This window comes from Bombus vancouverensis, chromosome 10 (genome assembly GCF_051014615.1).
Source record: "Bombus vancouverensis nearcticus chromosome 10, iyBomVanc1_principal, whole genome shotgun sequence".
Lineage (NCBI taxonomy): Eukaryota > Metazoa > Arthropoda > Insecta > Hymenoptera > Apidae > Bombus > Bombus vancouverensis.
This window is the reverse complement of record NC_134920.1, coordinates 80,893-138,349: the sequence shown is the minus strand read 5'-3', so window position 1 is coordinate 138,349 and position 57,457 is coordinate 80,893. Positions and strand designations below refer to the sequence as shown.

Here is a 57,457-nt window from a genome sequence, read left to right as displayed (position 1 = left end):
ATCGAGGAACGTGCAAAACAACCGAAACGTTACACGGAAGCAGGATTTCAATATGGCGGACGCGCAACTTGATCTAACCGAAATCTCGCTAGTAGATCGAACACATGGTTCGTCATAATGCATCGTTTATTTTCTAATAGAGTATTACGTGTACCCGGTTTGTTATCGTTTATCCTGTGATTTTAGTGGAATAGAACAAGTTAGAGAAACACAAGTCGATCTTTGCAAGAATATGGAAGGTATAAGTGTAGATTTGCAATCAACTAAGTATGCAGTCTATCATTTTTGAGAACATAGTTAAAAAAGGTAGAACCTCGATAGAAAATTGTTTTGTGCCTACCAAGTATCGTAGAAAGCACCGCACCCTGCACGTTTTACATATTTTTTTATATTATTTGTATTTTATCTTCTCAAATCCTGCACTCTCAAACTTTCTATAAACTCATGAAAATCCGCAGTCTAGTAATTACTGTTGTATTTCATGATTTTTTACAATTAATTAAAATTTTATTCACAGACTGATTGATCAACGAAATCGATCGATTTTATTTTGTGCACAATGTTTTTCATAGGTATTTTAGTTACGAGATTCGAACATTTTATTTTACTTATTCGTCCATTATTATTATTATTATCATTATTACTACTACTATTATTATCATTATTGTTGTTGTTGCTGTTGTTGTTATTATTAGTATTATTATTATTATTATTATTATTGTATATATGTTATATCGTATTGTTTTATTACGTATATTTCATTACGTCAATTAGCATTTATGAAATATTTCGTTAATTTAATGTACTTGTTCTTCGCTCATTATTATTTGGTATAGAGATATAGGAAATAATTAGAAAATATGAAAAAATATATAATAGTCTGTGAATAGTGAACAACGAGGTTAAAACGAATTTCGCTGATATTACAGTATTATATTAGAGTTCGATTACGATATTGAATTCGGCGTTAATCAAGTGTCGGGGAAAACTTATTTTACCGATTGCAAAAAAATGATTCTAGCGTTATTAATTTAATTAAATTGTTAGTAATATCGCTAGTTATTAATTTAAAGTAAATCAGTAAAACTTGACAAGCTCGAAGTATAGAAAGTAATAAAAAAATTTCATAACAATTGAAATGAATTAGATTCCATTCGACAAGTAGATTGCGGCGCAATATTAAATAAATTGTACAGAAATGATTGTATGGGATTTTGTAGAGAAACAAGGTGTTTTAATTAGAGAAAATGATTGTTTTGCTACTGGCGCGAATAAACCATTAGCTGGATTATATTTAGTGTTATTAATTACGGTTCGACTTGAACGATTAAATCGAATCTAATGTTTGACATGAAAGTTCGTTAAATTAAAGTGTATCGATAGATCAATAGGGAAACTAATATTTCTTCTGTGAAATTGTGCAATCGCTATTATAATTAATGGTTTTTGTTAAAATTCTTTTCGTCTATCTTCCGAAAACCCGTTGAATGTCGTCACGAATCTGGAAAATAAGACGGGAATTTATTCTTTGTACGTTAATGTCAGATAAATTAGAGGAAAGAACGCGGACAATTATTATTATAAGACTCGGCTGATAGTGGCATATAAGTCAGGTAAACGTAAATGATCATAGTTCAACGCTCGAGACTGACCGGGGTCGCCAAAGCATTTTCCTTTAGCTCCGCTTGACAGCGATTGGCATCTATAATTCTCGACGGTGCGGTGTGGCAAAAAAGTCGCGGAATGCGTTTGATTTGAACCCGTTTAAACGCGTTTCAGGAAACGTGAGCCAGCCCTTTCCACTCGTCACGATCATATCGAACCGATCGTTTTCCTTTAAGCGATTATAACCGAAGCACGAAAGGTGTATAAATATTAGGAAAGAGAAAAAGGAAATAAATTAATCTAGGCAGGGTTGCGAAAGTATTTGAAGAGTATTTGAAATTTTATAGATTTACGAGAGCGGATTTTTCAGACTTTCAGCAATTCTTTATAAAATATGTATAGATGAAAGTTCAACATTTACCTTGAACTACGTATCTTTTCGTATATGTACAATTTTGTTGGTTTTGTTTATGTAAACAATCGTTGTGCAATCGGTGAAATTGACGATTAGAAATCATTTTATAAAAATACGAGAATCGAGAAGAAACTGGTGCTAAATCGAAAAAATAAAATTATCGAAGAGAACATTTTCTTACATGCGAATATTCAACTGATCGTAATAGACACAATAGAAAACAGAAAATTGATTGTAATAGAAAAATGTCGAGTTTTACAGCATATGAAAAAAATACATTGAGATCGGAGAGAACGGAAAGATTCGACAAATTCATCGACGAATTTACTAAGAGAAAAGTTTCGTGAGAATAACATTTTCAGATTATTTTCAGTGGTTTTCGCGAAGAAGATTATTTATACGTATATGGAAAAAAACTAACGATACAGAATACAATGTAATATAGTTTTTTGAAGGAGTTAATCGTCTGAGCAAATGTAAAAAAATTCACCTTTACATTTTTTAAGCGGAGATGGACGATGAAATACGCGAGTGCGTGGATTTGAATAAATTTTCAATATGCGTTGTGATGTATCGGCGTCAGCTGGTCGGTGGTCGGTGGTCGGTGGTCGATACGAGACAGACTGGAGCAAAAGGACGTTTTCCGTTGCGACAAGATTCCGCGCACACTGTCAGAAACAGGCGTCCAGTTAGCAAGTTTAGAAGCGCTGTAGACGAAAGGTAGAAAATAGGCGTATACGATAAGATGATTACAGACAGCTTTCCGTGGCTAGAACGCGTGTTTGATAGCAACGATCAACTGCTTCCGAGCGATGATCGTCCGTTAACGAGGGTAGACGAAGACTGTCCTCGCCGTCGAAGAAACTCCCTCCGCTGGAGTACGGTCCGAGAAAGATTCCTCGAGGTCTGTAGCAGTTTTACGATGCGCCCGGCATCGCGCTCAGCAATACGAGTACCACTTGTAACGCGGCAATAATAATAAAACCAGGTCCTTTCCACGGATCGGTGCGATGCGTAACCAAACACTGTTAATGTACCAATTGTGCGTGTATATATCTATATCTATATTGGAATATTACATTTGAAAACATTCGAAACATTAAAAGATTAAACATTAAAACATTAAAATTGCTCTATAATCAAATCCAATTACGTCACAAGGATGAAAAAGAAGAGTGTCATAAAAAAAAAAGAGAGGATGTTAAGATACGTCTCCGAGGAAATGAATTTTAACTGTGTTAAAACGCGTTAAACACGATACAATGTACGTGTACATATAATACTACGATTATAAGGGCTCGGCCTTACTTTGTCCTCCTCTGACTCTGACGTATTACGTTAGCGACAGAGAAATATGAGTAAAGTAGTAAAAAGCTTGGATCAAATTCATCGAATACATTTTTATGTTACGACAGATTATGTACATTTGACGCACATAGGCCAACCTAGCTTAATCTTAAACTTATCAACGCGATAATCATTTTTAATATCGTATAAATAAATAAACATAGCGTAGGCTGAACCAGATAAATATGCAGTCGGCAATACGGTTTGCAATAATAATAATTCGACGAGTCCATCTTCGATTCGACAGTCGGTCGACTGTACGACAAATATACATATACCGTCCGAATGAAAAATTACTTACAGAAGAAAAGTTGTTCGATCGGATCGCATAATTAGCAAATTCCTGTTTAAATATGAACGTTTAATAGGTTATCATCTTCCTTTTATTTGCGGTAAATACATACATATAGAAATCGCTAGGCGATTTAACGGCGTACATTTTCTTTAATTATCCTTTTACGTATTAACCGTGGCTCCTATCGTACCTGTTGTAATTATCGGCAGAGGTAATTCGTCACGACAACCATCGAACGAGACCATCGACGTATAAGTTATCTACGAATTGCGTAAAAGTAATCGTAAAACTTGGTACAACTCGCGCGTAGACCTTGGAAAACCTTTGAAAGCGACGAGAATCCTTTGCTCTTTATCGTTCGTTCGCTCGAGTTGATAAGTCGGTAAAATAATTCTCGTAAAGCGGCTAAATTAGATCGCGTATATCATTTTGATTTTTCCAGTTCTCCGTAAAGAGTTCAGCTTTTAAATAACCCTTGATCGAAATTTAAAGCCGAGTAAATACGAATAAGACGAGAAAGGAATAAAAGTAACACGTGGACTGCGGATATTTATGCAGACTCTTCGACTTTGTCGTTAAGATAACGCTTTAACGTTCTAACATTAACAGAATAATCAAACTTGTTGTATGTTACGGGATATAATACCCGTCAAAATACACTGTACGTACTATTTATCATATATACCGATTTACACGAGTCCTTTACACGTACTTTTTACGATCAGATCTAACTATACGTAAAATTTCGTATCATTCTCTTTTCAGTTTCTACTTTTATTTATTATTTATTAGTTATTATTTATTATTTATTACCATCGTGCTAGTACTATCGGGGCATCTTTTTATCCGGTGCCTTGTCTCGTACTAAACATTCTTCTACCTATTATTATCATTGCTATTGTTATTGTTATTATTATTAGTATTATTATTATTATTATATAGGCATAGAGTGATTTTTCGTATTTGCGACAAGAACTTATCAAGATCAACGCTTCTTTCACGAGCAGCGAACGAAATCGCGTCGTAGACGTAATTTCGTAGAAACTGAAACAGCCGATAAGCTTTGTGCTTCTATAGTTTGACGAATAACGACAAATATAGCTATAGTCTGCGAAACTTGAAACGGGACACTCTGTGTAATTATTTCCTCGGATACTACGTCGTTAAAACAAATACGTTCGTATAGATTTATTTAAAAAACATATTTTTTCGTTGTTTACGTTTATGATATAGAAACCAGTTTGTAGAGTAATTCCTACACTTACGTACGTTTCGTTCTCCGTACGTTGAATCGAATCGATGGACGCTTGTGTGTGCTTGTACGTATCTCGCGAAGCGTGAATTTTGTAGGAACGTGGCTAAATTACAACAAGCGTCGTATCGCTCTCTCCTTGATCGAAACAAGCTATCCGGCATTTTTTCATTTCTCAAGATACGTCGCAATCATATCGTATAGACTGTTTGGAAATTATACTGTATATACGTCTATAATTATAATATATACGACTAGATATTTTAGGCGAAACGAGGAAAAACAAAGATGGCACGTTCTAACTTGCATTTACTTTTGGCATTTGTAATATTTCTGCCTGTCGCTCACTCCTACCCATGCTGCGTATCTCCGCGATTCTAAATCTCTCACAAATGCATAAATATCCGCCGTCCGATACTTTTCCAACTCTTTCTCTAACATTTTTCCAACGCGATAGAAACATAAATTTGATCTGGGTTCGATCAACGTTCGAATAAACGCTAACGCGGACAAAGTCAGGTTCGCATAAAAATTGTAAAACTGTTAATTAAACGGTCTAATTGTAAAAGAAGAGAAAGAAACGGCGCGCGTACGTGTATTTTATCTCGATTGCTCTTTGCAACGGCAGTAAATTCTAGCTACAGATGAAACGCACCGAATCGTGCACGATCCGTTGTCGCTTTTACAATTGGATCGAGGCACGAGCTTCAGGTGATCGCAGTTGCGATCTGTCGGAAGGAAGGTCGTTTATACGTTGTGCGCGAAGCTCGAGTTTAAAGGAAATTTTGTTTCACCCGTCGGCGCTCATGCACTCGCAACCAATCAACGACGATTATTACCAACGACGTTATTAATAAATAGCAGGCACGCTCGATCAACCATGTAACTTTTTGTACTAATAGAAATCACATTTTCGTATTTACGAAGACACGTGCTTTTCCTATCTTGCGTTTTACGCTTTATCGTAACTTAAACGTAAGTTACTAAACGCAGCAAGAACGTAAGACGTAGAGTATTGGAAAAACATCTATCGTTATACAGCTAAGAAACGATTAAGAAACGCGTTAAAAAGAAAATGGCGCATTTTTCATCGGTTAGATATGGAAAAGGTTACGGGATTAACTTAATAAGGAGCGAGTGTCGCTAGCGATCGCTAGCGATCCAGCCTATTTTCTGAGTCGAGGCGGAAGCACGTTGGTCGGCGATGGCGTTGGACTGCTGCTACACGATCTGCTCAACGCTCTGTGAGGCTCAACGCTGAGGAAACTCTTGTCGCTGGTCGGCGGCGCCGAGATGATTTCTGGCTCGGCAGGGCTGGCACAGCGTCGTTGCGAGCACGTTGACAAGCTACTTCTCGATAACGTTTGCAACGGTATTTGGTAGATTCTTATCGGCTTCCAGTCGCCCTGACTGTCTATGGAAAGCAAAAGATAATTATTCTCGATTATATCGATTTCCTACTCGTATCAACGTTAGCTACTATACTATACTATAACGCCAGATATAGTACGTCATGGTTTTCTAGACTTTTCGATTTAGCAAGTTGTTGGCATTGCAATGGCACAGTGTTGGCGCGTAAACGTGTTTATCGCTGCAAGCGTATTTTATATATATATATACCGTATACATATCGTTCTAAATAAATAAATAGATAAATAAATAAATAAATAAATAAAATAAATTATCCTATTAGGATAAATGTAGAATAAGTAGAATAAGTAGAAAATGACGATCGGTTTGGAGAAGACGGACACGTACTTTGCTGATTGGATCGAGACGTAGAAGATTGGGGGAAAGGAGGCGGACTGGAAACCGGTTCTTCCTTGTCCATGGGTTTCGAGTCCAGGCGAATTCTTTCGCATTTTCCAGGCAGAAATTCCGGAGCCGTTGTGGCGAAGAAGATGTCTTGCTTCGAAGTGATTAGATTCAGGTTTGGCATGGCGATCGTGTGCACCAAATTTCCATTGATTATCAATCGTATCTCCATGGTGTCGTTGGTAAAGGCGATCACGTAGGGAAAGGCACAGGCTGAAAGTTTGTATCGGGACACGAAGGATTATCGAAAAATAAAGAACGACGAAACGTAAAGATGCAAAGATACGTTACCTATTGCCGCAGGAACGGAATTCCAGTTGAAATCGAATTCCGTTGCTACGGTATTCTCTTCTAAGAGTTTTTGAAAGTGACACGTATCTGCGGTAAGAAAGGCAGGTAAGCGAGTATCGATCGACCACGTCGTTGTTGCATCGCTGCCACCAATTCTTCCTCCGTTTAACCATAATTCTACCGTTTATTATATTTATTAAATTCTTCGGTTTCCCATTTCGCTTCTTATTCGACTTTTAGCTAGATCGATATACGTAGGCACGACGTATCGTTGAAATCGAACGACGACCTTCTATCTTTAAATTTTGTCTACCTTTAAATTTACATTTTTCACCTTTATTCGGCTGTTTACAATTTTCAACTGTACTTTCGTATTACGTCGCTCTTTCGTCCAGTATACTACAGTAAGTACAACAGGCCAAAGAACCTTTACGTTTTTTACTTTACTTTACGACTTTGATACGTTCGATCGGTTTAACGTATAGCGGTGCGTTTGCTCCAACCTCTATACTATATACATATATAAATACGTACTGTTGTAGCAGAGTAACAATTCGGGTTCTTCGTCTTCGCAGAGATCCAAAGCAGCCACCACGTGTGGTTTCGGTGTTCCCTCGATGTGAAGAATTCTCGTGCTTCCAGAAGCTGAGATCAATTCAAAATGATGTCGGACACCGCAGCAAAGCGTCCATTCGTTGTTCGAATCTGTATTTTCTACTATCGTTACCAACGTCGGAGATTCGCTGGCGTTCAACTCCTTCAAATGCAAAAATCCTTCCACGGTGTCTGTGTCCGTAGCGGAACACCATGCGGTCCACGCGGCGCTATGTTTCCATTGGAAAACTATCAAACGTCGGCCGACCGCTACGCACTAAATAAAATAAAAAACGATATCCGAATTACCAAGGTAATCTGAATTTCTCTATTATCGTCCTATATTTATTCCTATATTTCCTATATTTATAATTCCTATATTTATAATTTACTCGAACAAAACTACTACTAACAAAAATATACATAACTATCGTACGAGTAGTTCAAGTAATTATTAGACAAATGGAAGATTAGATAAATTTGCTTTTTACTCGGTCCGGTAGATTCTAGGGTCTCGATGCCATCGCCATTGATACATCGTACACGCACCTATACTATACTATACTATGTTTAGCGACGCGATCCGAAAATCTTGGAATCCTGATAGAATATATATATATATGTCGGGTTAACATTAGGATTTAAGGCGCGTAACGATTCTTCGTTTGAATTAGCCATTGTTTTACAAAACAGAGAATATATTTACACGAATAAACAAGGTTTTACAAATATTATGAATAATGAATTTTTATAAATGATATGATTGATTAACAAATGATAAATTAAATTATTAATTAGATTAAAGAATAATAAGTTTTATCGAACAATAAAAGAAACGAATAATATATCTTACGATTTACTAATTTAACGAATAATGAAAATTAACGATTGATAAATTTACAAATATTGAATTTAATTTACGCTATAAACAATGATCCGGGGTTCAAACGAATCCACGGTCAACGGGAAAACTTTAAACAATTTTATGACACAAAAAAAATACGTTTGCCGAATCACTCGGAAAAATTACTCGATGTATCACTTTCCAAGGCGATCACACGAATGCCTCTCTGATTCAAATCTTTTTCGTAATCCGACTGCATTTGTTTGTTATATTCTCGCTGGAAACATCGAGAAGGTTCCAATCGTTGTTGCTAGGCAATATCTGTCAGAAGTTTGTTATATACTCCTTGGAAACATCGAGAAAGATCCAAACGCCGTTGCTAGGCAGTTTCTGTCTGGAGATTGATTCCTCATACAACGTGTGTCCCATTATATCGACATCTCTAAAGTACAATTCTATGTGATTTCTAGGGAGAACAATACAACCGATCCACACCTTCGTCAGGCAAAACGTTTATCCCGTGACCGTGGCTACGTTCAGCGACCAGTTGTCACCTCGAACCCACTTTCGCTTTTCACAAATGTCAAACAATTACAGATGACAATTACTTAATTACAGTTATGATAAGATCTGGGCTAAAGCATTAAAAGGCTTCCTCAAAATTGCATAGGGAAGGCTCCGGTTTTCATTTCATCTCCGACATATATATATATATATATATATATCAGATAAATTGGCAGACGATTCGAATTCGATCGGAGTCTGGAATCTTTTAGTATTTTTACGACAATTCCGAGTCCGATGATACGCTGTTTCGACAAAAGCAATGGAAAACACTCGCCTACGAAACACATTTAAACTTTCGCGACTTACTACTCGCCATACGATCCAGATATTTTCAGCTTCGAATCGTGTTCCAAGCGATTTTCAAGCGTTTGCGATCCCAATACGCGTATTACGTTAAAAAACAAAGAAAAACTCATCTTTATACGAACAGCCAAAGCTTCGACAGCAAGATCGTAAATTATCGAGCTTTTAATCAATATATATCGGATATATTTATCGGATATAAATATACGCAGCAGTGTAGCGGATGTAGCTTCCATGTGCAAACAAAGCTTAAATAAGCAAAATTACATAAGAAGAATCGATTCAAGTATAAGCGCTAATTCGAAAATAATTTCTTTAAATATTTCAGCAACGCGAAGCAACGATCGTTTTTCGCGTCTGTTTACACGTTACAAACACGATTGCTTTGCGTCAGCCGATCCACGCGAGTTACATCTGTACAGCGGTTTTTACTCGAGAAATTACGTAAATTGTCAACAACTCGAAAAATTAAGCCGCCACTGACCTTTCCTTGACAGCAACGTTTTTCGTCGTCTCGAGTCGATTGTCCAAATACAGTCTATTTTATAAACATACGCGCTACGTACTGCGTACGTTCGGTTAAAACGATAAATCGAAATAAGAGGAAAAATGTATATAAAAGTTGCTCGTACGAAACGATCAACTCTCTCCACTCGACAATTTCAATTCTTGGGAAAAATTGGAAAAGCCACTGTCGTCTATTCTTTTTCTCTCTCCTTTTTCCTTTTCTCTTGTTCGGTACATACCATGCGCAAATGAGAGCCACCAGGCATAGTAACGGTGTATAAATGGCAGCCCCGAGTTCTAGGTAGTCTTCTTTCCTTTATATGCGCTCGTCCTCTAACAGCCAAGGGACGAACACGAACACGAGTACGACGAATCAAGGGCTTAAATTTTGTAGTGGCTCGCGTGAAATTGTCGCAATCGTTTTCTTCGCTTTCGTCGCCGTCGTCGTCCGCATCGTCCTCGTCGCCATTGTCTTCGCACTCTTGATCGTCTTCACGATCGTTTGCAATTTCGGCAGACCTACTCGTCGTGCTATTCTCGAATTCTCTTAGACGAAAAACGTACACGTTGCTATCTTTGCCTTTATCACCGGCTCGAAACAACAATATTCCGTGTTGCTCGACCACGTCTAGCTGTTTAATTTGCACGGACTCGTCGAAGATCAGTCTGTGCGATAAACTGTCTGAAACAGAAAATGCATTGGAAGGTTCTTGCGTTTTGTAATTTCGTAGTTAGGAACAGAGAGAGAGAGAGAGAGAGAGCATCGGTTTTCTCTGTCCTCGACGAAGGAAAGCGTGCTCTCCTTTTATATATTTTATTATTTCATATATTTCATATTGTTATTTCATACACGCGTCATCTTCTTTCTTTCTTTCCTTTCTTCCTTTATGCTAACGAGGTTTTCGCTTAATAAATAAATCAATTTTCTGATTGTACAGTTTCGCACAATTTGTAAGAGAAGACGTATTTTCGAAAATATTCCCTGTAATGGTAAAATAAGGTTTTGATAATGCTCGATTCACCTTCGATCAGAAAAGTTCCATTCTCGGTAGCCAAGATCAGCTTGTTATCCAGCCAAACGTCGCCGCATACGACTTCGTGCGGGAAATCCGGATAGATACACCTCGGCTCCCACGGTCTAGGCTTCAAAGGACCAGCAGTGGCCAAGGAAGTTGGCGCCAAACCTCTGACGATCGCTTCGAGTTTCAGGGCCTGTCCGACGCGCACCATCTCCACGGCACGGGTCTCCTCGCGACGTCGACCTGGAGCCTCCACGACATCCGACAATGCTCGTCGGTTTAACATACTCTGCGAAAATTTCATCGATTTTCCTTTCTACGGGGAGAGTGTGCCGCCAACAGTTAATACATACAGCTAGTACAGTTTTCGTTGCTCGCCAGGCGACGCGGGCGGTTCGGAAATTCGTGCAAAGGCGGAGAAAAGTGGCAATTTACCGTTTTCACGATCATTTTATCGCTTGTCCCTGCTCCGATCGCGTTCTCCGATAGCGCGTTGTTCGAGACGTCGTCGACGAAATGTCGCAACGCAAAAAACGGCAACGCGCTATTAAAAGAGACGCTTGAAGCCAGAATTCACGTTGTATCATCTTTTACGTACTCGTTATCGTGCGATAGCTTTGGTCGAATAACGCCTACGTACAAGAAAACGCGTCGAAGCTTGTGTAAATATTGTATTTCGAGTAGTTTTATCCGCGTAGACGAACGAATTCGCGATAAATACTCCTGATAAATACTCGCGATTGCAATTACAAACAGCGTACTAATTAAAGGCAGCTGGACCGAATCTTTCAGCATTTTATCCAAAGTATTCTAGTATTTCTTACATGCCTTCTAATTCGGATTTCCCTAATTTGGCTTTCTAGCTACAGGTCGTCTGACGAATTTTCAACACGAAGAATATTATAGATGCGATAACGAACGAATCGAAACGCATTACTCGAACAAATAACAGAAAAACCGTGTTTTATTAATAACAACGAATAATACCGCAAGCACGTATAAATACAGAGATGTTCGATACTGGATAACAACGAGTACACAGGTGCCGATAATACTGTCGGAACTAAGAGCAACTTTATCAAAGAAGGATCTAAAAGCGAGAGGAAATGCATATAAATATGATTGATCGATTAGACTTACGTTGCTCTTGCTCTCCTGCGAGTGTTCTTGATACATATCCCGAAGAAGAGCGTCCAGGGTCCTTTCCCTTTTTTGAGCGAACGTTGGCGTGTTGAACGTGGCTTTCTCGCCGTTTATTAACTTGACGAGAAGAAATTCTCGCAGGGTGTACGGGTCCTCGAACACAGGCGGGCATGGAAGGCTCGGGCCAAACAGAGGAACGTTTTCGTCGCAGTAAATGGCCACGCGCCATCCTTTGCCGTTTTCTTCGGCCGATACCACGGCAAACACGTCTGTATTTGTAAATGTATCGCGTGAACGTCGAATTAACGATCTTGTTTATCCTTAGGAAAATATACAAGAAGATGGTGAAAGAAGACGTTGGAAGAAAGAGTTTTCTCCGCAAAAGTGGCGTGTATTTGCGAGAATGGGCCGACACATTGTTCGCAAAGGTGCGAACTCGTCGACCACCAGCTGCAAATTTGCGCCGCGCATCGCCCGTTGTAGCAGAACCGACAAACAGGTCTGCGACTTTGCAGCCGGCCGGTCGGTGGGTCAGGTTATTTACGGTAAAAATGGTATCGTCTACGGTATATCGTTATGTAACCGTCGTTATATTACGGGATTCTTAGGAGCTGCGACCAGGCATTAGCTCGTCAAAATGACAATTACGTCGACTAACGTCTCCCTCGACCTCGAAACCAATCGTTTCGCTCTCGTTCGAAACATTTCTCCACACGATTCGGTTATATCGCGGTTATATCGGTTATATCCGAAAAGATCGCAGCTCTTGCCTACACGGATAGACGTATTTATATTTTTATCTTACTTTGTTCTTTCCTCCTTATCTTACCGATCGATTAAAAATGATATTAGAAACTCAGCCTAGATCGAAAAAATGTAGATAAATGGCGTATCGACTTACGGGTAAATTGACTTTTGATGCAGTTTGGGTTGAAAGTGTCTATGGCGTTCGAGTCATCCGTGTAAATGATGTTAACGATATCGTTACCGATGTGTCGCTTTCTCTCCAATTGTTGCGGGTTGTCCTTCGAATAGGGAAGCATCGTACTCACATGGTACATCACTTCGTGTCCCGCGTACACCGTATAATAACTCTCGTTGCGAGTCATGTCGCCTGCAAACGTTCAGAGAGAGTTCGCACTTTGAAGAAGAAACTCGAAAAAAATACAACACGAAGAAAAAATAACAACGACGACAAACGAACATGAAAAACTAGCGTTTACCTTACCGTCGACCATATGTTCAAACCATAACTACCACCTACTAACTACATAGAAACGGAAATAAGAACGGTACCTTTTACGTCTAAACCATCTCGATACTTGTCCCAATTCTTCAGTTCTATCCTCTCGCCCACAATTTCCAGGAACTTGTCAAAATCTGGACTACCCTTCTCTGTAAACCGAGCGAACAGATCGCGTATCGAGACGAATTACGAATCAACGTTGGAATTGTATTTTTCTAAAACTTGAAACTCGCTATGAAACGGATACAAGGCGGTGAAAAATTGCTCGCGTAACAGTGCTATAGACTCGCGAGAAGCTACTTTTTCGTACGACGGTTAAAATGCTTGAAACGATCGAAACGGTTAAAACGGTCGTAATAGGTGGAACGTACGCTTTAAGCGAAAGCGACCGCCGTTCTTCCGCATAGTCGTCCAAGTTTCAAGGGTTGGTCGATTCGTCTTGGTTAAATTTCAATCGAAACTTTTCCTCCGCTTACCGTTGGATAGCATTTCGTCGTCGGTCGTTTGCCCTTTCTTCGCGTATATCACGCCAAACTTGAAGTTGACGGAACCCTCTTGCTCTTCCAGCAACAGCAGATCCTGCGATGCAAAAATTTCCAAAAGTTCAACTCCACCGTCTCCTTCTTACGATTTCCTACAGTTTCTCGCAATTTCGTACGGTTTCTGCCGTTTTCCCACACACACACACACTTGTAGAAATAAAGACGGAAAAGCTGTTTCTTATTAAGTTAATCGCAGGATTGGCCACTTACCTTTTGAAAACCTCGCGCGGAGCCTTATCGAGTTTCTCAAGACCAAAGAAATTGCTGAAATTTTACCAATTAGTTACTTCAACTTGACTTAATTTTAATTTAACCGAAGAAAATTAGCAATCAACGAGCAGTAAGCAAGTCCGTACCTCAAGATCTGCCTGATCGTCATCGTTTTGTTCGCAGAGTATGGCAGCGATATCTTCTGTGCGCCCTAAATTCGTTACTCTTTCATTCATCGATCGCTGTAAACTTTTTTTTGCCTCGCCTTTCTCTTACATAGTGTCTTTTAATACGTAATAACATCCGAAGAAAAAGTGTGGCTATAAAAAGTCACAGTATCGACACTGTTTAGTGATAAAACGGTTCGTTCTACCGTTCACCTACTAATCAATCGATTCTCGAGAGATTCGCAAGAACGTTCGATTCTCTAGCATTTAGCGGTAGACTTTCGTGCGTTTCGTTCTATGAAAATGAAACGCGGAGAACGCGATAAGTAGATAACGGTATCCTTCGTTGCGAGATAAGGCTATGTGCCGATACTTCTTCTATATATAACTATACATGGGTATAGCGTGCAAGTGCGTTGGCATTTTTCACGTAGAAATCTGCTTTTAGAAATTCATTCGTAGCAAGCGTACCGACGCCTAACTTTTTATCGCTTTCGATTTCTGTCCAAGATAATTGCACACAGGGATCGTCAATTTATTCCGCGATTCGTTCGTTACTCGTCCATCGAATAATCTTTAAAACGACGAAACGCGATCAGCTGTACGCGAAACCCGGTACACGAAAAACATATGGTTCGTCAAAGTACGATGTTGGAAACGGTCAGCTCCGCGGTAAATTTAGTCTTTCTTATTTTCTATAATTTACTTTTATCGTCTTATCGCCGATATTTACGTTTACGTTTTATTTTTTCATTAGTTTCGATCAAATCATCGTTCATTTCGAATAGAAAAGTATCTGACAAGTTGCAGTAGTTGTCGTAGAGGTACGTAGAGGTACAGGCGGATACTCACAGTTTTTCTCCATAAAATAACTCTGTAATGCGGCACGCTTTGATCGCTGACTTCGCTCGTCACCACCGATAGAAACAAGGGATTCCTTTCTTGGTCCGCGGCAACGTAATTTTGATGCACTGTAAACCAATTTTTCATCGAGTGACAAATATTTTCGATATACGTATAAGTAAGTAAGTAAGTAAGTAAAGTAAGAAATTATACGGATAACGAATTTTTTACGATAATAAACGTAAAAGACTGTCGGACGAGAACGGATCGAGCTAAATCCAAAATAAAAGAATAGGATATTGCTTGAAAAACGCTTGAATAGGATATTGTTCATCCGTCGTTCCTCTTATCCTGTACATGTATATCGAATATACGTACACTGATACTCTAAAAGACTCGTATAACATAACAGCATGTTCTTTACTCATGTTTTCCGAGAAAGTATTTGAAGTACCAGCGCGTTTGGTACTCTGGATTTTCCAATATCGGCGTATTCGGTGATCCGAACATCTGCACACGTGCAAAATCAGTTTCGCCACGGACGTAATCAAATTTTCTGTTAAACGAGGGGAAAGAAGCGGCGCAAGTGGAAAGCGGAAAGCAGGAATATCGCGTGTTTCATGCCTAATTTCTACCTTACTAATTAATTATCTAACTGTACAGAATTACATCGCATTACATCGAACGAATTAGGATCGCTAATAAACAAGTGCCTTTTAGAAACCATTTACATAGTCAGTTACAGCGACGAATACCTTTGTCGCGCATCGTCCACGAATAATCAAAGTAAACGCATTCCAGCATCGTTTTATCGAATTATCTGCGAAGCCGGTACTCCCACCGATCTTATCTCAATTCGTTAACGATAACTTATATATGGTTCGTTGAAAAGCACCACGACGATCAGTCGTCCATGGTACGCGGATGGATGGATGGTACTCGCTTCTCGATAAAAAATGAAAATTAAACAATATCCGGTTTCAATATGGCATATCCGGTTTCTGGATATTTACGAGTTTGCTCGTTCTTCGAATATTTCCAACGCGTTAACGAGTATTTTGTACGTCGTTGAAACTAACATGCCGCCGTAACAAAGAAGAAGGAATTTTATCAAGTTGAGAGAACCAGTTAAAAAGCAAACGGATTCGTATAATTACCGATCTCTTACTTCTTCTTTCTCGCCCGGCGAATCACCGTTCTCCACTCGAAATCTTCGTCCATTGTCGGACCCGTCTTGCTCCATTTGTGGCAGCTGAAACGCACCATATCGAGAGACTAAGGTTAGCGAGACCGTGCGAATCTCCTCCGACGACACACGGAAAAAGGAAAAGGAGACGAGAAACAGATAGACCGTCCCCTTTCTCGGCGCTATCGTTGCGCGCGCCTTTCTTCCTTTCGGAACGCGTGCACGAAAAACTATTTTAAAAATAGTCTCGCGTACCATGTCTCGCGTATTACGCGTTACTGCCAAATTCTCTCGGCGCGCACATCTATATCAAGTCGATTTTCAATCGCCCACTCTCCATACAAATGACCACCGCGCTGCTTTCCAAACTCACCATTTCCACGCTGCCGTAATATCGCCTGGAGAGGACACCCCGCCTCGAAATGGCATCCGTGCTGCATCTGAAAATATCATACTGTAATATCGAAAAATAAGGATAGAAAATTTTTTTTCCGATTACTTACAATTTATTAATATTAAATTGAATATACAAATATAAATTGGACAGAGAACGATATTTATTTAACGGAAACTAAATGCAATACTCGTATCTATATCAAATAACTTTACAGTTATTTGATCACTCTCGTCACAACGAATCTAACACACACACTCTCTCTCTCTAACAACTCTATCAATTCTCACGACTCTACTCTTCGACGACTCGAAACCTCTAACGACTCTACTCTTCGACGACTCAATTAGCTCTGATCTTCGCCAATACACTCCTGCCCGGTCGTGCTCGCTCTTGCTCTCGTCCTCTCACACACATACACACTTTTCGGCTCACATACTCTGGCCTCTCGATTGCCACTCCTTGAAATATGAAACCGTACCACTGTTTTGACGCTGCTTATCCTTTCTCGTGTCGCTGTTACTAGGCGCTCTTGGATGTAAACAAACCACGAAAGACGACGTACACGGTGTTTTCTAATTTCAGCCGATCTCCAATCAAAGCTATTCTACGATATTACAATACGCGTTTAACGTTCTACGCGGCCACGACGAAACGAAGAAACGGTCGCGGTCTCTTTTGCCCAGCTTCCTGCCCGTGTTTATTGCTTCTTTCCCAGCAAAAAATCTGGGTTAACGAGGCCCCTAAGAAACGAACCACACGTTTCCCGATGAAATTCTTTCTTTACGGCAGACACTCGGTCGCAATTATTTTTCACCCGAGTTATCCAAATAATTCTGCTGTACGATTTGCCGGTGCTCGTTAAAACTTTCCACGATATCCGAACCATCGAATAATAGTTTCTCTAATAGTGTCGTTGCTCTTGTTTCTAGTCGAATTCAGAGTGGCGAGTGAATCTCTATAGCAAGGTTCATCGATTACCAAAGCGTATAACCGCGATCGGTTGACGATCGTCGAACCAGTAGCAAACTACAACCAGCCCCTAAACACTGCTCTATCCAATACATCCGTCCAATTTTGCGTATCCGTCCGACTTTGTCGCGTTTACGCGTCGATACGATCGTCGTTGACGCGTATCTCTAAAAGAACAAACGATTAAAAATATGGAAACAGGTAACTCGGAGAAATTATTAGGTCCGAAAAGGTAAGGAAAATTCAAAGGATAAACTATAGTATCCGGAGTGGACAATTTTTCAGCCTTTTGCCGTTTGTCCTCGTATCTTCTCGCGGGTATTTTAGGAGTTTTAGACCTAAACTCTGTGTACGATCTTAGCCATAGCGTACGATATGGTATATATATACCTCGATTCTAGCAATGACCTTCGACACAGCGCGAATTACGTTCGTACTCGTATAGCGATACGAGCGATACGCGTCGCCGTCTCATTCGATGCAATAGCGATGCGTAGAATCGCAAGCGATGATAAATGGTTAGCAGAGCAGCGAAGGAAGTTTCCAACGAGAATTTATCCGCAACGAGATTTTCGCCTCGCGTTTTTCCGCTTTCCAATCGTTCTTCGTGTTTTCATGCGTGTTTTCATGCGTGTTTTCATGCGTGTTTTCATGCGTGTTTTCATCGAACCGGTTACTTCGAACGCCTCGTAGCGGCAAACCCAATATATCGAATATATAAAATAGCGCGCGTTACTATACGACACGCGTTATAACTGCTATATCGTATCGCAAACTCGCATATCGCTCAGCCGTTTTCCGACACAACGATAATAGACCATGTTTAAAGAAACGTACGCATGATGGCTGGATCGTCGGTGAAGATGCGCGCAACGAGCAGCAGACGACAAGGCAGGCACGCAAACCGATCTCGACCTGTTCCTCTGGATCGTCCGAGAAGCAGGCAACGTCTCTTCGTCGCCGTCGCTTTCCGTCACCGAATTCCCATTTCCAGCGCAACTCTCCCTTCCCCCTTTGCTTCGCTTGCTCGAGAAATTCTCCTTCTCTATGCCGACGGTCGTCGACGAGGTCGAGCTCACCGGCAACGAGACTGCCGACACGTTCGTCGACGAGCCGCTCGTCAACGAGACTCCTCGCAAACGAGACACCAGCTTTATGTCCAAGCACAACATCTTTCCACTCTCTCTTCCCTTTCCTCTTTAATTTCCCCCTTTAAATAGTTTTCCCGCCATCTTTACCGATGCACAGTTTCCGTTTCCGTTTCCACGATCTCGTAATTGCTCGAAACAGCACCTTTCTTCTACTCGAAATGTTCACCTTTAATCCGATCCGGTAAAAAACGTCCGTCTTATTATACGCGAGATATTAACGTGTACAGCGTCATTTTCCTACCAAAGCCACAGTAACGACAGAAAATCGTAGAAAGCACGTCGTACACTTTCGTCGTGTGCGAAAACTTTGCACACTGCAACCTTCCGATAATACGTCGATACCGTAGCTTCCCCCGTAGCTCTGTTACGTTCTTTGCCTCTTTCAAATCGATCGCTGTATTAGATACGTTACAAACGATTACTATGTTCAACGACGAACAATACCAACTTAACCACCGATTTACGCTAAGAAGATCGTAGATTTACCATTTGCAAAGGAAAAAGAACGTTTGTTAATTTCTGAATTCTAGTTTCTTCTTTGCTTCGTCTCGTTTACTAAAATCAGCCAGTCAAGATATTATCTTCGTATCGATGTCGTAGAATGTAAATACTTTTTGTAAGAGCGTACAAAATACCGAGCAGAGGGCAAACGGATAAACGAATACATTGTTCAGAGATGTCGAATCGATCCGATTCGAGGATCGTTTCCGAAATTTCATTATTTAATTAGAAAGAAAGAGAAGGTCGACCGATAACCAGATTCGAATTCCCGCGCCTCGAATCCGTATTTCCAGAAACAGAGTCGGAATTACTCTGTCAACACCTTACCACGGCCAGTATTCCGTTCGCATAATTATAATAATTTCTCGGTTCATCCTCATTAAGAGCTACAACGAATTCCAATACTTGGCCAGCGTAACTGTAGCCACCAACTGTTGCAACGGCTACGAAAAGTATTTGTACGTCCTTCTAAGTATTACAGCATTTACTATTTTATTACTATTTAATTGCGCTCGAATATACAAAGTTTCGTATCTTTACTCGTTTAGTCGTATGTATTTTCATACGACAGCGAGAAATTTATTTTCCAAAAACGAATTCGAACGCTACAAAGCGAGCGTTAGCGAGTTTTACATTTCATTCCGATTTATACGTAGATGCTGAATTTTGTATATACGTAGCTCGAAAATCGCTCGAGGGCGAAAGATGCGACAATTCCGAACAAAAGTAGCAAAGTAGTAGCAAAAGTAGCAAATGTAACAAGAAATCTGGATAACAGTCTAAACTACAGCCTTAAACAGAGATCTCCGAGTATATAACGAACTTGATACCATCGCTAGTTATCCGTTGAAAGCTTCGAGGTTCGTAGCATTGGTGCCAAGTTGCGTGATTTATTACCATCGATAAACCACCTTTTTTAAACATGCTGGCTGTCGGACGCGCGCGGACATCGATATCATTGACCGAGTTTCCCTGTTCCGCAGGTCTCTAACCCTTTTGAAGATCGTGGCTACATAATGGAAAAGAGTACCGACGACACTGACCGAGTCCCTTTGCCTTTGCTTTCCTCTCACTTTTTGCTTAACCAGATCTTTCACGTTGAACGAAGCGGCAGTCGATAGGTTGATTTTAATAATCAGACTTCTCTTCCTCTCTCTCTCTCTCTCCCTTTCACTCAGCTTTGGCACGTTGAAGCTCGGTTATCGCGCCTGGATTGTAAGCGCCCTCCTCCTCCTCCTCCACCTCCACAAAAAAAATGCGTCCGATTATTCGATGTAGGAAAGTAAGAGAGATAAAAAAAATGTACTTCTATTATCGATAATTGACAAGAGAGATCTTCTTCTCACAGTCTAAAAGATATTCGATGCTGAATCGGTTAATATAATTTCTGCCTTTCCACTTCCTCAACCCGATCGAGCGTTCGCTTGACTGTAAAAAATTTCATTTTCAATTCGATTAATTTTATTTATCGATCGTTATCAACGATAGAGTCGTACGCGTGTTTTAAGAACGAACGAAGAAAGAACGTTTTAAGGAACGATATTACTTCGATATTCACGATATCGATATCAATAATTTTCACTTTTCGTTATTAATTTCCCAACTATTTCAAATGACACCGTATAATTCGCAAAAATATCGATCGTCTTGCAACAACAAAGCGTCGATCCCTTCGTTTTTTCTCCCCTTTCTCGTAAAAAAAATCTTCAAAGTATCAAACGGGCATATACTCGTTGGTTAAATACACAAAAATTCAAATCTTTCGTTTACGAATTTCGTAACGTTCTATGCAGTTTCGTTCACACTGCGAAAAGTGCCAAGATCTTCGGGCAATCGTTTTCATTACCTATTTTACGATGCCCTTTTCGTCGCATTGCGACCACCGTCACCATTATTTGATCGTCGAACGACTCTAAAACGAATCGATCTCACATTATCTTCCAATGGAAAGGCTTTCTTACAGCCTCATACCCGTCACATAGCCACCAAACAGTTTCTTTATCGATGATTCTCACGGTCGATCATCGACGATCAACGGTTCGTTCGAGCGTAATAGCTGCACATAGCCACTGTCGTCGAGTTCGGGTCCGGACGACCTTGATCTCGGCCGTCGTCGATTCAGCCTACGTATCGTATCGATGGGAAAAAGAAAAACGAAAAGGCGCGGATAGAAAACGCGAGTGAAACGATAACACACGGTAGCAGTGACGTTACCGCGTCGGTAAGCACGAAATCGATAAATTGTGACGAATCGATCGAGTATCGGATGGATGAAAAATCGAAGAATTTGCCACGGGTCTCCAACCCCTATTGACAGAGTCAGGACACGACCCTTTCCGAACGAGGATGCAGCGAGTCACGATCAGAGAGCAAGTACTCTTACTAACACGGCGACTCGACGACTGGCGCCACGTCGTCGAGCTCATTGGCTCTCTTTCGTGACCCTCCTCTGACGCCCTCCGCCCCTCTCAACCGAGATCTATCTCGTATGCTTTCAGTCTTATCGCGGTGGCTTCGTTCCTTTCCTGTTCGCGACCTGTACGTGCGTGCTCTCTCTATACATTCGCCTGTCTCCTTCTACCCTACCAACCGACCTACGTGACGGCGCGGCGACGCGGCGACGCCGCACCGCAACGCGCTCTCACCCTCGCGTATTATATCAGCGAAACTTTTTATCCTCCTCGAATTCTGCGCTTTGCACATTTTTCCAGCATTACATATAGATTGAATTAAAAAAGTTGCTTAAAAATTATACTATACTATATATAATTATACTATACTATAATTATATTATACTATACTATACTATACTATACTATGCTATGCTATGCTATGCTATGCTATGCTGTGCTGTGCTGTGCTGTGCTGTGCTGTGCTGTGCTGTGCTGTGCTGTGCTGTGCTGTGCTGTGCTGTGCTGTGCTGTGCTGTGCTGTGCTGTGCTGTGCTGTGCTGTGCTGTGCTGTGCTGTGCTGTGCTGTGCTGTGCTGTGCTGTGCTGTGCTGTGCTGTGCTGTGCTGTGCTGTGCTGTGCTGTGCTGTGCTGTGCTGTGCTGTGCTGTGCTGTGCTGTGCTGTGCTGTGCTGTGCTGTGCTGTGCTGTGCTGTGCTGTGCTGTGCTGTGCTGTGCTGTGCTGTGCTGTGCTGTGCTGTGCTGTGCTGTGCTGTGCTGTGCTGTGCTGTGCTGTGCTGTGCTGTGCTGTGCTGTGCTGTGCTGTGCTGTGCTGTGCTGTGCTGTGCTGTGCTGTGCTGTGCTGTGCTGTGCTGTGCTGTGCTGTGCTGTGCTGTGCTGTGCTGTGCTGTGCTGTGCTGTGCTGTGCTGTGCTGTGCTGTGCTGTGCTGTGCTGTGCTGTGCTGTGCTGTGCTGTGCTGTGCTGTGCTGTGCTGTGCTGTGCTGTGCTGTGCTGTGCTGTGCTGTGCTGTGCTGTGCTGTGCTGTGCTGTGCTGTGCTGTGCTGTGCTGTGCTGTGCTGTGCTGTGCTGTGCTGTGCTGTGCTGTGCTGTGCTGTGCTGTGCTGTGCTGTGCTGTGCTGTGCTGTGCTGTGCTGTGCTGTGCTGTGCTGTGCTGTGCTGTGCTGTGCTGTGCTGTGCTGTGCTGTGCTGTGCTGTGCTGTGCTGTGCTGTGCTGTGCTGTGCTGTGCTGTGCTGTGCTGTGCTGTGCTGTGCTGTGCTGTGCTGTGCTGTGCTGTGCTGTGCTGTGCTGTGCTGTGCTGTGCTGTGCTGTGCTGTGCTGTGCTGTGCTGTGCTGTGCTGTGCTGTGCTGTGCTGTGCTGTGCTGTGCTGTGCTGTGCTGTGCTGTGCTGTGCTGTGCTGTGCTGTGCTGTGCTGTGCTGTGCTGTGCTGTGCTGTGCTGTGCTGTGCTGTGCTGTGCTGTGCTGTGCTGTGCTGTGCTGTGCTGTGCTGTGCTGTGCTGTGCTGTGCTGTGCTGTGCTGTGCTGTGCTGTGCTGTGCTGTGCTGTGCTGTGCTGTGCTGTGCTGTGCTGTGCTGTGCTGTGCTGTGCTGTGCTGTGCTGTGCTGTGCTGTGCTGTGCTGTGCTGTGCTGTGCTGTGCTGTGCTGTGCTGTGCTGTGCTGTGCTGTGCTGTGCTGTGCTGTGCTGTGCTGTGCTGTGCTGTGCTGTGCTGTGCTGTGCTGTGCTGTGCTGTGCTGTGCTGTGCTGTGCTGTGCTGTGCTGTGCTGTGCTGTGCTGTGCTGTGCTGTGCTGTGCTGTGCTGTGCTGTGCTGTGCTGTGCTGTGCTGTGCTGTGCTGTGCTGTGCTGTGCTGTGCTGTGCTGTGCTGTGCTGTGCTGTGCTGTGCTGTGCTGTGCTGTGCTGTGCTGTGCTGTGCTGTGCTGTGCTGTGCTGTGCTGTGCTGTGCTGTGCTGTGCTGTGCTGTGCTGTGCTGTGCTGTGCTGTGCTGTGCTGTGCTGTGCTGTGCTGTGCTGTGCTGTGCTGTGCTGTGCTGTGCTGTGCTGTGCTGTGCTGTGCTGTGCTGTGCTGTGCTGTGCTGTGCTGTGCTGTGCTGTGCTGTGCTGTGCTGTGCTGTGCTGTGCTGTGCTGTGCTGTGCTGTGCTGTGCTGTGCTGTGCTGTGCTGTGCTGTGCTGTGCTGTGCTGTGCTGTGCTGTGCTGTGCTGTGCTGTGCTGTGCTGTGCTGTGCTGTGCTGTGCTGTGCTGTGCTGTGCTGTGCTGTGCTGTGCTGTGCTGTGCTGTGCTGTGCTGTGCTGTGCTGTGCTGTGCTGTGCTGTGCTGTGCTGTGCTGTGCTGTGCTGTGCTGTGCTGTGCTGTGCTGTGCTGTGCTGTGCTGTGCTGTGCTGTGCTGTGCTGTGCTGTGCTGTGCTGTGCTGTGCTGTGCTGTGCTGTGCTGTGCTGTGCTGTGCTGTGCTGTGCTGTGCTGTGCTGTGCTGTGCTGTGCTGTGCTGTGCTGTGCTGTGCTGTGCTGTGCTGTGCTGTGCTGTGCTGTGCTGTGCTGTGCTGTGCTGTGCTGTGCTGTGCTGTGCTGTGCTGTGCTGTGCTGTGCTGTGCTGTGCTGTGCTGTGCTGTGCTGTGCTGTGCTGTGCTGTGCTGTGCTGTGCTGTGCTGTGCTGTGCTGTGCTGTGCTGTGCTGTGCTGTGCTGTGCTGTGCTGTGCTGTGCTGTGCTGTGCTGTGCTGTGCTGTGCTGTGCTGTGCTGTGCTGTGCTGTGCTGTGCTGTGCTGTGCTGTGCTGTGCTGTGCTGTGCTGTGCTGTGCTGTGCTGTGCTGTGCTGTGCTGTGCTGTGCTGTGCTGTGCTGTGCTGTGCTGTGCTGTGCTGTGCTGTGCTGTGCTGTGCTGTGCTGTGCTGTGCTGTGCTGTGCTGTGCTGTGCTGTGCTGTGCTGTGCTGTGCTGTGCTGTGCTGTGCTGTGCTGTGCTGTGCTGTGCTGTGCTGTGCTGTGCTGTGCTGTGCTGTGCTGTGCTGTGCTGTGCTGTGCTGTGCTGTGCTGTGCTGTGCTGTGCTGTGCTGTGCTGTGCTGTGCTGTGCTGTGCTGTGCTGTGCTGTGCTGTGCTGTGCTGTGCTGTGCTGTGCTGTGCTGTGCTGTGCTGTGCTGTGCTGTGCTGTGCTGTGCTGTGCTGTGCTGTGCTGTGCTGTGCTGTGCTGTGCTGTGCTGTGCTGTGCTGTGCTGTGCTGTGCTGTGCTGTGCTGTGCTGTGCTGTGCTGTGCTGTGCTGTGCTGTGCTGTGCTGTGCTGTGCTGTGCTGTGCTGTGCTGTGCTGTGCTGTGCTGTGCTGTGCTGTGCTGTGCTGTGCTGTGCTGTGCTGTGCTGTGCTGTGCTGTGCTGTGCTGTGCTGTGCTGTGCTGTGCTGTGCTGTGCTGTGCTGTGCTGTGCTGTGCTGTGCTGTGCTGTGCTGTGCTGTGCTGTGCTGTGCTGTGCTGTGCTGTGCTGTGCTGTGCTGTGCTGTGCTGTGCTGTGCTGTGCTGTGCTGTGCTGTGCTGTGCTGTGCTGTGCTGTGCTGTGCTGTGCTGTGCTGTGCTGTGCTGTGCTGTGCTGTGCTGTGCTGTGCTGTGCTGTGCTGTGCTGTGCTGTGCTGTGCTGTGCTGTGCTGTGCTGTGCTGTGCTGTGCTGTGCTGTGCTGTGCTGTGCTGTGCTGTGCTGTGCTGTGCTGTGCTGTGCTGTGCTGTGCTGTGCTGTGCTGTGCTGTGCTGTGCTGTGCTGTGCTGTGCTGTGCTGTGCTGTGCTGTGCTGTGCTGTGCTGTGCTGTGCTGTGCTGTGCTGTGCTGTGCTGTGCTGTGCTGTGCTGTGCTGTGCTGTGCTGTGCTGTGCTGTGCTGTGCTGTGCTGTGCTGTGCTGTGCTGTGCTGTGCTGTGCTGTGCTGTGCTGTGCTGTGCTGTGCTGTGCTGTGCTGTGCTGTGCTGTGCTGTGCTGTGCTGTGCTGTGCTGTGCTGTGCTGTGCTGTGCTGTGCTGTGCTGTGCTGTGCTGTGCTGTGCTGTGCTGTGCTGTGCTGTGCTGTGCTGTGCTGTGCTGTGCTGTGCTGTGCTGTGCTGTGCTGTGCTGTGCTGTGCTGTGCTGTGCTGTGCTGTGCTGTGCTGTGCTGTGCTGTGCTGTGCTGTGCTGTGCTGTGCTGTGCTGTGCTGTGCTGTGCTGTGCTGTGCTGTGCTGTGCTGTGCTGTGCTGTGCTGTGCTGTGCTGTGCTGTGCTGTGCTGTGCTGTGCTGTGCTGTGCTGTGCTGTGCTGTGCTGTGCTGTGCTGTGCTGTGCTGTGCTGTGCTGTGCTGTGCTGTGCTGTGCTGTGCTGTGCTGTGCTGTGCTGTGCTGTGCTGTGCTGTGCTGTGCTGTGCTGTGCTGTGCTGTGCTGTGCTGTGCTGTGCTGTGCTGTGCTGTGCTGTGCTGTGCTGTGCTGTGCTGTGCTGTGCTGTGCTGTGCTGTGCTGTGCTGTGCTGTGCTGTGCTGTGCTGTGCTGTGCTGTGCTGTGCTGTGCTGTGCTGTGCTGTGCTGTGCTGTGCTGTGCTGTGCTGTGCTGTGCTGTGCTGTGCTGTGCTGTGCTGTGCTGTGCTGTGCTGTGCTGTGCTGTGCTGTGCTGTGCTGTGCTGTGCTGTGCTGTGCTGTGCTGTGCTGTGCTGTGCTGTGCTGTGCTGTGCTGTGCTGTGCTGTGCTGTGCTGTGCTGTGCTGTGCTGTGCTGTGCTGTGCTGTGCTGTGCTGTGCTGTGCTGTGCTGTGCTGTGCTGTGCTGTGCTGTGCTGTGCTGTGCTGTGCTGTGCTGTGCTGTGCTGTGCTGTGCTGTGCTGTGCTGTGCTGTGCTGTGCTGTGCTGTGCTGTGCTGTGCTGTGCTGTGCTGTGCTGTGCTGTGCTGTGCTGTGCTGTGCTGTGCTGTGCTGTGCTGTGCTGTGCTGTGCTGTGCTGTGCTGTGCTGTGCTGTGCTGTGCTGTGCTGTGCTGTGCTGTGCTGTGCTGTGCTGTGCTGTGCTGTGCTGTGCTGTGCTGTGCTGTGCTGTGCTGTGCTGTGCTGTGCTGTGCTGTGCTGTGCTGTGCTGTGCTGTGCTGTGCTGTGCTGTGCTGTGCTGTGCTGTGCTGTGCTGTGCTGTGCTGTGCTGTGCTGTGCTGTGCTGTGCTGTGCTGTGCTGTGCTGTGCTGTGCTGTGCTGTGCTGTGCTGTGCTGTGCTGTGCTGTGCTGTGCTGTGCTGTGCTGTGCTGTGCTGTGCTGTGCTGTGCTGTGCTGTGCTGTGCTGTGCTGTGCTGTGCTGTGCTGTGCTGTGCTGTGCTGTGCTGTGCTGTGCTGTGCTGTGCTGTGCTGTGCTGTGCTGTGCTGTGCTGTGCTGTGCTGTGCTGTGCTGTGCTGTGCTGTGCTGTGCTGTGCTGTGCTGTGCTGTGCTGTGCTGTGCTGTGCTGTGCTGTGCTGTGCTGTGCTGTGCTGTGCTGTGCTGTGCTGTGCTGTGCTGTGCTGTGCTGTGCTGTGCTGTGCTGTGCTGTGCTGTGCTGTGCTGTGCTGTGCTGTGCTGTGCTGTGCTGTGCTGTGCTGTGCTGTGCTGTGCTGTGCTGTGCTGTGCTGTGCTGTGCTGTGCTGTGCTGTGCTGTGCTGTGCTGTGCTGTGCTGTGCTGTGCTGTGCTGTGCTGTGCTGTGCTGTGCTGTGCTGTGCTGTGCTGTGCTGTGCTGTGCTGTGCTGTGCTGTGCTGTGCTGTGCTGTGCTGTGCTGTGCTGTGCTGTGCTGTGCTGTGCTGTGCTGTGCTGTGCTGTGCTGTGCTGTGCTGTGCTGTGCTGTGCTGTGCTGTGCTGTGCTGTGCTGTGCTGTGCTGTGCTGTGCTGTGCTGTGCTGTGCTGTGCTGTGCTGTGCTGTGCTGTGCTGTGCTGTGCTGTGCTGTGCTGTGCTGTGCTGTGCTGTGCTGTGCTGTGCTGTGCTGTGCTGTGCTGTGCTGTGCTGTGCTGTGCTGTGCTGTGCTGTGCTGTGCTGTGCTGTGCTGTGCTGTGCTGTGCTGTGCTGTGCTGTGCTGTGCTGTGCTGTGCTGTGCTGTGCTGTGCTGTGCTGTGCTGTGCTGTGCTGTGCTGTGCTGTGCTGTGCTGTGCTGTGCTGTGCTGTGCTGTGCTGTGCTGTGCTGTGCTGTGCTGTGCTGTGCTGTGCTGTGCTGTGCTGTGCTGTGCTGTGCTGTGCTGTGCTGTGCTGTGCTGTGCTGTGCTGTGCTGTGCTGTGCTGTGCTGTGCTGTGCTGTGCTGTGCTGTGCTGTGCTGTGCTGTGCTGTGCTGTGCTGTGCTGTGCTGTGCTGTGCTGTGCTGTGCTGTGCTGTGCTGTGCTGTGCTGTGCTGTGCTGTGCTGTGCTGTGCTGTGCTGTGCTGTGCTGTGCTGTGCTGTGCTGTGCTGTGCTGTGCTGTGCTGTGCTGTGCTGTGCTGTGCTGTGCTGTGCTGTGCTGTGCTGTGCTGTGCTGTGCTGTGCTGTGCTGTGCTGTGCTGTGCTGTGCTGTGCTGTGCTGTGCTGTGCTGTGCTGTGCTGTGCTGTGCTGTGCTGTGCTGTGCTGTGCTGTGCTGTGCTGTGCTGTGCTGTGCTGTGCTGTGCTGTGCTGTGCTGTGCTGTGCTGTGCTGTGCTGTGCTGTGCTGTGCTGTGCTGTGCTGTGCTGTGCTGTGCTGTGCTGTGCTGTGCTGTGCTGTGCTGTGCTGTGCTGTGCTGTGCTGTGCTGTGCTGTGCTGTGCTGTGCTGTGCTGTGCTGTGCTGTGCTGTGCTGTGCTGTGCTGTGCTGTGCTGTGCTGTGCTGTGCTGTGCTGTGCTGTGCTGTGCTGTGCTGTGCTGTGCTGTGCTGTGCTGTGCTGTGCTGTGCTGTGCTGTGCTGTGCTGTGCTGTGCTGTGCTGTGCTGTGCTGTGCTGTGCTGTGCTGTGCTGTGCTGTGCTGTGCTGTGCTGTGCTGTGCTGTGCTGTGCTGTGCTGTGCTGTGCTGTGCTGTGCTGTGCTGTGCTGTGCTGTGCTGTGCTGTGCTGTGCTGTGCTGTGCTGTGCTGTGCTGTGCTGTGCTGTGCTGTGCTGTGCTGTGCTGTGCTGTGCTGTGCTGTGCTGTGCTGTGCTGTGCTGTGCTGTGCTGTGCTGTGCTGTGCTGTGCTGTGCTGTGCTGTGCTGTGCTGTGCTGTGCTGTGCTGTGCTGTGCTGTGCTGTGCTGTGCTGTGCTGTGCTGTGCTGTGCTGTGCTGTGCTGTGCTGTGCTGTGCTGTGCTGTGCTGTGCTGTGCTGTGCTGTGCTGTGCTGTGCTGTGCTGTGCTGTGCTGTGCTGTGCTGTGCTGTGCTGTGCTGTGCTGTGCTGTGCTGTGCTGTGCTGTGCTGTGCTGTGCTGTGCTGTGCTGTGCTGTGCTGTGCTGTGCTGTGCTGTGCTGTGCTGTGCTGTGCTGTGCTGTGCTGTGCTGTGCTGTGCTGTGCTGTGCTGTGCTGTGCTGTGCTGTGCTGTGCTGTGCTGTGCTGTGCTGTGCTGTGCTGTGCTGTGCTGTGCTGTGCTGTGCTGTGCTGTGCTGTGCTGTGCTGTGCTGTGCTGTGCTGTGCTGTGCTGTGCTGTGCTGTGCTGTGCTGTGCTGTGCTGTGCTGTGCTGTGCTGTGCTGTGCTGTGCTGTGCTGTGCTGTGCTGTGCTGTGCTGTGCTGTGCTGTGCTGTGCTGTGCTGTGCTGTGCTGTGCTGTGCTGTGCTGTGCTGTGCTGTGCTGTGCTGTGCTGTGCTGTGCTGTGCTGTGCTGTGCTGTGCTGTGCTGTGCTGTGCTGTGCTGTGCTGTGCTGTGCTGTGCTGTGCTGTGCTGTGCTGTGCTGTGCTGTGCTGTGCTGTGCTGTGCTGTGCTGTGCTGTGCTGTGCTGTGCTGTGCTGTGCTGTGCTGTGCTGTGCTGTGCTGTGCTGTGCTGTGCTGTGCTGTGCTGTGCTGTGCTGTGCTGTGCTGTGCTGTGCTGTGCTGTGCTGTGCTGTGCTGTGCTGTGCTGTGCTGTGCTGTGCTGTGCTGTGCTGTGCTGTGCTGTGCTGTGCTGTGCTGTGCTGTGCTGTGCTGTGCTGTGCTGTGCTGTGCTGTGCTGTGCTGTGCTGTGCTGTGCTGTGCTGTGCTGTGCTGTGCTGTGCTGTGCTGTGCTGTGCTGTGCTGTGCTGTGCTGTGCTGTGCTGTGCTGTGCTGTGCTGTGCTGTGCTGTGCTGTGCTGTGCTGTGCTGTGCTGTGCTGTGCTGTGCTGTGCTGTGCTGTGCTGTGCTGTGCTGTGCTGTGCTGTGCTGTGCTGTGCTGTGCTGTGCTGTGCTATGTGGAAATAACATTTTTAAAAACATCTATTTACTTTGTCAATAATATAATTCGCATAGTATAATTCTTAAGGCATTGTAGCGCGAGATTCTTCTGCACTTACGACAGATCTAAAAGCGAAGCGATCCATAGAACGTATATAATATGCAAAAATATCGAAATTATCCAAAGTATACAAATTATTAGATGAAATAATTTTCTATCTAGATTACATCTTTTTAATTATATTCGGCAAAATATACAATGTTATAAATATTCGATATTGCTTATTTTATTATTAATAAGCCCAATAAGCCGAACGAGCTTGAAACCAACATTTTAACTGTTTTATTATGTTTATTTTTAATATAACATAGAAACAAACTAACTTTAAGTTATAAGATCAAATAAATTATTTTCGAACAATTTTCCACTTTAGTCGACTGCTTCAAACGAGTTATGATAACGAATAATACGGATATTTTCTTCTGCCTATTTCTTTCATTTTTTCCCTTACGCTAGTTAATTGATACTGTACTTGTTACTGCAATAGCAGGTATTATGGTGTTGTTTTTGCGAATATAGTTCTATGTATTAATTAGCCAATTAATATCGGAGAATAATTGGAGATAAGATCGAAATAAGATTGCGCTTCAGGGTATAATTTGTTTAATCTGGAATATAAAAATATTAGATATATGTATGCATACTTGATTTGCAAGTTGCTATTTTTTTAAACATTTTCGTTGCCAATAACAATACGTATATATTAATAATCAGATACTATGTATATTATTATTACTTACTACTTTAGATGAATGATGAACGATAGTTTGGTTTATTCATTGAGTAAGCTCGGTGGTTTAGTTCATTATTCTTTACCTTCGGCGTACACAGTTATTGTTTGCACCGAAGGGTGGCGTTAAATACTCCGTCCTAATCAATCGATCCAAGCGTTCAATGACGGCCATTTGATAAAACAATTCTCTCTGCGGTTAAGATATTTTTGCAAAAGCATTCTAGTTTCTTTTATACCAATCGTAAGATATCGAAAATCATTTATCTCTCCTAATTAATTCCTTACCTACAGTTAAACTAATAATTTATGATAATTACTCTATTCATTTATATCAATTTATTCATAGAATGTATTCATGGAATCAAGGGAGCAAGTGCAATTTAGATCAAAGCCAACCAGTTTTCATCATCCATTGATGCGTGCTACCATTGGTAAGTCGCATGGTTTCGTTTCTTCGACGATAAGTTCAATGTTCATGTATAATTATTTGGAACCACATGCCGTACCTATTCTAATTGATAAATTTCAATACATACGCCGTGAGACACCGTGGAATGCGTGCGTTTTAGCCTTAATTATTCGTAAGATAGATTAGTCTATGTTAAGAGCATTGTGAGCTCATCGTGTACAATGATACTTATCCATCTTGCAAGGAAAATTAAAATTCTATTCTCTTTTTCTGCCGAAACACGCGTCCATTGATTTTTCCGAAAGATCGCAAACTCGTTCGTTCGTGCCGTGATTTTTATTTGATTTTCCGATTGATTGCAGATTCTCTTTGGCTTCTGCCTACTTTTAGGGGCACATACAGCGTCAGTAGCTTCATTTTCTTTCTCTCGTCCCAGGTTAGACAAATGTGTCTTTGATGCCGAATGCAAACCAGTGGGGCTACGAATTATCATACTGTAATATCGTAGAATAGATTTGAATTAGAGATAGGTTGAAATTAGAAAGCACCGTGTACGTCGTCTTTCGTGGTTTGTTTACATCCAAGAGCGCCTAGTAACAGCGACGCGAGAAAGGATAAGCAGTGTCAAAACAGAGGTACGGTTTCATATTTCAAGGAATCGAGAGGCCAAAGTATGTGAGCCGAAAAGTGTGTGTGTGTGAGAGGACGAGAACAAGAGCGAGCACGACCGGGCAGGATTGTATTGGCGAAGAGCAGAGCTAATTGAGTCGTTGAAGAGTAGAGTCGTTAGAGCTTTCGAGTCGTTGAAGAGTAGAGTCGTTAGAGGTTTCGAGTCGTCGAAGAGTAGAGTCGTGAGAATTGATAGAGTTGTAGAGAGAGAGAGTGTGTGTGTTAGATTCGTTGTGACGAGAGTGATCAAATAACTGTAAAGTTATTTGATATAGATACGAGTATTGCATTTAGTTCCGTTAAATAAATATCGTTCTCTGTCCAATTTATATCTGTATATTCAGTTTAATATTAATAAATTGTAAGTAAGCGAAAAAAAATTTCTATCCTTATTTTTCGATCTTACAGTACGATGTTTATAAAGATAGATGTAATCATTGTGTGAGATATAGATATTGCGCGATGTATCCTTTGTTTGAAATTTGGAAAGATTCGTGTAAGATCGTTTTGTGTAGATCGTTTGACTTTCCGTATCTGCTTGTATCTCCGTCATCCTTCCCACTACGCCACTTTGGAAGCTGCTCAGCGAAACTAAGGTGCGACGAGTCCATTCAGTCGTCTTCTTTTCTATCGATAACATGGATCACGTTGCGTCAGGTTTGTAACCTATTCTAACCTATTAGCGGCGTCACTTCTTCATTACTGTCATTACTATATTTTTTACTATCGTTTATATCTCGTTATTAATATCGTTTAATCAATCCACGTTTATTTAACGATTTGTCGAACATTCAGATAATGAAATTAGGTGGTTTTCTGAAATTTTTTGTTTGTATCTCTCTTTAATCGTCTAGTTACAAAATGATACTGTTACCGGTAGCTTGTATCGTAAGCTTTCGTAATAAAATCGTTATTGATCGTTTGATCGTATTTTCATGTAATTATTTTATACATTTCTAGTTTGTTTTTGTGCAGGTTATCGATCGATGGCGGGGATAATATAGAAGTAACAGGAATATTAATATATGGACGCAACGACGATCAACGATCAGTCTGATGAATTTTCATGGAAATCTGGTAACGTTTAATTTATTTTAACTAAGACAGCTGTGTATGAACGGTTCTATTGCCTTTTTATTCGAGCATGGGTAACATTTGATATACAATTTATGTCTACTTTAAAATATACTTGATACATATTTCATAATAGATCGTTTCGTAATTATTTGGAATATTAAAATGAAAGTAAATACGATTAAACAAATCACTTTTTTTCATTCAAATATATGAAATCATTCTCTTATTTCAAACGAACTTGTAACAAATTATTTTATTGTTTCAATGTAATTCATAATGTAGAATCCTTGATAATTTAACGATAGCTTCGTGTAGACAGTTTGAAACATAGAAATCTTAACAATAATAGCTTTAACTATATCGATAGGTATTGTAACACACTAGGTATTGGTATATCGAATTCAAATTATTTTTCTATATTACGTGAATTTGCTATAGTTTCCGTCATATATTGCAACTTTGTAACTTGTGTCTTTTTCATAGAGGTGGCGCGCAAATAGACTGAAATACTTCAAAGCAAGACTTCGCGCGCGTTTCTCTAGCATTCTTTAAGCATTCTTTTAGTTGTGAACTTTTGAATTCTTGGAAATATTTTCGGATATTTATAACACGCGACCGTTGTGTGTTAACTATGTTTCGTGTTCTAATAACGAACATTCGTGGTATGATTCTCGCAAATGAAATGATCGATTCCCTATTTCGGTTAGGACAATAGAGGTGGTTATATGAAGTATTACACTGAGATAACGGTTTACAATTCGCACTTTATTCCAACAATTTTGTAGAGAAGATAGTTGAGCTGGTGCGTATAGATAAGTGAAGTAGGTGACTGATCTAAGGGTGGAAACCCGGTCAAGAGATGTCGACTGTTCTAAAGATGGAAAATCAGTAAAGTTCGGTGACGATGCTATTGTCACGTAAAATAACAAAATAAAAAAGGAATTTGAGGTAAAAAAATAAAAAAAGAAAACTTTATTTTTTTTCTAACATCAATACACTTTACAATCTACTTCCGAACTCTAGACGTGACTTTCTAAGACTGACTCTTACGATTTTACTTTCAATCGGATTCGATTACTTTCTTTTGTCATCCCTCAACATCCCTACCGTCCATGCATTTGCTAGGCGTCCGCGATCGTTGCCACGTGCTCTTTCTTCTAGAACCTTCGGTGGAAGGACCGTTGGGATGTTGATGGTTCATTAGGCACTTCAGCGATATACATTGTCGCCGAGTGCCGCCACATCTTTATCTCTATCTCTATCGTCAGTCCGTCGGATTTGAAGTATGCCGGTCGTGACACTATGGCGGAGGAAGGCTAGCGATGGGTGTGTCTAGCGCACGGGACCATCGGATTTGTAGATGACAGTTTTGACTAGGAAAGTGAGGGCAATAGTCATTGCTTCTGATTGGATGAGAAAAAGGTTGGTGGGCAAGGAAATGTTCCAACCGCCCCGGAGAGAAAGTTGCTAGCCGGAGACACCGAACGTGAGAAAAACCAACTTTCCCGTATCATTCCGTAGTAGACAATAAATTTAAGGAACACTTGAAATAAAAGAACTATGAAAATGCCAAGATTTATGGTGGGTCCTGAAGACTATTGAGGGTACGCAGTAACGATGCGTAGACAACTGGCTGTCATGTTGCCCGCGGATTGGGGCCTGGTTTGTGTACAGAGTCACCGGACGTAACATTATGTATTAACGATATAAACGATATCTTATGTTTTGTTGTAGACATATCACAGCTTCAACTTTTCCGTCTTCTTTGGGAATATTCTAACAGTGACTCAGAAGCCAAGAACGTAAGTATCTTTACATATCGTACTTTAATTATGTCTATTCTGTATATTTTGTATATTTTGTATATTTTGTATATTTTGTATATTTTGTATATTTTGTATATTTTGTATATTTTGTATATTTTGCTTTGAACGCTATTAATTAGGGAATACAATTTGATTAAAAACTTGGGAGGTTAGGATCTTCTCGGGTTATTCTTCTATTAAAATAAAAAGAGTGTTAGTTAAAGTCTTAATATCGAAGTGTAAAACAAATAACTAACATATTTCAGGAATTATTCTAGATTTTAAACTTTCATATCAGAGTTTCAGTTTTTGTACTTATCTAAGTTTATTAGCATTTCAATCTTTATTATTAGCAAAGTTACAAATTCAATAAACTTGCATTTTTCATTATCTCCAGCTTTCCAAATAATCAGCAGTCATTCATCGTGTTTTGTTCTGCTGGGATAGCACGGCAGTTCGATGGCGTAACGCTTCTGTTCCTCTGTTCCTCCTAACGGTGAGTCGCATGCATTTCTGTTCCTCCGGTCACTCAATCGTGTGATAGGATGGAAAGATGCGAATCGGCGTGGGGTTGTATTACGTAGAACTTTTTGCGAGCATAATGACCGCGGATATTTTTTAAACTCGTGAGTAGTAACATTTTTCTCAAATCTTTATTTATTAGTTCAGGATAGGTCTTCTCGCACATCGCGATTATAATAATTAGTTTTTTAATAGTTAGTTGAAACATGTACATTTGAGAATATACTCGTGGTACTTATAAATATGTATATTAATATTCGGTAGAAATAGACAAGTATCGACACGAATATACCTGTGTCACATAAATATGTCGGAGATGAAAGAACACCGGAGCCTTTGGAATTTTGGATAATCCCGCAACATTGTAACCTAGAGTCTACTATAGCTGTAACTGAACAATTGTAGTTATTCAATCCGATTGTAATTGTTCGAGATTGGTGATAGTGAGCTTGGGCTCGAGGCGACAGTCAGTTGCCGAACGTAGCCGCGGTCACGGGATGAACGCTTTGCCTAACAAAGGTATGGAGTAATTCTATAGCTCTCCTTAAAAGAAATATTCGTGGCGACACGCGACAGTAAACATTCCAACGGTTTCTGTCCCGTGGCTCGCCACACGCAGACCCTATGCTTCGAGTTTTACGTTACGTTTTAGATTATAATGTATATAATATACAAAGGAAATTATAAAAGTGGGGCAAATAACTGGTAATTACACTTAATAAATTAGTTATAGTATACATTAAAAAAATTTTACTTACCAGAAAAACAACATGTCAACTCTAGAAAATAATTTTTAATTTTCGAAATATCAATGTATATGTTTGACATATCAGATCAATATGGCTCCGAAATATGTTACACGGAATTGTTCATTTTCATTTGTTTGTTCCAATAAAAGCGCTAATATCTGGAGAAAAATCCTATGTATTTAGAAATTAACAGAAATGTTAAGTGAACTGTTATTTTGCCCGCATTGTATTTTTTACATGTAATGCCTGTTACACGTTTTATCTTTAACATAGTAAACTCATTATTTACTCGAGATTTATTCCTAGCGCACCAATATTTTTCAATAGAGCGATGCAAAGTTTTACTGTATCTCGGATCATCACAAGTTAATCAAAATCTTGAGGATTCGATTTCACCGGCTCAAAGTGACTTTTGCAGGCAAAAGAAATTGTTCCTCGGATACTTTAATATTTTTTACTAAATTTCATCAAAAAAAGAGTTTTATTTGCTAATAGAAGATAACTATGTTTTGGTACTCCTACAGAACAGTATCACAACATTCGCTAAAATTACAAATATTGTACAGTATATTCACTACAAGGCTAATTAAAATAGCTTGTAATCCAACATATAAGAATGCTACTTGCAAAGTATCTTTGCTAGTAACAGTTTAAAGTAGAGAGATATTCCTAAAAAATCATATATTTTATACATATATGTACGTAGTATATACAGTGGATATAACTATCTTTCTGAATTTATAAAATAACAGTATATAATAATAAATAATAATAATAATATAATATAATAATAATAAAAAAATAATATAATAATAAATAAAAATAACATAATAATAATAAATTTATAGAATAACAATATTCCAATATTTATATTTTTCCTTGTTGCAATTTTGTAAACCGTCAAAGCGTTTACAACAGAAATTCCCAGAAGGAATTGAATGCCAAGTTTTCTGTACCATTTGATTCCTTTTCTAATTGTGGTGGCATAAGAAACCATTTGATCGGAATAATCTATACCACACTTTCCTTCGTTATATTCGACGACAGCTAGCGGTTTTAATGTAGCGAACAAGCGAAACGAAAGATCATTCTTGAGACCACCACTTGAGCGATTCGCATTACTAAAATATCGATAGGAGCACCTAGCAGAGAACGCTTGGTACTGCTGTACGCGTGGCCTGACGCAGATTTTTTTGAAAACACGCGTGGCAGTCAATGTGTTAATAAACTATTAAACTACATGTCGTGAAGAAGTATCCCCTTTATGAACATTTATTAATAGCTCTAGAGTTGATAATATTAGCTTGAGGAAGTTCTGTATGTACGTGTAATTGATAGTACTCGCGTACACCTGTGCGTGTAAAACGTTTCAAGTTAATAAAGAGAACATGATACACGTGGAATAGGTATGAATAAAAATTACAAGAAGCCGGAGAATATTCTAAAACATATGCCATGATAAAATATAAATTGTAAAGAGTTATAGATCATGTTATTATATATTAAAATTATGCTTAACAAGCAGATATTAGCGTAAATATGACGCTGCGTTAATTAAATCCAACAATATTGAGAAAAGAACAAATTGAACAATACCTAGAAATAATTTAGAAAAACACTGTTAGATCAATTTCAAATTGGGTTTTCTTTACTCGATGTCAAACTTAACTCTTATTCGTCTTTTGCATAAACTCTTTTCGTGATATGAAACTTTAGAGTTGACATGCTGCTGGTATTAATTGCACACGCAGAATAAGATTTTCCAAATTGAACCGAAACGATTTAGACAGAAAAATGTAATACTTTCAATACTCATAACAATTATTTATGCATTCCGCATATAAACCTACCGAATATTTATTACTTACTTTTAGCTCAAAAATATTTGATATACTACTACCAAGCAAATATTAGATTGAAGAGGAAATCATACATGAAAGATGTCACTTTTTTTAATAAAAAGTTCGTTCTCATCAAAGTTTCTGGCAATTTATTACATACCTGTATACAAAGTGGATTACTTTGTAACACAACTGGAAAGTAACTTTCTTTAGTAATGATTTGCGTAATAAATTACGCAAAAAGTAAAAAGAAGATTATATTTTAAATCATATTCTAAGAATAACTGTATTTTAAACGTGATTTCAAAAGAATTTTGAATTTAAAAATTCGTCAAAAGTACATACGTACTTACTACTTCGACACGATCTAGGCTAATTATGTGTTCTAATGTTTATACATCTTGATAGTAGCTGTATTCAAAGAGCGCGTCGAATCTTTTTATAGTATTTGCCTTTTGATGTATTAAAAGTATCATTAGAGATATTCTTCTTATTATCGCAAATATGTATTGTTCTGCTCATTGCATCGACAAGTGAACGGATTTTAAGCTTCCTATTCTTTTACATTTTCAATATTTCCAGAGTTATTTGTTTTCAGAATAAAAAAATATTAATTCCTGCCACTTTTGAGAGAAATTGTTTAGAAGTGTATCCTGTTTATCTCGAATCGCTCAAATATATCGGGGAAAAAATGAATGATACAAAAATCGAATGACATCGAAAGGGATATACTATTATATTCGTGTGTATTTACTTTGCGTGTATTGTCTTAACATGAAATCTCTTGCGTGTTAAAATATTTCAGTGGATATCTCCATTTTTTGTTACATAATCACGCAGCTGACGTTCAGACATCTCTAAAATACTAGAAACTTGCGTCTTTCGCACCATCCGCTATCGTAATAGAAACTTTCAAATTCGACAGAGCAATACAAAGCACGCGAAAAGTGACTGACCAAAAAAGAACTGAATGTTTTGACGACATTACGAAACTGCAGCCTTGTATTTCAGCAATATCATACCAGCAATAACAAATTTTGAGAAATATCTTTATGTTCTATTCCTGTGGCGTACTTTGGATAACGCTAATCCCGGCGACACACTAAATTTTGAAATCCATACGACTGATTCTACAGAAGCGGGGATTCTACAGCAGCGATTTCGCTTGCACAGTTGTTCATTTAATTTATGAATTGTAAGAAACCTCAAGTATAGTGATATTGCTATATAGTGATATTGCTACAAAAGCGACTAGACAAATAGAGAGCTACATGTGATTTTATCGTATTTTTTTAACCCTTTCGCTTCGGCAATCCAGTCCGCCGAAGTACTGTCACTGAACGGAAACGCGCGCCAGAAATACGCACAGTGTGCGTGGCTACTGTATATACGTTTTCCTAAGTCTTAAATAATAATAATTCTTGTAAGAACCGTATACGAAATATCGTTTCACTGTCAATGGATTTAGTAGATTTTTTAGCACGAAACAATATACGATTTTGATGTTGTTTCAAGAACGAGTAACTTAAAGAAGTGATTAATCCAGTATGTCAATAAAATCAAGGGAAAATGTTCTGTCGATAACGAAAAAATATATTAATGACCACAGATAGCATTTGTATATGCATCATTTTTGTCAAATTTTGTCTTCCAAACACAACTTTTTAATATTCCTATTTTATCTACTTTTGCTAAAATACATTAAACACATTTCAATACTAAACTAAAGATCTTTAAACTTAAAAATGACTTTTGCTTATTCCCATGTCACAAACAATTGGCTTTAATAATTATCGATCAATACTCTCTTATTCGTAAGCACATCAGCATATTCGATCCATGCAAATTCACGTAAAATGTTACTACTTCCTGCCTTTCGTTACATGTATCTTAATAAATTGTATCTTATTAAATCTTAATAAATATGAGTCTTAATAAAAAGAAGTTACTTTTTACGTAGACCAAACCTAGTTCTATTATTAAGCGCGTAAGCAGATAAGATGAAGATCAAATAGAGGCAAAGCTAAAAAATAACGACTATATAACGACGATGTATCACTTTCCAAGGCGATCACACGAATGAATATCTGATGAAAATCTTTTTCGCTATACGACTGCATTTGTTTGTTATATGCTCGCTGGAGACATCGAGAAGGTTCCAATCGTTGTTGCTAGGCAATTTCTGTCAAAAGTTTGTTGTATACTCTTTGGAAACATCGAGAAAGATCCAAACGCCGATACTAGGCAGACTTTTGCAGGCAAAAGAAATTGTTCCTCGGATACTTTAATATTTTTTACTAAATTTCATCAAAAATAGAATTTTATTTGCTAATAGAAGATAACTATGTTTTGGTACCGCCGCTTCGAGCTTTTTACAATCCACTAGCGATAAAAAGTTCGCGTACAAGGTAACTAGCGGGCAAAAGAACGGTATAAAGCATAGAGTATAGAGTATATTAGCGTATCTCGCTTAGCGTAGCTAAGCATAGAGTATCTCGCGAATTATTACACAACAGTGATAATAAGGCAAATCTAATAAAATTTACTTCTCATTAAAAAGTCGTACCAAAACAATTATTTATTAATTGGTTTATGTATTAATTCTTAAGAAGATACATATAAATAAGAAAAAATGGTAAAATTTGAGTAGTATAATAAAAGTAATATATGCCTATGATCATTCTAAAGTATAAAAAGTGAAATAGTCTTACGTTCATTGGTATATTTTAAGAACACATACATCTTTTAACGATAGTTGCAATGTAACATCATTTTTATATTACACGCAAGGTATGGCAAGTATTCCTGCTCTAAGGCACAATTTGAAATCAACAACATTCAATTTAACAAATTATAACTTCTATTCGTTTTCCATCATGGAATAACGCGGTGGTGTCTTCCATATTGCACTGGACGTGCGTTGTAATCTACTCCTATCTATATTTTCAAACATTTCAGTTAAATCTGGTGTGCACATTCTTCTATCAAAGAATTTATAGACTGCTTTCTTCGGAATTTATCGTTGCATTGCAAGTTCATTTTCGCGTATGTACGCTAAAATTGATAAAAATTCCAGTACTCCATGCATTATAATGTTTATTAACTCATTAAGTAAAACAACACTTACATTGCGCCTAATGTGGAATTGTACGACTTGGTCTGGCTTCATCGTCCGATGTGTCGTCGTCAGGTCGTCAGGTGGATCTTACTGTTTGGAGCTATATTTTGGATAAAATATCGAATGAATAATAGCTTGTGTTTTTATAACAGAAGAATACTTTGATACTGTTTGTAATGTTACCTGCAATGTCATCATCCGAGTCTCCTTCTTTTGTTTCGCTAATAAGATTTTTTTTGCTTTTTCGACAGATCTTCGTGCCAGTTTTTGAACAATGGCTTTTTCTGAAATTTTTTCTTTTTCAAAGGCCTCGATTCTCCTTCTTACGGGCACATTTTTCTTCATTTCATTTTGAATGTCCTGTTTCGTCATGTTTCTATTAGACATTTCCCTTTCACGGGATGGCTCATCTTCTGCGAATAATTCTTCGAACTCGGTGAGTCCAATAGCTTGATTCAGCTGCTGAATCTCCTCCTGCAGAGTTATTGGCGACCGTGATGTAAATTTAGGTTCATTATTTTTTCCTATACTACTAGCCAAGTTTTTATTAATTACTACCGTTTCGTTTGATTTTATTGGTGATAAAGGTTCTACAATTGCGGTAGCGTCCATCATCTTCTGCGTATAAGTAGAATTGATGTCCATCGTGGAATTCATAAGAGGAGTAAATTTCTCAAGTGCATCCTCGCACATTGAAGGATCTTCAATATCATTTCTTGCTGATGGAATTACTGTATCATCAATAATATTAGAATATTTACCCTTCGTGTTTTCACTCCGTGAAAAAGTTCTCTTTATATTACTATCTCTTGTTGTCATTGAAGACTTTAATGGTTCAATCCTTTCTGGCTGTATTGCATCTTCTTTTGAAATTGTTTCGCTTAAAACATTCTTTTTTGTTTTACTATGTTTTGTAGGACCTTTTGTGTTTTTTTCATCTGAACTACTTCTAGCACTTTCCTTTTTTTTAGGTCGGCCTCCACGTTTCCTCTAAAAATTTAGAATATATTTAACAACGTTATAGTAGTATTTATATACACAATGTACATACAATTATATAAGCAATTAGATTTTGACGTATTAATTAACCGATATCAAACATTATTGGGTACTACATATAAGGGTTAGTATTGATTAGTAACATAAGATAAGATAAGATTAGTAACATAAGATTAAAAGTATTAAATTTCATCATAATATGACACAAACATTTACATTACTGTCATCATCAAGAGATAGCCTTCGTAATTTTGTAACAAGTGACGTTGACTGCTGCTTTTTAATATTAATTGCAGCTTTTATTGCAGCCTTTCTTTTTGTTCGGTCAATTGTTGTTTCCAGCACATCCCCAGTTTTTACATCTTTATTTTCTGTTTTATCATGTACTGCTGAATCTGTTACTGTATTATCAGTATTGATAATATCATTTTCTGGGATAGTCTCTTTACGGCGACAACCTTTTTCCTTCAAAACTTTCGGCCTCTTTGTAGTTGAAGGGCCAGGGACTGATTTGGTAATCATTTCATTAATCTCCTTCTTTGATCCAGTATCCATATTTAAAATCTACGAATAAATGATATGTATTTAATATATACATTAAACTATACTTTTTAATAATACATACCATAATTTAATATTATGGTTGAAATTATGACGTATATAGCAATTAATACATACACATGTGTTTAGTTCTATTAACTTAGAAGCACATGTAAATTAAAAAAAAAATATATATATATGAAACAATAATAAAATAATGAAGTAACATTGAGAATAGAATCTAGTTTAATTACACATATATACCCTTTTAACAATTCCGTTCTTATAAATTTTATTAAATTTACAGTGAAGCTTACAATTACACTAATGCCAATGAATATTAACGTATGCGTTTATTATTACACTAAATAAAAATGAAAGTAATGCAATGAAAAATACAATACACTTTAATGGAAATAAAATAAGTAAATAGCAAAGTATTTATTAATATTATTATATAGCATTATATTATATTATTATAATATTTATTAATATTTACTTACGTTTTACGTTTGCACAAAAACTATAAAATTTTAAATATAAAGAGAGATTTATAACAGAGATAAAGCAAGTCACAGAAATTAGTGTCTTTCAATGGCAAAAATGCGTTAAAGAAAGTAAAACGATAATCTCCGTTCGCGTCACAAGCGGAACTGTGCCGGTTTTGCTCCTTGAAAGTACACGCAGCGGTACATGAGCTAGAGAACATTTCAAATCATGTTGTTGTTTTTTTGCTTCGGAGTATCAAGATCGTTAGGACATACATAATATATTAATAAATAAACTCCGGGCAAAACAATGTCGCCGTTACGTTACCGTCGAACCGTCGAACAAAGACGAATTTGAATTCTCCGACTCTCCCCCGACCTGTTTATACTACACCAGTTTAAACGGACGCAATCGTAAAGAGTTCACGAGAGTTATGGATCAGTATCTACGAGTATCTACCGTCTTTGCGAACATTATCTATAATTATTTATTTAATCATTTGAAAATATACTTGAAGGTTTCAACAACGAGCAATCTTGTCTAATAAATCTCACGATCAACCATCCTCTACACACAAGTCCTCTGAAAACATAATCCTCTAAAACATAATCCTCTGCAAACATAATTATTAAATAAAAATCAAATATATCTTATTTAAATTACTATTAAATGCAATTTAATTATTATATTATTAACTAAGCAAATTTAATTTTAATTTAAAAAAATATATATATATATAAGCTAAAATTAAGCTTATAGGTTCATACCCTATCGATAAGTTTAAAAAAATTTTTATATAATTAATATATTTAATATACATATATATATACATGATATAATTTTTAATTAAAATTTTATTAAATGTAAATATATTTAAATAAATTATATATATATAATTATATTATATATGTAGTATCGTGGACGAAAGGCCTGGGAAATATCGGGCGAACTATGAACAATGTCGCGAGAGCCGAGGCGCCGTCGGGCCCATCAATGTGTCATCGGTCTTTTCAAGTGCATAGTTTCGTGGAAAAGACCTACGTGACCCTGGCTACGAGCGTCTGCAGAACAAGTGTGCGGTGGGCCTAGGAAAAGGACAACGGAATGCGACAACGGCCAGAGAGTGTCAGTCGAGAAACAGAGCGCGAGTCGAAAAGCAGAGTGCGAGTCGAGAAACAGAGCGCGAGTCGAAAAGCAGAGTGCGAGTCGAGAACGAGAGTGCGAGTCGAGGAGCCGAGTGCGAGTCGAGCGGAGACGGAGGTTGCGAGTGGCGTTGCCGAGAGAGTGTGGATTGCGCTGTTTTCTGTACGTTTGGTGTGAATAGTTCAAGTTAAGCCACAATCGTCTTTTCTGTCTGATTAACATCTCTATTGTCCACTTTTTGTGAACATATTACATCACGATATTACATATATGTATTATTAATAAATATAATATTTATAATATATTAAAATATAATTTTAAAAATAAAAATTTTAATTTTACAAATTAAACATAATTAATATTTTATTAATCTAAATAAACTTATTTCAAATAATAATAATAATATGATAATTTAAATTATTTATTAAATAATTTTATTAAAATTATATTTATATACATATATATTAAATAAGAATAAATTTTATATCTATTATTAAATATAAATTATTCAAATTTTTATTAAAAAATCTTTTTAAAAATTTATTTTTAATTTATATAATTATTACTAATATTAAATAAATAACAATGTATGTCGCTCTTGTGTGAGTAAGTCTGTGTTCTAAAGCCTAGACCAAGGTAAAGCAAAAACTGGGTAGGTCGAGTTTGCCGCCAAGACACAAAAACGCGGGTGCTCGGCAAAAATAAAATAAGCCGATGAGTCACTGGTCAATAAAATAAACTCGATCATTACAAACGACAATTTTCCCTAACAATAAATAATGTCAATGTTTTGTGTGTATTTATTATACAATTACATTATTTATATAAATGTCTCTTATGGTGTACAATTACATATATTTGAATAATGTAGGAAATATTGCTCTTTTTATTTTTACATTCCAACTGTACGAACAGTTTTGTTTTCCACTATACATACATACATGTATCTTAAATGTTATACATACTTTGCATGTATCATATTTGATGTATGATGTGTTCATAAAGATCTTGTTAAGACAGCTTGTTAAAATTGTACTTACAAATCTAATTGTACTCTACAAAATTGTACATACAATCATATCTATTAATCATTCTTACAAATCCTCTAAAAACATAACGACTTTTCAGTTCAATTTGAATCGTTGCGTTCAACGCCATCAGGGTGTCCTGCATAACGCGGGCATCCGACTAGGTGCTGATACCACATACAAGAACAAGTCGAATATGTGAAATAAAGCTTTTTAGCTTAAGGTCCCGTTTTGAAAAAAATACAGTTTGAACATGTTCGGTTGGCAATTGGCTTATTATTTTTCTCTCAAACAATGCGTTGTGTGAAAAAATTGTATTCCATATTTTTTTGTTATCTACTACTTAATTAAAAATTGATTGTAATAATAATTTATTGATGAATTATTTGAAATATGTTATCATGGTGTATATCCTGTGGAATTGACAAAACATACCTTTATGATTTTGTGAATCGATACGAGTAACAATAAATTTAAATTTGACGAATCAAAAAATTAAATATTTTAATTCTTATTTTATTATTCTAAAACAAAGTAGTCTACAGATATTTTTAACACTTCTACCCTTACGTGTCACACGTTATTAAAGTATACCATTGATACTGACACGTATATACGTTCGTTAAAAATATAAATTGGTACAAATCATTAGAAATACAATTTTCCAACTTGGTATCTTTCTTCGAAGATGGAGAATTCCAAATATTTTATTCCCATTTGTATTACTACGTAATTACAATTATATACTAATATATAATACGCGAGATATTGAACAGAAATAATAGAACCTTTCATTTGCAGTCACACAGCCATGTTATGTTTGTCTGACCAAATATGTATTAATCATGTGCAGAAATTACTGACGTCAAACTAATATTTCTATGCTGTTGTGATTCATTAGGTAATCAATTGCTTAGTCGAATCAGTTTGCCAAAGCCAACCATTGGAATAAGTAATTAGTTTTGTTGATTAAGAGCAAATTTAATTCGTATATTTACTCATTTTTGCACCATGTTACTATTTCTATTCACAATATAAAACTGTTATTCTATCGCATTGTTATTGCTACAATGTGGTTTCATCATTTCGTTCTGTTCATATTCATTTGAATAGCGAGAATTTTCAGAGATAAATACAGACGTATAAACAATAACACAGATTACAACGATAAAAATTGAATATCATGGGATTTATGGAAACGAAAGAAATGTTTTCGCATGCGAAATTATATTATTGTATATATGGTAGCTTTTATGTTATCATAAATATGACTGTTCTAGAAATATGAATTCTCTCTTTATTTCTGTCACGACATATGTACAGTGTTTATTTGTGTATTAACTATTCCGATAAATAAAAAGATTTATTACATGATTTTACAAAATTTGTTAAAATTGATTAAGAAGTTACTTTCAAGAAGTAATATTTACATAATTGTAAATTGAACCCTATGTTTAACAAAATTAGGCATTCTTAAGTATTTGTTATTGTAAATTACTATTATGCTTCGCCAAGTGTGATTGGCTATTTCTGGAACACAGCGTCCATCGATGTCTTCAATGAAAGAACATAAGTTTAATAACCTAACTTATCGACGAAATAAATCCCTGGCCCCCGGGTACCGTGTTAGGAAGCTTCCGTGGTAATTCTTTTAAAAGCAATTAACGAGTGATCTGTTCGCGAATTATTGTATTGTATTATATATTATGTGGCATCATGATATCATAAGGAATACAAGTCACTATGATTTCTTCGTACTATTTCACAGATGGAGTGTGCAAATTTGACTTTACAATGAACAAAGTCAAACGTGACAATGACAAAATTGTATGTGGCAAAACTGGATACCTCAATGTTATACAGTGTGTCAAGAAAGTGTTTGTTGTCATCTTATGTCTTTGGGAGGTAATTCTACACCTTCGGATTTGCGAAGATCTGTTGAAAAAGAGGATCACAAAATTGACCTCGAGCATTCTATTGCACGTATTGCGTGTTTGTGCGCGTATTTATCCATCGATGTATTGCAAAGAACAGTTTGTCCAATAGGGGTTTCACACGCAGCAGTGGGAAAAATAATACTCTCACCCTGAGAGAATTGACCGGCGAGGGCGCAGCAGAGGCCATGGAAGCGCTTCGGTGAGGTGCGCTAGGTCCGTCGCAAATCTGCCCGGCAGGGGAACCGGATTGTCTGGCACGGCGGCTCCGGCGACGAGGCGCGGTGTAACGTGGCCGCATATCGCTCCATTAGGGGGTGTATTGAGCGCGGAGGGGGTGTATCCCTCACACCAGTTCCCGGGCTCCTCTAGATCGCTGCCGGGACGGTCATCGTGGAGGTTTTAGTCCGTTGGCGTCTGCCACTACCACGCCGCTTTTTCCCAGAAGCGACCTGGTGTCCGTGCGGATTTCCTCCACGTTAATAAAAAAAAAAAAAAAAAAGTGGGAAAAATAATACGCCAAAAAGGTGTACGTTATAAGGTTCGCCGTGTGCGAAATTATGTCGTTTGACGAATATTCGATGGTTAGCCGCTAAGAAAATTATAACGCAATCCTTGGAAATATCTTGTTTACGGATGAGAGCGATTCTTCCGATAGCAATATTCTCGATCGTCAGACTGCCAGGATTTAGGCTTGTGAAAGTTCTCACATTATGATACAATGATACAGAGATTCAAGCAGGCTCGAGCAAGTTTGATTTATTATTATATTATTTATATATATATACATATATATATGTAAATATGTATATATGTATATATATATACATGTATATATATATATATATATATATATATATATATATATATATGTATATGTCGGGTTAACATTAGAATTTAAGGCGTGTAACGATTCTTCGTTTGAATTAGCCATCGTTTTATGAAACAGAGATTATATTTACGCGAATATACAAGATTTTACAAAATATTATGAGTATTGAGTTTAATGAATGATAAGATTAACAAATGATAAGTTTAACTAATGATTCCAAACGAATCCACGGTCAACGGGATAACTCTATACTATGCGTAGAATAATTTAAACACAAAAAAAATACGATTGCTGAGGCACTCGGTAAATTGCTCGATGTATCACTTTCCAAGGCGATCACACGAATGAATATCTGATGAAAATCTTTTTCGCTGTACCACTGCATTTTGTTCGTTATATGCTCGCTGGAGGCATCGAGAAGCTTCCAATCGCCGCTGCTAGGCAGACTCTGCCAAGAATTTGTTGTATACTCTTTGGAAGCATCGAGAAAGATCCAAACGTCGTTGCTAGGCAGCCTCTGTCTGGAGTCTGATTCCTAATACAACGTGTGTCCCGTTCTATCGACATCTCCAAAGTACAATTCTATGTGATTTCTAGGGAGAACAATACAACCGATCCACACCTTCGTCAGGCAAAACGTTTATCCCGTGACCGCGGCTACGCTCGGCGACCAGCTGCCACCTCGAACCCACCCTCGCCATCACATATATCGAACAATTACAAATGACAACAATTGCTTAATTACAGCTATGACAAAATCCAGGCTAAAGCACCAGAAGACTCTCGCAAAATTGCAAAGGGAAGGCTCCGGTTTTCCTTTCATCTCCGACACGTTCTTTTGTGATCCCGTTGGCCGCGGATTCGTTGTCGGGCCTGAGACCATCGTCACTAGTGTCGCGAGTGCCAATTGTCGTGATCAATTGTCAAGACTGTAATAACTCTATTATTATAATAAACTACACCTGCGTGTACCGTACCAATGGTTAATTCCCGTGAAGATTCATTTGACGCCCACAACCCTACTCCCAGTGCTAATCCGACATACATATTAATATTTTTAAATATTTTTTTTTAATATTAAAAAATTTTTTAAATTTCCCTAATATTTTCAATATTATTCTCTAAATGTATAAGCTATTTAAATTAAACAAGTTCATCTTTCTCTTTATTTAATTTAAATATAAATTAGTAATAATATACATATAAATTAGTAACCCCAACCTAACCCCAACGACCGACACCCTCGAACTATTACAGACGCGACAACGCACGTCCTTCGAACACTAACAACAATATCAGAAACAACCGCCAAGATCGAAGATCGCTACCTCCATCGCAGAATTTTTTGAATTCTACAAGACAAAATATCACGTGTAACTATTGCAAAAAACCCGGGCATCTAGTGAAAGACTGTTACAAATTTAAAGCCCGAGTAGATGCCGGATTAATCGTACCCTATGCTTCGAGACCATCGGGAAACCAAACACGTCCTTCGGGAGAATGGGGCGAGCCACGAAGGAACGATACGCCGAATCGCCCAAGAGTACAGGCGGCAACCAGGCGACCGGCGCCGACGGCAACAAACACAACAAGGACAGCCACCCCCGCGAGATCGACTCCACCACCCATAACGAGAGACAGAGCGAACGCAATGCCGACCATAAGATCGAACGAACAACCACTAAATATTGTGGGGGAGTCATCCCACAACCAAACGAGGTCACAGACAGAGAATCCAGAATCTCAAGGCAAAAGGAAAAGAGTGAAGCACAAGCAACCGGCGAAGGAAAATCATCAGGAGTTGAATTCAGATTCGGAAGGCGACCTCTCCGAATTATTTCAATAAAATTTAACGATTCCCCAACGACCCCAACTGCACGAATAGATTCCCCAGATCTAAAGACTAAGACGAGTTTATTATTAGACTCTGGATCGGAAATCAACATTATCAAGGAACCTGCTATACTCGATTCAGCCATCATCGACGAAAAGGAATCAATCGAAGTGCGAGGAATTACGGCAACGAGCCTGGTCTTCTTAGGGCAGACGGTAATACAGGTTGCGGGCCATCCGGTTGTTTTTCATGTAGTCGATGATTCATTGCTAATCGATCAAGACGGAATCCTAGGATCCGAATTTTTTGCAGGTTGTAAAGCTCGTTTAGATTATGAGGAAAAACATATCAAGTGGGGAAATATTTATATTCCCTTCGATACTAAAGAAAAAATAATTATACCGAAGCGAAGTTCAATAACGTGTTCGATTAATATCGCTAATCCAGAGATAAAAGAGGGATTTATTCCAAGAATCGAGCCGAACAAGGGAATCTATTTTGGTAATGCAGTTGTGAGGAATCATAAAGGAAAAGGTTACATAAGAGTAATAAATACTACTTCGAGAGATTACGTATTTACAACACCAACGATGGTAATTAAAGAATTTGAAAATCCCCCCCCCCCCGCCACCCGCTTCCTAGGACAGCGTGCAATACAGTTCTAAGATCGGAGGAAAGTAGATACGATAAAATAAATGAGTTACTACGACTCGAACATTTGAACGAAGAAGAAAAGGAAAATGCTAAAAAATTGATTCGTAATAATCAAGATAGGTTTCATATTCCAGGAGATACATTGGAAGCAACCGAAGTTCTGGAACATAGGATAATTACAACGGATAATATACCCATCAATACTAAACAGTATCGATATCCACCAATACATCGAGAAGAAATAAATCGACAGGTCCAAGAACTACTAGATACGGACGTAGTGGAACCATCAATATCTCCATATAACTCCCCGTTATGGATTGTGCCCAAAAACCCGATTCGCAAGGAAATAAGCGCTGGAGATTAGTCATCGATTATAGAAAATTGAACGATAAAACGATTGGCGATGCCTTCCCACTACCCAACATTACAGAAATATTGGATCAATTAGGAAGTGCAAAATATTTTTCCACGTTTGACTTGGCATCGGGCTTTCACCAGATCCGTATGTCACAGGAAGATGCCCACAAAACTGCATTTTCGACACCATACGGGCATTTTCAATTCAAAAGAATGCCCTTTGGATTAAAAGATGCCCCAGCAACATTTCAACGTTTGATGAATTCAATATTATCTGGTCTGCAAGGAATAGAACTATTCGTCTATCTGGATGACATAGTGATTTATTCCGCGTCTCTCCAAGAACACGAAATTAAATTTAATAAATTAATGGAAAGACTGAGGAAAGCTAAATTACGATTACAACCTGATAAGTGCGAATTTTTACGACACGAGGTGAATTATTTAGGACATGTAATTAGTGAGGATGGCGTGAAACCCGACCCAAAGAAAGTCGAAGCCGTATCAAAATTTCCACGACCAAAGAGGGCGAAAAATATCAAACAATTTCTGGGACTAGCAGGATATTACAGAAGATTTATACCCCGATTTCCCCAAGGTCGCGAAACCATTGACACAACTATTAAAGAAAGACACTCCCTTTAAATGGACAGAAAATCAAGAAAACGCATTCAATAATTTAAAGACAGCGTTAGTGACGAAACCCATCCTGCAATATCCAGACTTTTCTAAACCCTTTAACCTTACTACAGACGCATCAGGATATGCAATAAGCGGTTTACTGAGTCAAGGGCCAATCGGAAAGGATTTGCCGATTGCGTATGCCTCAAGGCTATTAAATCCCGCCGAACAAAACTACTCTACCATAGAAAAGGAGTGTCTGGCAATTGTTTACAGCGCAATGCACTTCCGACCGTATCTTTACGGAAGAAAGTTTACCATCGTAACCGATCATAAACCTTTAGTGTGGATGCATTCTATCAAAGATCCTACTTCAAGAATTTGGAAATGGAAATTAAAGTTATCGGACTTCGAATTTGATATTATATACAAAGAAGGCAGGGCGAACGCAAACGCAGACGCATTATCTAGGAACCCTCCGGAAGTTTGTTTACCAATCAGAAAGAGAGAGGAAGTCTCACCGATTCGCTATCCTGTCTCAAAAAGATTCGGAATAGATACGTCAATCGAAGACTCTCCCATATCCGAAGCTAAACCACACGTCTTGCCTCAATCCAGTGATTCTAAAAATCAAGGAAAGGGTTTTACCCGAAAACATTTTACAATAGAAGAAACCCCCATAAAATATTTAGACCAAGCATTAGCAGAAATCGATGTAAGTACAGATAGAGAAATAACCAATCGAGAAAAAGAAGGCACGGATACAACAAGCGAAAAAGAGACCTCCACTGTAATTCCAGAACTAATTCAACAACGAGAAAAGGACACGAGACCTACGATAATTGCGGAACTAAGAATTTCAGAAACCCGAGACTCAATTGCGAGAGTAAATGACCATAAAGTAGTATTTATAGATATACATGGCAATCTGATAGATAAAGGAGCCTTAGAAATGAAGGAAACGGGAAAATTACCTCGTTATGAAGATTTAATGTTAGAAAAAGCAAGATTGAATTACGATTCTGGAAAATACATTGTATTCCTACCGATAAAGGAAAATAGAAATATTCCAATAACACCAGAAAATTTATTAAACTCGCTAAGATCTCTATTAGACGCAGTAAATGAAAAACAGTTAACTTCGTTCAGCATTAGCAAAGGAAACTTGGAGGAAATACCCTGGCGATATACAATCAGAAAATTAAAGGAAATATTTATGGAAAAAACCTTAACCATCACCATTTGCACTGGGGAAGTAATTACCCCATCTGTGGAAGCGCGGAACAACATAATACGAGAAAAACATGAATCAAGCGTAGCAGGACACAAAGGAATAACAAAAACTTATCAAAGAATACGACAACATTACTATTGGGAAAATATGAAAAAGGAAATTCAAGATTACGTAAGAACATGTAAGGAATGTCAATTGAAGAAACTCACAAGAATAAAAGCAAAGCAACCAATGGTATTTACAGACACACCAGGTAAAGCGTTCGATAAGGTTAGTATGGATATTATAGGTCCATTACCAAAAACCCAAAAGGGAAACGAATATATATTAACTATCCAAGACTTATTAACAAAATACTCAATTGGGATTCCACTAGGAGGAATCTCTTCAGCCGAGATAGCGGACGTTTTTGTAAAGCGATTTATTTGTCGTTTCGGGTCACCGAGAGCTATTCTCACTGATCAAGGAACGAACTTTACATCCTCATTAATGAAGAAAGTAGCAAAGAGATTCCGCATCAAACAATATACCACGACGGCATATCATCCACAAAGTAACGGTTCAATCGAAAGATCTCACCACGTGCTGATAGAATATCTCAAATTATACATTGAAAATTCCAAAAATTGGGACGAATGGGTAGAATTAGCTATGTTTTCCTATAATACCTCTGTACACGAAGGAACGAAATTCTCCCCGCACGAATTAGTTTTTGGACATCTAGCCAGAGAACCTACTGGTGAAGTAATAATCGAAGAGAACATGGAACCAACTTACGCAGAATATCTCGAAGATCTGTTCGATAAAATTAACACCGTACAACGAATGGCAAGAGAAAATTTGATAAAATCCAAACTAAGATCAAAAGAATATTACGACCGACGAATCAACCCCCAAGATTTTAAAATTGGAGATTCGATATATTTACTAAAAGAACCCAGTAAAGGAAAATTCTCCGATCAATATACTGGACCATACAAAGTGCTAGAAATCTTGCAGAACCAAAACGTCAAGATCGAAGTAAAAGGGATTCGGCGAACGGTGCATTTAAACAAGTTAAAACTAGCGCATAATCGAAATAAGCAATGAATAAAGCGATTTCAGTGGGCAACGTAGTGCGGTAGTATATGTTATAGTGCTGTTCGTCGAATAATACAGATATCGAACACCTAAAAGGAAAAAGGAAAATTATTATACGTGTTTCAATTATTGCTTAAATATAAAACGTGTTAACTCAATGAACAATTAACTAGTGAAAGTGAAAGTTACCTTGTGAACAAGTGATCAACATACAAGAAAGTGTACGTGCAAGTATAGGTTATGGATCGTTGTTCGTGGAACACAATGTATGACAGCTACCTAAAATAAGTGAATAAATTAGTTTCAATTGTCTCGGTGCAAAATACAAGGTTACTAAATGTTATGACTATATTATGGATAAATCAAAAGGAGGTGTAACACTGTTCGTCGAATAATACAGATAGCGAAAACCTAAAAAGAAAAAGGGAAAATTATTATGTGTACTCCAATTATTGTTTGAATATACAACATGTCGATTCAATAAATAATTAAAAGAGGGGAAGTGAAAGTTACCTTGTAAACAAGTAATCATCATACAAGAAGGTCTACATGCAAAATAGGTTATGGCTCCCTGCTTGCGGAACACCATGTACCAGCTGAAAATAAACGAACGAATTAACTTCAATTGCCTTAATGCAAAGAGCAGCATCGCTAAATGTTATAACGGTGCTGTGGAGGCATGGCACTGTTTGTCGAATGACACAGATAGCGGAAACTTGGAAAAAGAAAAGAAGTTTATTACGAGTGTTCCAATTACTGTTTGAATGTAAAACGTGTTAGTTCAACGAATAACGAAAACAGTGAAAGTGCAACTTACCTCATGAACAATCAATCACCATACAAGGAAGTGTACATGCATGGATTTCGCAGATTAACAAGAAGAAATAAAATAGCTGATAAATATAGAAAGTGGTTAGAAAATAATTAAGATAGATTAATTGAGAGTTAGTAATAAATATAACCGAAGTAAAAGGATATTTTATTATGTATTAATCTACGTAGTATTGTTATATTATTATATCTAACATGTAGAAATGGATTTTGTACGCATATATGTATATAATTCCAATCCAAGTAGTATTCATAATATTTATTTTCACTGATAACAAGTACGTAAAACCTAAAATAAAACAAAGGTTTTAACAATAAAAAAAAACAAAAAAAAGAAAAAGGGGAAGAAGAAAAAAAAAGAAGAAAAAAAGGAAAGAAAAAATATAATATATATAAATACAAAATTTTCTTTTTCTATAAAAGGTTATTCCTATTTCTGATAAACTCGAGAAATGAAAACATTATACCATGATACACTGACGCAAAGATACACCACACAGAAGAAACTAATAGAGAACGCCTTAAGCTTGGCAAACTTACCGCCCGACGAATTTGCATACACCATAACCAGAACCCAGGACACATGGCTTTGATTGTTATTTAATAAGGTTTTGGGTTTATAAAATAACGATTCACTTAGATTCGTTTTCTCCAATATATTTCAGTCTTATAACACGTCTTACCACACAGGAATCTCCAAGTCAATAGAACAACGTGGTCGACTTCTAAAACAAAAGAGCGTCGTTAGAAGTCGTACCAACTTAGCTTGTAGTAAGCAGCGATCGTACCAACTTAACATTTCTCAACACTCCCCTTTGATCGCTAGTTTCTACAAGCCCCATAGCTTTGGTAAATTGCTGAGTCTTAATCCTATTTAGGCCTTTGGTGAGAATGTCAGCCACATTGTCAGGACTAGGTACATAAGTATAATCTAGTATCCCCCTCGATACGCAGTTCTTAACGTAAAAGTAACGCACTTGGACGTGCTTAGAACTCTCAGCAACTATTTCGTCCTTTGACCATGAAATAGCTCCGATATTATCGCAGAATATCTTGCAGGGGCGAGGGCAATATGACAGTTGACCCAATTCCTTTAACAGTAAAGAAATCCACACTGTTTCCCTTGCTGCTTCCTGCATTGCCACAAATTCCGCTTCGCACGTCGATTGAGCTATAATCGGTTGTTTTTTGGATAGCCAGGATATCGCACCACCAGCGAGTATGAACACATACCCGCTCCTGGATTTCCTGTCTACCGTACAACCCGCAAAACACCTTCAGAGGTTGCCCGGTCCTTTGGTATACTAACTTCAAGTCTTTGGTCTTTAGTAAATATCTGAATACCCGCTTCACTGCTTTCCAATCGGATACAGTCGGATTCGCGCATCTTTGGCTTAGTTTCCCTATTGCACACGCAACATCAGGACGACTTACAGTAGCTACATACATTATGTGCCCCACAGCTTGTTCATATAATTTACTGTCGAAAGGCTCATCACGTTCAATATCAAAACCAGCCTCACATTCTCTAGCTAGCGGTGTCGACACTCCCACCACCCCAACCTCACGAGTAATGTCAAACAGATCCAGCATTTGACCTATCTGTACAGATTGATCGAATACTACAGTGGTGCTGTTTGGCTTACTCAGGTGGATGGACAGAAATTGAGTGTCTACACCTAGCATTCTAACATCTAATTTGTCCTTAATCCTAGTTTTGAATATCTCAATCCACTCATTCGTCCCAAACACAAGGATGTCGTCCACATACACAGCTACAATAAATTTTTTAGACGCATCCACATACACACATGGACCACTCACGCATGGGTTCAGACTCATACCTCTTAAAATGCTATCGATGTGTCTAAACCACATTCTTCCAGCTTGCTTCAGTCCATACAGGCTCTTTTTGAGCTTACACACAAATTTAGTTCTGTCTTTACCTGGAACTCTAAAGAGTTCTGGTTGCTCCATGTATATATCCTCATCCAGAGGGCTGTTGAGATACGCACATTCCACATCGATGTGCTCGTAAACCCACTCATTTTCCGCACATAGAGCAAGCAGAATTCTTAGAGTTCTGCCTTTTACTATTGGACTAAAGGTTTCTGAATAATCTACTCCAGGCCTCTGCCAGAATCCCCGAGCTACTAGCCTAGCCTTATACCTATCAGGGTCTCTCTTTATCACAAGCACCCACTTACAGTCTATAACGTTTTTATTTAAGGGTCTTTGCACAATGTCCCACACATCTTTACTTTTTAGATTGTCTAGTTCCTTCCTTATTGCATCAGTCCATTTTTGAGCGTCTGGCCCCCTCAGGGCTTCATACACATTCACAGGTACACACACGTTTTGAGCTTTACAAACAGTCGCAGTGTGAGCACAACAATCACATATTCTTGGTTTGTGTAGTCTTGCCGACCTCCTCGGCACAAACGGTACACTCACAGTATTCACTGGATTGTCCTCACACGTTAAACTGTCCATAAAGTAGTCGGTTTCCCCTTCGTCGTTTTCTCCGTCACTCTGTGTCTCGACGTCAGTTTGACCGGCTTCTCCCCTATGTTCAAAGGTTTCTACATCCCATATCCATTCCGAGGACTTATCCTTTATATGGTTCGTTTCCGCCTTAGCGCTCTTGTAGGGAAACGTGTTCTCCTCGAACCTGACATGACAGGATATTATCACCTTTTGGATCTTCGGTAGGTAAATTCTATAACCTTTGACCTGTCTGTCATATCCCACAAATATCCTCTCATCCGCTCTGCTCTCGAATTTTCCTCCGCTTGGACTCTTTAGATACCAGACTCTGCATCCAAACACTCTCAGTCTGTTTATCTCCCCTTGGAGGTCACATCCCTTACCCTTCCATAATTCCAGTGGGATCTTGTCTCCGATGGCAGCGGATGGGCATAGGTTTCTTATGTGGCATGCCGTGTTCACAGCCTCCCCCCACAGATAGTCAGGGAGTCCAGATTGGATGAGTAAACATCTGGACATCTCGACCAGGGTTCTGTTCGCTCGTTCGGAGA

General features: G+C 40.4%; 1 protein-coding gene, 3 long non-coding RNA genes and 1 pseudogene across 7 annotated transcripts; 2 read left to right on the top strand and 3 right to left on the bottom strand.

Moving 5' to 3' along the window:
- Positions 1–3,713: 3,713 nt before the first annotated feature.
- On the bottom strand, positions 3,714–21,042 carry LOC143303222 (GTPase-activating Rap/Ran-GAP domain-like protein 3; annotated as a pseudogene).
- Positions 21,043–31,000: 9,958 nt separating this feature from the next.
- LOC143303263 (uncharacterized) lies at positions 31,001–34,575 on the top strand. 2 transcript variants are annotated; one of them, XR_013059398.1, is made up of 4 exons: positions 31,001–31,081; positions 32,244–32,385; positions 32,704–34,467; positions 34,540–34,575. It is a non-coding gene; the product is annotated as an uncharacterized LOC143303263 (long non-coding RNA). The 2 variants fall into 2 exon arrangements; XR_013059397.1 differs by having other exon boundaries at positions 32,704–33,753; positions 33,967–34,568.
- Positions 34,576–34,581: 6 nt separating this feature from the next.
- Positions 34,582–35,900, top strand: LOC143303262 (uncharacterized). Its single transcript, XR_013059396.1, has 3 exons — positions 34,582–34,607; positions 35,008–35,236; positions 35,397–35,900. It is a non-coding gene; the product is annotated as an uncharacterized LOC143303262 (long non-coding RNA).
- A 4,672-nt stretch (positions 35,901–40,572) lies between these two features.
- Positions 40,573–42,464, bottom strand: LOC117163010 (uncharacterized). Its single transcript, XM_076622148.1, has 4 exons — positions 42,056–42,464; positions 41,024–41,830; positions 40,850–40,940; positions 40,573–40,776 (listed from the first exon to the last, which is right to left on the bottom strand). The coding sequence occupies exons 1-3, from the start codon at positions 42,392–42,394 to the stop codon at positions 40,917–40,919; spliced, it is 1,170 nt and encodes a 389-aa protein (XP_076478263.1). The 5' UTR covers positions 42,395–42,464; the 3' UTR covers positions 40,573–40,776; positions 40,850–40,916.
- A 10,052-nt stretch (positions 42,465–52,516) lies between these two features.
- Positions 52,517–55,816, bottom strand: LOC143303242 (uncharacterized). Of its 3 annotated transcripts, none has more exons than XR_013059358.1 (4): positions 54,960–55,816; positions 54,102–54,184; positions 53,778–53,999; positions 52,517–53,677 (listed from the first exon to the last, which is right to left on the bottom strand). It is a non-coding gene; the product is annotated as an uncharacterized LOC143303242 (long non-coding RNA). The 3 variants fall into 3 exon arrangements; XR_013059357.1 differs by having other exon boundaries at positions 53,778–53,867; XR_013059356.1 differs by having other exon boundaries at positions 53,778–54,184.
- Between the last annotated feature and the right edge of the window lie 1,641 nt (positions 55,817–57,457).

Coding starts and splice junctions, on each gene's coding strand:
- LOC117163010 (XM_076622148.1), bottom strand. CDS start 42,394: ATGGATACTGGATCAAAGAAGGAGATTAATGAAATGATTACCAAATCA. Junction 41,831..42,055: donor CTCTTGATGATGACAGTAAT/GTAAATGTTTGT, acceptor CTAAATTTTTAG/AGGAAACGTGGAGGCCGACC. Junction 40,941..41,023: donor CTCGGATGATGACATTGCAG/GTAACATTACAA, acceptor TCCAAAATATAG/CTCCAAACAGTAAGATCCAC.